We start from the raw sequence: 72,089 nt of genomic DNA on the forward strand, positions 1-72,089 counted from the left end.
AAACCTACCTTAATTCTCGAAATATTATTTTTGTTATAAATAAAATAAATAATGAAAAATTTTAGATTAAAACAAAGTACTAAATAGTATCTCACTGTTGAAAAATATGTATCCTCATAATTAGTATTAGATCTTTTTGAGAGACCTTTTGCAACTCGCTGCGCTTTGTATCTAGTGATTTTTTCATTATGTTTCCTCACAAATATCCATTTGTATCCATCAAGTTTGACATCTTCAAGTGTTTAGATTACATATCCAAACTTCACGTTTAGCTAAAGAAGTTAACTATCTTGAATTGCTTCTTTCTATTGAGGTCAATCATGTCTTTGTCTACATTCATTGACAGTTCGAGACTCAAAATCATTTGTAATTTTAGTAGCTATTGTGAATAAAAATATATTATCGATGTTTATTTCATTATGATCCCGCATTTCCCTTGTATAAGTATAATTTGTAGATTTTTTTCTTATTTTTGTGTTTTTGTACCTATTTAGGAGTTACTATCCCTTCAAGGACCCTAGTTCATTTAGAACTAGTAATTTAGATAATGTGAGTATATTTATAACTCGAGCATTATTTTCAACAGGATCTTGATCTTTCATTCTCCTCTTTAGGAAAGTGTTGCCCTTTGAACCCAGTGGTATGCGACACTTCTGATGTGTAACCAACAACTCATTAGCCACTTTCACACTTGATTGTTCAGTAGGACCAATCACCTAATTTAGTGTATTAGCAGCTAGAATATGTGACTTGGTAACTTTTGCTATATTTGTAAATACATATGGTAATTAACCCGCAATTTGTTGCAAAAGTACTACTCTTTGCACTTCATTTTCACATTAATTGGTATGAGGATCTAAATGAAACAAGGTGGAAGCTTTCCAAGAAAGTTCATGCCTTACTTTAGGAAGTTTTTCACCCCTAGTGATGAAAAAATTTTCTCATCAAAGTGACAACTCAAAAAACATGCAATGAAAAGATCACTCATTAGGGTTTCAAGATGTTTAGTAATTGAAGGTAAGTTAAAACTAACATGAATCCCAAACAATGCTGACATCCCATCTTTGTGCATCGAAGGTGTGATATCAGAACATGCACAACATAAATGATGTGTAGAACATAAATGTCAGGTTATTGACCAAGTACAAGTTGTAATGGAGATTATCAATGATAAACAGTGGGTATAAGATGAACTAATGCTATAGCATGTCAAATAGCATGACCATATATAGATATTGGTAGTTTTGTGCGCATAAGTAAAGTTCTTGTAATTACTTACAATCGCTTAATCAATGATTCTACCAATCCATTTTATGTATGAAAATACGGAATCAGATGTTCAACATCGATACCAGTTGATGTACAGTAGTCATCGAATGTCTTAGATATAAACTCACCTGCATTATTTAAAAGTATGGGTTTAACTAGATAATTTGGAAATTATGCCCTTAATCTTATGATTTAGTCAAGTAATGTTATAAATGCAACGTTACTTGTGGACAATAAATAAACATGTGACCACCATGCAGACGCAATAATTAGAAACATAAAATAACGAAATAGTCCACAAGGTGGATAGATTGGTCCGCATATGTCTCTTTAAACTCTTTGTAAAAACGATGGAGATTCATGACCAACCTTAAAAGAGGATGGTCTAATCACAAAATTTCCTTGCGAGTAAGCAGTATGAATAATCTCATTAGACAATAAAATATTCTAGTTCTTTAATGGATGTCCATGAAAATTTCAATAATTATACTCATCATTGTAGAAACTCATGTCCAAAGTGATCATACTATAATGTAAATATTTTTGGATATGTGAAGTTTTGGTTCATTACTGCATAACTCTCAATTGCATTTATGATTGTGTAATACAACCATGATGAGAATGATAAAAGATTTTCTAATATGTATTTCTTCCTTGAGATATTTTTAGTAATGTAGAGATATTCTGCATTATTTTCATTTAAAGTCTTAATGCAATACTCATTTCGGCAGATAGCCACAGAGCTCAACAAATTCTTTTAGATCTTGTTAAAGAAAAAGAATTTTAGATTATTAGTTTTGTTCCATTTGCTAACAAGATTATAGCTCTTCTACACATTCAATTATGTCTGTAAGACCAAATATAGTATTTATTTTTCCTTCAAATAATTTTATTTCTAAGAAATATTTTTTTTATCTTAAAGGATAGTGTTTGTGATTGCACTATCAGTCAAGCATACACCTCAACTTTCATTTCCAAAATATATAATTTATTTCTAAAATATATAACCTTACATTAAACCAACGTTCATGTTAGACATCATGATCAAATATAAATATTAAGTACATCTAATGAAACTACGGAAAGCACAAAGGTTAACATATTGGTAACTTAATAATTACAACATAATAATGAGAGTTTAATTAGTGTGGACATTTCTATTGCTAATTAAGTGATCTATTTTCTCCTCCGTGTCCTTGAAGAAATTGGAGACATCATGATGAGTTAGATCAACAAGATCAGAGTTATCGACTAGATTAGTCCCAATCTTTACTTGGCATATGTCTACCAAATGCATGTTTGCATGGTAGGTATGTGATCAATGTCTTTTTCCTCCACATCAGTAACAAATTTCTTCATTATCACTTCTAGCATTATTCTTTTTTGCATCATTATGTCTTTTATGGATGTTCTATTTCTAGTGGTGTCTATTTTTTGTTGCTTTGTTGTCCTAAGTGTTTGTGACCACCACAGGGGTAATAACTACGCCCTCTTTTGCCTTCTCAATTACGTCAACTATTGGTATGCATATTTGCATTCGCTTTTGGGAATGACTGAGAACTAGTTGAACAAAATTCATGATTTTTTATTACAAACTCATTATTTTATTCAGCAATTAAAAGAAATGTTATCAGCCCAGAGTATTTGCAGTACGCTCTCGGTATTGTTGTTGCAAAGACAACATTTAAGATATGAGATGTAAAGTGTCTTTTCAAGCATACTTTTTTTAGTAATTTTTTTCATCATCTAATATTAGTTATGAAGTAATGCAGAACAGAGCAGAGCTATAGTCAAAGGCTCTTACATAATCTTGTAACCTCAAGTTTAGCAACACATGATTGGCTTTTGGAAGGAAAATAGCCCTATAGTGGTCAAATATATCCTTGAGGTCATTCCACAAAGATAATGGATCCTCCATTGTTAGATATAGCTTTTAGGCTATCATGTAAATGATGGTGAAGGAAAATCATATTTTTTTTTTCTTGTAAGGACGCTTCATTAACTTTTGCTGTAGGTCTTTTAGGCCCATAGCTTGTAGGTGCCTTTTGGTATCCATCACTCAAAAAAGGTAATTTTTTTCCAGAAACTTCAAGAACGAAATTTGTAGATTTGTGAGATTTGCCATTTCTCAAAATCTTGTAAATAATCAAAGAAAAATAAGTATCACAATATAAAGATAAAAACATGTAAATATGAACAAAACAAAAATTATGAAATATATAGAATCTCATGTATGTATTTAGAACTTCATGTTCTAACTTTTAAAAACATAACTTAGAACTTCAAGTTCTAATTTTTAATGAGGTTAGAATTTCTAGTTCTCACCACCTGTTGGAAACTTTAGGCTACAACAATAATATTCAAAAACTATATATGAAAGAGCAAATCTTAATTTTTGAAATTAAAATAACTTGATAGGCAGTTAAACTAATCATATAAACAAACAAATTAAACCAGCTATATTAATAGAATAATAACATATAAACAAAATAATAACAATATAGGTAGTTTTTTAGAGTTAGCTATATATATCAAAATTATTATAAACAATTAAATTAACAACATAATGAACTAACAATATAAAAATATAATAATAAAGCATAAAAGAAAGCATAAATAAACACAAGTAGTAAAAATTAAAATGCTTATATTGAACTAGCTATTGTACTGATTACACGTTATAAATAAAATAGATAAAGAAAAATTTTAGACTAAAAAAAAGTACCAGATAATACCTTGCTATTGGCTATATTTAACCTTTTTTATTGATTATTCAATAATGCAACATATGCCAATATTTATAGGATGCAAATGGGAAGGGGAATACACTATTTTCCAATGTCGGACTTAAACCTTAAGTAGTGAAGTCAATAATTTACAATGCTTTTCCATTGTTTTAGTTTCTTTATGATTAAAAAAAAAATTCAATTTCTTCCAAATAACTCCAATTACAAACTTTTGAATTAATCAATCATATATATTTAAATAAAAAAATGTATATATGTATGAATTAAATAGAATTAAAAGTGGACTCAAATAATTATTATATAATTTTTTATTTTTTAAAAAAATTTAGAATGCAAAAGTGGTTGTGAGAAAACAAAAAATGTAAAGCACTATGATGTAGTTGGATGGATGTAAAGTGTTAGAGAGAGAAATATAGTGTTATAATTAGATTTATTTTGTCATTTAATAAAATTATTTGATAAGGATTTTAGAGGAGTGCCAATAGTTCAATTCTTAAATAAACCCATTAATTGATACTGCAAAATCCATTATTGCTATTAACTATCACTTTAATTCAAAAACTATCATTCTTCCAAATAATAATTTCACTCACTCTAAAAAAGAAATCTGAAAATTCTTACTACCCACCTCCACAAATTTATGGGTAATAGAAATTTTCAATTCCAATAGTTGATTCCTATCTAAAATATATTTAATTAGATATTAAAACCAATCTTCAAGGATCTTAAAAGAATTATGATAAAATAGGGTGTCATAAAATTTAAGTTAATTAATTAGTAGCATATTAAATTTTTCTTTTTCTTTTGTAATGATGACAATTTATGAAAAATGACAATAGCAAAATATACACAGGTGTGTTCACGCACAAATTTACATGCCAACATATAAGAAAATATGTAGGAGTTTCAATTGAACATGAACTAATGGAAGTAACAACAAACCATAAAATTAAAGTCACTTAGGACATCATATCTCCTCTGTTAACATATATGTATCCATAATGTTAATTTTGATGATAACAAAGAAGATTAAGAATGATTAAACTTTTAAAGCTTAAATTATTTTTTGTACTTTTTAAATAAATGAAATTGGTTGTTTTTCAAGTTATGGTCTAATTGAAAAAGTTTTGAAACTCTGGAAATGGACTTTTTTTGTAAAGTTTTACGAAGATTTAGGTCACAATATAATTACAAAAAGTTTTGGGGTAAAATTATAATTTTATGAAATAGTTTCAATGTAGCAAAAAACTAACTATTTATTAGAAAACGGCTAACTGACATCGAACAAAATTGAAGTTTAGTTACTGAAACTAAAAACGATCCGACATCTAGAAAGTGACGATCCGACATTTTGAATTTTGGCACAACGGTCACTTGCTCACGTCAAAACGGCAATCCGATAAGGCTTAATGGTGATTCGACTTTGTGCAGAAAGTCAATAATGGTTAGCTTTCAGCTCCAACTATAAAAGGGTTGCATTAGATCCAAATCAAAGTGAATCCAATGAATACTAGAGAGCATATTATTGAGAATACAATATTTCTTGAGATTTAATTTGTTCATTCATTCTTTAAATCACACTTTGGGTATACATTTGTAAACACATAAATTTTTTATGAGAAAAATATTGTATTTGATAAAGTGTGAGTGTGAGAAACACTTGGGTTAAGAGATTTGAGATAATCTCTTGTTGTAAAGGTTGATTGACACCTATGAAGTCAATTGTAAAAGTTCTTGAAGTCTTGGAGGCTTGAATAGTGAAATCCTCAAGTTCAATGAGCTTGGAGGCGTGGATGTACGCATGGTTGACCAAACCACGTAAATATCTTTGTGTTTGAATCTCTCTTCTCTTATCTTTTTACATTTTGATTGGTTTATTTATTATTATTTTGAATTTGTTTAAGATTTGCATTAAGTTTTGTTCAAGCATTGAATAATTTTTAGAAACCCAATTCACTCCCCCTCTTGGGTTGTCTAGTTAGTATTTCATCCCCAAATTCATGTATTTCTACAATTAGCCAATAAAATCACAAAAATTATCATGTTTTCCACCAATTCAAATTACCATTGTTTTTCCCAGCAAGTAAGTCTTGTTTGGTGTTGCGGTACTATCATTTTTAAGTTATACTTGCTATAAAAAAAGTTGTAACTATGAAATAAAAGTATATAGTATATAATAAATATAATTTTTAAATAATAATTTTGACAAAATTAGGAAAAATATGATAGATTTTTCATAATATAAGTGTAAAATCAAATTAATTTAGCTTCTAAGTTACCACAGTTAGCATTTACTAAATAATTTAGTATCATAACTTTTAAACTATAACTACCCAACTTCAAATCCAAGTAGAGCCGTAATTTGATTTCTTCTCCACCGGCCAGTACTACATCAAAAGTGGAAAAAATCAAAATCATAAAAACCATATATACACCTCAAACTTTACAAGCGCACACAACATTTGTAGAATTTAACTAGAATTTTTAAAATGAACTTTCTAATTGTGATTTTGCTTTCAAAAGCAATTAATAGATAATTCGATCAAAAACTTAATCCTAAATATAAAATTCAAAGCCATACAAACAAACAAATAGTCAAATTAGATAATAATTTATAGATAATAAGTATAAAACTGTATAGTCTCTTGTGTTGAAAATGAAACCATTTTGGTTTGGTTCTTCAATTCTCCTTTTACTTTTTCTGTATGACTTATTTGTTGAAGAACTGAACTGAATCAAATTTCGACCTCAAACATGTTGACAAGTGATTGATTTCACCGTGAAAGTTAGACTTAAATAGCAATTGTTTTAATGGCAGAAGGTTATTTACTCAGAATCTGTCTCAAACTACATATCATCTATTGACTTTTTTTTTGTAGTGTAATAATATTTTAATATTGACGGGATGTTCAATTCAGACTCTGGTAGAATAAATATATACCTCTTTCACTTATATAATTAATAACAAAATATGAATCCATATGTGTTTAGGCCAAAACTCAAACTTGTTCCCTTGAAAGTTGAGAGCAATGAGATTACCTTCAAGCTACAAAGGTCATGATAACAAAATCATAATGATATATGCACAAAAATAGTACAAATTTTAGTAAAAAAGCACAATATATGTTTTGTGTCTTTTTTATCATGTAATTAAACTTTTTGTCTTCTAATGATGGTGTGCTACTTTTTATGCTACCTCTGAAAAAAAACAAGATTTTGAATATCTTACAATATATATCTTGTTACGAGTTTATAACTTTTACAAGTAAAATTTATTGTATAAAAGGATGTATAAAAATAATGGTGTAAAATATTATAATTTTTTTTTTGGTCATGTTACAAAATACAAGTGTTATAGGGAAATTTATCTATGTAACTAGTTTCAAAAATTCATTATCAAAACTAACCGTACAACAAAATTTCCTACACTCTTAATTACTTACATATTTTTTGGACTAAAATACCCTTAAAATAATACTAACCAACACCCATTCATGGTAGTTTCATTCCTTAAATATTACAACATCTCCTTTATCCATCAGTCCATCCCCGTTTTGCTTAGAAACTCATTCGCCAATTTTGACATCATTGACGATGGCATTTGATAGTGGCTTCGCTTCCTTATGCTATCAGTGTTTGACAGTGGTTTCGATTTTCAATGATAGCATATATGTATCCATAATGTTGATTTTGATGATAACAAACAAGATTAAGAATGATTAAATTTTAAAAAACTCAAATGATTTTTTATACATTTTAAATAAATCATTATTTTCACATTATTAAGGTTTTATATTTAATAGAAAAATGATTTTATAAAATTGGTTGTTTTTCAAGTTTATGGTCAAATTGAAAAAGTTTGGAAACATTAAAATTGGACTTATTTGTAAAGTTTTATGAAGATTTTGGCCATAGTATAATTATATAAAGTTAAGGATAAAACTTTAATTTTAAAAAAATAATTTCACTGTAGCAAACGGCTAACCGTTTACTGAAAACGGCTAATCAATTATTTCCAGAGATGTATTAATTTGTTTTGCAGGTTTCTAGAAATTAATGGCTAACTGATAATTCTAAACAGCTAATCGTTTATTTGAAATTTAGCATAACAGTCATTTGGACTAGTCAAAACAGTAAGCCGATAAGACTTAACGACGATCCAATTTCTGTCAGAAAGTCAATAACGACTAGTTTTCATCTCCAACTATAAAATGACTCAATCAAATTCAAACAAGGAGAGATCTAAGAGGTATCATTGAGCTTGCTACTAAGCATATAACCATTATTGAGCTTTAAACTTGTTTTTGTTTCTTTGATTCACACATTGAGCATTTATTTGTAATCAAACACATTGTGTGAGAGAAAATTCATTTGTAATCTTTATCCTTGAGAGGTTTTAAGTGTTGGGATATACTTGGGTTAAGAGATTTGGGATAATCTCTTGTTGTAAAGGTTTATTGACACCATAAAAGTCAATTGTAAGCATTTGAAGCCTTGGGAGGCTTGGATAGTAAAATCCTCAAGTTTGGTTTGCTTGGAAGCGTGGACGTAGGCAGAGAGTGCCGAACCACGTAAAAATCATTGTGTTTGCTCTTTCTTCCCTTACTCTTTTATAATTGTGTTTTATTAAATTTATTATTTTTTTATTCCATTAAGGCAATAGATTTAATTGTTGTGTGGTTTGTTTAGCTTAAGTTTTAAAAACCCAATTCATCCCCCTCTTGGGTTGCCTAGTTAGTATTTCAGAGATGTGACTGCGAGTCACCATATGTGTACCCTTCCACATAGGCTCTGCGCATGCGTATTGAGAGTTAGATTAGTTTGCCCGTGCAATGTAGTTAAATTCCATTGCGTATTGAGAGTTTTTTTTCCCTATTTTGCTCGCGCAATGATGATCCTAGCGAGTATGATAGTTATTCCCTTGGGTATTCTTCGGTGCAATTTCTCATGTATTTATGTATGATTCTTCATGTTTGCTTATGTATTATGTTCAATTTGGAGTTATGTCATATGATTGTGCACAAGCACTGGTACATTACTTTATTTTCATATATATAATTATATCCACTTATTGAGCCGCAAGCTCACTATTTTTCTATTTACCCCATTTTTCCCATGTTTCTGCAGGTTTTTATACAGTCAGTTTCTAATAAATTGAGGTTGGACCATGACATACATTACTACATGACTTGCATTTTGGGCACATTTATATTTACAAATGTGTGTATATGTGTGTGAAGTGTATGTATATGTAATGAGATGTGAACTGTTTAAGTTTTGAATATATTTTTGAATGAGGTATATATATTATTATATGATTATGGTAGAGGCCTGAGGCCAATTTTATATATTCGTGAATTAAGTTTATGTCATAAGTTTTAAATATTATATTGCATGATTTGCCTCGGATCCAACAGATAGGTCGGGCTGGTCATGTCAATCTGGTATCAAAGCATGTTTATAGATTTTGTAGACTATAACATGATATATGCATGTTTCATACATCATTAGTGACATCATGATAAGTTAGCATGCGTATATGATAACTCTAGTAAATGAGAGTTATTACATCCTAGACTTGAATCAAGATCATTTAGAGAACAAATAAGGTGTTTTTATTACATTTTGATTACATTTTGCTTAAACATTCATTGTAGTTGAGTATTAATAAGTTTTGCTTGAATCATAGTAATTTGTTCTAAAAATAAGTGCATAATTGTAGGTCCTTGGAAAGTCTTAATTCATGAGGGGATGTTAAGGCATTAGATGAGCAAGAGGAGGAAAGAAGACAGCTATAAAAGAAGAAAAGCACAATCGGGAGCAATGCAATGCTGTTGCGAATGTTGGAGCAATCCGTGCTGTAGCAATCTGGAAGTAAATGCAAGAGAAAACTTAGGCGCGGGTCAGCACATGCTTCCTAATTTAACGCATGCACGCTCACGGGCTTGTGTTTACCCTAATTTGCAATATAAAAAGGAGGCAATACCACAAAGAAAGGCGGCAAGGGAATTATCATTAGAATAATTACAAAAGAACGAAGAAAAAGAAGATCAGAATTGAAGAGTGTTGTTTTTGGCAACATTGGAGAATCGTGCAGAATTACTTGGCTTTGATTTTCACCGTGCTCAACTTATATTTATCTTCCTCCTTTAATTGATTTGATGCATTCTGAGATCAATATGTTTATGTTTATTTTTCTCATCCAGATTATGAACTAAATTTACTTGTAGTTGAGTGACAAATAATCCAATGGGTTCTTGACTGTTCTTATATGTTGTTATGGTATTGCTGTAGCATTTTACTCTAGTAGTTTTTATGAATATAACTGTTATTTTGGTTGACCACCCATTTAATAGTTTCAGTTAAGATAGAGCAGCAAAAGGGCATGTCTTAGCGGACATTATTAGAGTATTACTTGTTCTTAAGTCGAGTTTCATGGATTAGGTTATCCTGAATCCCATAAGGGTAATACTTGAAGTTAAGATTTGTGACACTCTAGACATAAGTATTCACCTTGTAGGATAGAAAGATTAAAGGATATAATGCCATACCATAAATATATGAGCAACTGGTCATTGTTAATAGATTTAAGGGTATGAGACTTCCAACATACGATAGCTGAGGATGCCGATTTACTCTACCCGGTGCTGCAGCACTTATTCTAACAACTTGTGCTAATTTGGTAAACAACAATCACCCCATTATGAGAGTTTGATCATTCAACTACTATACTCTCAATTGAATCTTAGACACAGTTAACTTAGTTTATTTCATTACAGTATTTTTTTATTTCCATCTCTCGCAATTATTAATCACGATAGAATTATTTGACAATTATTTGCACTATTGTGATTACTTTAGCATTTTGAGTAACATCAATCCCTGTGGAGACGATCTTGAATATTCATCACTTTATTACTTGTTGTGTATATTTACACATTGGCATTAATATAAATTGATTATACAAATCAACCAACAGTATACGTGGCCAATCTTACACGAAATCTATAGCGGAATTGGGTTCAGTTCTACACAAGAAGATAAAGAAAAATCTTAATAAGTGATATATGCAAGTCATTTCCACATACATTTATACATGAAATCACGCAGTTTCAGTTCTAGTTAAATTCAAATGCTAAATAGAACCCAACAATCAGATTTATTTTGGATTAATTTTTAGAAAGATCAATAGAGTGTGTCAGTCTTATTGCTCATATTGAGGTTAAAGTTTATATAGTGATAGAAATTATTATTAATGTACAATAATTTATGGACTATGACTATTCATAGTATCATAGATTTAGTGAGCTCATAATCTTAGTTAATCTTACTGAAAAGGATTTTTTGACATGATGAAATATATTGATGGGAGAGGTTATTCTTCACTAAGTTTCTACTGGAGGGCAATGCATATTATTTATAGATATCTGTTTTACACTGATATAACGGACATGCAGTTATTACTTGGGTAAATTTTTAATAAGAGTTCACTAATAAATTCTTTCTTATTATTTATCAAGCAGGCATGATGAATGAGTTCATGACACTTGTGCAGGGATTATGATATTGGAACAGTATGAGCATAAATTTTTTTGAGCTATTACGACTTACTCAATTTCCATATTGAATGATAGAGAAAAATATAGAAGGTTCAAACTGGATCTTTAAGAACACATATAGACTAAAGTAATCAGAACATAATAACAGATTTTGGCACACTAGTTATAGTTACTATGAGAATTTAGAGGAGTCATAAAGAGGCTTAGAGTCTAGCAACAACAACACAAGTGAAGCCTTAACTGGCTAGTTAATGAACCTACTAAAAGAATTTAAAGGAGAGAGACAGATCATAAAGAGTACTTAGCCAATTAGTAGTACAATCAACGAACATATCTTTTTGGAGGGAAGAGACCTTTTGATAGTCATGATAGCACCCAACAAAGTCACAATGTAGGCAAAGGCAATTACCCTCAACATAATGTTTGTGGCAAACTTCATAGGGGACAATGTATGAATGATTTGTCATGTTGCTTTCTTCATGGACAGCTGGGACACTTGGAGAAGGATTATCTAACCTTAACATCAAGTTGAAGTTTTGTGTCAGATGAAGACCTTTGTCACTTTAAAAGTGGTAGTAGTTAGTTTCAAGGGTAGAGAGGTCCTTAGAGAGAAGTACTTAAATTCACCAATAGGCCCTAGTTTGGTATAGAAGAGACTAATGGTGATCAATAGAGAAGTTAGCTAGGATGACCACGTATACAAGCATTTATATTTGTTCTAACCTAACAAGAGGCTGATGTCACTTCGGATCTTGTGATAGAGAGATGAGACCACTAGATTTTACTTTAGTGTTAGCTACACAGTTCAATAATACTTTATTGATTAAGAATGTATTTTAAGATTATATGATAAGAGTGGGTAATGGTGCATGGTAATAAACTTGATTTTATTTGACTTTCATGATTTTCACGCTATATTAGGAATGAATTGGCTTCCAAACCATTATGCTATAGTGGTATGTTCTTGAAAAGAAGTTAATTTTCTAGAAGTTTGGAAAACTTGATATCATTTTCTATCAAAAGCAACAGATCATTCTTTCTTGTGTAATATATATTATTTCTGCTACATGATTACTCAGAAAAGGTTGTTTCACTTACTTAACTCATGTCATTGTTATGCGAATTAATGATGTGAAATTAAAAGATATTCATATGGTGAAATAGCATCTGGGAGTGTACCCTGACGTCTTTCCTGTTTTGCCACCCGTTAAAGATTTAGTGTTCACTATTGATTTAATTCCAAGCATAACCCTAATTTCTATGGCCCCATACAAGAAGAATCCATTAGAGCTACAAGAACTAAAGGTACAACTATAGGAATTAGTTGATAAGGGCTTTATTAGACCTAGTGTACTTCCATGGGGGCATCTGTATTATTTGTGAAGAGAAAAGAATGAAACTATGAGATTGTGTATAGACTATAAGTAGTAGAACAAAGTTACTATTCATAACAAATATCCGCTTCCTCGAATTCATGATCTGTTTGATTAGTTATAGGGTAAAATAATTTTCTCGATGACAAACTTATGCTCGGATTATCATCAATTGAAGACTAGAGATACTGATGTATCTAAGATCGTATTCAACCCTCGTTATAGGCACTATGAGTTTCTGGTGATGTCATTTTGCTTAATTAATGCTCTAGTAGTATTTATAGATCTCATAAACCAAGTATTTCATTCTTATCTGGATTGGTTTGTTATTGTATTTATCGTTGACATCCTCATACATTCATGTAGTAGAGAGGAAAGTGCAGAGCACTTAAGAATTGCTATACAAACCTCGAGGCATTGGCAACTTTATATTAAACTTAGTAAATATCAATTTTGACTAGACAAAGTTACATTCTTGGGCCATGTGATTTTTGTTGAGGGTATTTATGTGGATTATTAGAAAATAAAATGCTAGGGAATTAGGAGTGCCAAACTAATGTAACAATGGTCTCTTGGTTTGGAAAGTTATTACTATAAGTCTGTTGAAGGCTTTCCTAAGATAGCTTTATCTCTAACGAAGCTGACAAGAAAGAAAGTGAAGTTTGAGTGGATAAATGATTATGAAAAGAGTTCCTAAGAACTCAAGATAAGATTAACTTCAACACTATTTCTTACAAAGGATTCATAATTTACAGTGATTTGTCCATATTGGGATTAGGTTGTGTTTTTATGCAGCATGGAAATATAATTGTCTTTGCTTTTTGATAGTGTAAGTACTATGAACCGAATTATCTAACACATGATCTAGAGATCACAGTAGTAGTGTTTGCATTTAAGACTCATGAGCGTTATTTATATAGATTACTTGTGAGATTTATACAGATCACAAAAGCTTGAAGTACTTAAATATAAAGAAGGAATTGAATTTGAGACAATGTAGATGAGTTGAGTTGATTGCAGTTAGTAGTGACTATATCATTAATCATTGTCCATGAAAGCATGTGGTAGTTGATGCTCTCACTAAGAAGTCTTTGAATTCGATATCCTATTTAAAAGTGTTGTATTTTTCGTTGTTAATTGATTTGGAATTTTTGGGAATTGATTTAGTAGAGGGGGAATCGTTCTTCAGCACTTTTAGCTCACTTCCAGCTTTTCTCCTTATTTACAACAAACTATGATTACTAGATTAAATTTTAGTATAGTCTTTCATTTACAGATAGACGAACAATCAGAGAGGCTTATTCATATTTTGAAAGATATACTTTGAACTTGTGTTGTGCAGTTTCAACGTAACTGGGATACATACCTGCCTTTGATGAAGTTTGCTTATAAGAGTTATCATATTGTATTTAGATGACACTGTTTGGGAAAAATAATTTTTAGGTCCCGAAATTGTCCAGAGTACTAATGAGAAGATTAATGTCATAAGAGAAAAATTAAAGGTAGATAGAACAAACAAAAGATTTATGCAGATCAGCGTTAGAACCCACTTGTGATAATTTTTTTTGGTTAGATTTTTCCTTGTAAGGGTATACTTCAATTGGGAAAACATAAGAAGTTAAGCCCTCGGTATATAGCACTACAAGAAAATTGCTAATAGATGACAGACAACTTATGACAGATTATGGGTATATCATAAAATTATGATAGACCTGTGACATAATTTTCAATCTATCATGAATTAATGATGGCTTTGTGATAGAATTATTTTTTATCACGGATTAATGATGGTTTTATGATCGAATTATTTTTTTATCATGAATTAATGATGATTTTATGATATAATTATTTTTTTATCACAAATTATTATTTTTTACTTAGCCACGTGTCGACTTATAATTTGTTACTTAATATGTGAACAATTAAACTATATAATTTCTAAAGAATAAAATGAAAAAGTGAACCCTAAATCTAACCTAATTAAACACGCTACTTGTTAAGTTGTTGCCGCCGCTCCCCTACTGCTCTTCAATTTTTGCAAATGAGATTGCCATTATATGCATAAACTTTTTCGATGCTTGCACCAATCTCATTCTCGTCCCATTAGACGACCATCCTGTCTCCGTTACAACCATTCTGATGTCGTCGTACTTCAAGGCAGACAAGGCAGCGAAAACGGCGTCGATTTGGGCATCGAAGTGGCTGAAATAATGAAACTCGTTACCCGCATCCACAACGCCGGGGTTCTCCCTAAACAAAGCGTAGTCTAAAGAGATGACGTTAGTGGTTGACTCGTAGGCGAAAAATGGGTATGCATTGAACATTAGGAAATAACCAATTTGGCGGAGGAAATCCAACATGGGCTTGAAAACGAGTTCGATCAATTCGGGTCGGAAAGATCCAACTGATGACGGGTAAGAATTTTGCAAAGCGCTCAAGGCAATGGGTGATGAGACTTTAATGGAAGAGTGGAGATTGTACTTGACTTTTTTTGGACCTATGAGAAGGCAAATGAGGGGCGTTTGGCTGCAGAGAATAGAAGCTCGTTGGGTAAGTTGACGGTGACTATCTGTCATTTGACTTTGACCGATTATTATATAATCCAATATCTTTATAAGAAATTCAAATAATCTCAATTTGACTTTGAGCAAGATTGTTAATGCTCATTACCTTGTAACTTATTTTCGCATATGCACAACATGTTGCAATCAGACACGTTATATGCTATTGTGTAGCTTTAATTTTTCTGAATAAGCTTGTGAGATGCAAATTGAATAATTTGCAACCTGTGAATTATTTATTCAATGTCTAAGGGTTGGAAATTCAGGTAAATCAGTTTGTTTAATTGATGCAGCATTCCAGGTGCTACCCATATCACTTGCGAGAACGAGATCTGATTAATGACGGAAAAGTTCTGTACTAAATTTTCGATGAGGTAAAATTACAATTACACTCTAAATATAGATTAAAATATCTCAGACAATAAAAACAACAACCTCAAGACATCATCCCTTGCAAGTAGCACTCTATTTATGCTCATTTGTTTCTTGTTATATTTAGCATGTTGCTGTATATACACATACACACAACACGAATATGGAAACTTGTTAAATTCATCATTTACAAACATTTCAAGTTGGCTCTCTTTTTTCCACCTCATTGCCACTAGTGTGATGTGAATAAGCCTGCAGTGCATCATGTTTTAAGTTGCCATTCTATGGAATATGAGTAGACACATATAATAAATAGATCTAGTGACCCATGTGTATGCATGTCGAGTCATGGAAAATATTCTCCAGGCACTAGTTAGTGTCTTCCCCCAACTGGTTATCATTTTACGCATTCATTTTAAAAAAGAATAAACGAACGTTCACCCCCGTCAAGAGTATATAAAAGACTAAGAGAAGTGCAAAAGAATATACGTACATATAAACATTTATATAGTAATAACATGAAATTCGGCCCAACCCAACTCTATCCAGTGTTATATTCTTCTTTGTTTTTTTTATTTTTAATGTTATCTTTTTTTTTCCTTTTTTTCTCCTGTGCATATGGCTAGAATTAGAGTACTGTTGGAAGATGCTGGGTTGCTGCATATGAGTTGGACTAGTAGTTGGAGTGTTGCAAGATATGTGGTTGGAATTAGAGTGCTCTTGGAAGATTGGATTACTACTGGAATTTTTATAGCAAGTCCTGCTGTTGGAATACTTGAATTAATCTTTGAAAGTTTTGTTAGGTAACTTGGTTTGGTGACTGAAATTTTAATTGCTTCTTGGAGATTGATTAGAATTTAATTAATTTTTTTATACTTTGGGATGGTTTTTTCAATTTGGGATATTTTATTATTTATTAGTGGTGATCTCATTGAATATTAGATGTATTTATTTTGAAATTAGTTTGTTGGATTGAATGGATGTTAATTAATGTCAATTTTTTTTGGTTTTTTATGATATTAAATAGGAATTCATCAACAAATCATAATTGTAATATTTTTTTAAAAAAAAATCAAAACTTTATGACGGGAAATAGCCATCATACATTCTGTCATAAATAATTTACTGTTAAAATTGAATAATAAATTTACAAATGATAATTCAATTTTCTGCCAAAAATTTTAAAAAAGGCGCGTAAATAAATTTAAATTTTATTTAATTATTTTTATATTAAAATATTGTGTGACAAATATATGACTGAGCAAAGCCATCATGAATTAATGACGGAAACTATTATGTCATAAATTAATGACAGTGACATAGATGACATATAAATTATCCGTCATGCACTCCCTTTTATGACAGTTATTTTCTGTCACCTATTGCCTGTTTTTTTTGTAGTGTAGGCACATATGAGATTATTCAGCTCGCTGTTCCAGTTGCTTACCATTTGGCCTTACCTTCAGAGTTATCACGAGTTTATGATGTTTTCTGTGTTTTGATGCTTTGGAAGTATATTTATGATCCTTCACATGTTCTGGATACAAAACCAATCTAGATGACAACATATTTGATTTATGAAGTGAAACCAATTCAGATACTTGATCAGTAACAACACGTGTTACATAATAAAACGATCTCACTGGCTAAGGTGATGTGGAAGAGTCACAATGTAAAGGAGGCTAGTTGGAAGCATGGGGAGCAAATGCGATCGTGATACCAGTATTTATTTCAGGCAAGCATGTAAATTTCGAGGACGAAATTTGTATAAGTGTGTAGGAATTGTAGTACACGTGCATGCAATGGATAAGCCAAATGTTGCTTGTTGAATTGGAAACAGCTAGATGCTTGTTTCATTAGAGCCACCTGCATGCTTTACTTATAAATGGAATAACTATCTTAGTTACGTTGTGCCCCGACCTGAGTTCCCACGTCTGCTTTTCTCGGTCCGCAACCCAAGAAGTTGGCTTTGCCAACACAACATTAGGGTTGTCCTCTTCTGCTTGCTAGTGGATTCAATTGTAATCGAGAGCAAAGCATAGCTAAAAAGGAAAAAGAAAAGAAAAGAGAAAAAGAAAGAAAATGAAAATAAGAAGAAAGAAAATAGAGGTCAAGATAGAAGGAAAAGAAAAAGAAATAAGAAAGTTACAGGAATTGAAATTGGATTGTTAGAATTATATTCGTTAGATTAATAAGTAATAGATTTATAAAATTCAAGAAGTTATGATTTAATTTACAATATACGCATAAGCATTTATATCAATTTTGAATGTTAATTTTTGAACCTTATATTTTAGGAGAAATTCAAGAATCAAAGGACCTACAAGAGCCCCAACGAACACAAGAGTGAAATAAGATCTGTGAATGAATTATTATTATTGTTAATATTATATATTCTATGAAGCATTTATTTTTACTAATATGAATTAGTATCATGTTATGATTATATGTTCAAACATTAAATGATTGATTATCATGACATGTGATTGCGAATTACCATATGTATACCCTTCCATGTAGGCTTTGCGCATGTGTATTCAGAATTAGATCACTCTACTCGCGCGATATAGTTAAATTCTACTATGTATTGAAAGGTTTTTCCCCTGCTCTGCTTGCACGATGATGATCACGCGAGTATGATAGTTATTCCCCTGGGTACTCTTTGGTACAGTTTGTCATGTATGTATGTATGATATTTCATGTTTGCTTATATATTATGTTCAACGTGGAGTTATGTCATATGATTATATATAAGTATTAGTACACTACTTTATACATACATACATACATATATATATATATATATCTACTTACTGAGCCACAAGCTCACTATTTTCCTATTTACCTCATTTTTTCTAAGTTTCCTTAGGACTTTGTGTAGCTCAGTTTCTAATTAGTTGAGGTTGGACCACAACATTCACTACTGCATGACTTGTATTTTGAGCATGAGATGTCAATTGTGCAAGTTTTGAATATATTTTTGGAGGAGGCATAGATGTTTCTATATGATTACAGTAGGGGCCCAAGGCCAATTTTATATATCCATAAATTAGATTTATGTCATGAGATCTATATATTAGATTGCATGATTCGCCTCGGATCTAGCAGATGATCGGGCCGGGTCCTGTTAGCCTTTATTTTTAATGTTTTTTTGCTGCCATTCTCTATAATATTCAATCAAGAATCGTTTGTAAGTAAGTTTGCAGACATCATTTTTATCATTACCACAGTGGTGATGCTATCGCCCAACTGATAGCAATGGGCACTGGATGATGGCAGCATCAGCCGATAGATGGGCGCCATTGGCCAAGCAATGGTAGCGGCCAATGGTTGATAGATGGATGCCATCGCCCAAGTGATTGTATTGGGCGATGGTGCCATCGTCTAGGCGATGGAGGCAGGTGATGGTGTCATTGCTAATGATGATGGAGGTGATTGTATCCATCGCCCACAATCTCAGTGTGGGCAATGTGGATGATGGAAGCCATCATTTTGTTCTAAATATTTTGGTCCAGAATAAGTATGCTATATGTAGTTAAAAATGTATGAAATTTAGTTGTGCAGTTAGTTTTGATAATGAATATTTGAAACTGTTTACATAGCTAAATTTCCCAATATTATAAAACATCGTGCCCATAATCCAAGAGTCAAAATCTGTGCAGGCTAAGTAATTATTATTTATAGTCACACACGCAAGTTATAGCCAACGCAACTAGAGATATTGAACCACATACGTAAAATTCAACTCAAGTAGATGGGCGACGCTTTGAAAATCGAACCAATCCAATTCAATGAATAGAGGATAAAACCCATGAAGTTGACTTTTTGAGAACCCATGCCACCACCTTCACCTGATGCTGCAATGAAGTTGAGTTTTTGTTCAACTGAATTAATGGGGTGGAAATGCTTCAGCCGACTCAGCTTTAGTGCACCGCCGCAGTACTCCGTTTATTCATGACTGAGTTTTTGGCTTCATCGAATAATTGATTTATAATTAGGAAGCATGGGTTGTGATCGGCACTCAGAAAATTAGAACACACGTAAAATAATAGGCGAAGAAAACATAATGCAAGGAGTAATAGAGATGAGCGTATATACAGAGCTGAGTATCATTATCATATTGATTAATATTTCTCATAAAATTCTAAACTGCAAACTCGAGGGTTGCAGCTTTTAAAATTGGGGGAACTTCTGCAATAGGCACAGTTAATTAAAAGCATTACTTAATGATGTCAGTAAATATGGGTATTTTTAAAGGAACAAATGTTTGCTTAGTCTTTATATTTTAAGTTAATTATTTGTTTAGTCTTTATATTTAAAATAAATACTTCAAAATACCATTGTTAAGTATGTTACAATCATACTCCTTACTTTTTCTTTCTTTTTACAATAATATCTTTACAATAATATTCTTAAGGATATCAAAAGAAAAAAAAAAGATAATTCATCAAATTAAAAGTAACAAAAAAAATTTGCACAAACTTTCATATTATTATTTTACTTTTAGGATTAGCTTCAGTAAATTAATTTTTCTATAAAATAATTATTAGTTAGATTGTAAGGATATTGAACATTGCTAGAAGTGGATTGATATTAGTTTATTTATAAATAATTATTAGTAAGATTGTTGCAAGGTACAAAAAATACTCTTTCAAATTAACATATATTGGTTAATTTGTTAATAAATAATTATTAGTTAATTAATTTTTTTATAGATAAATTAATTAATGTCAAGAATATTGATGGAAGAATATTATTTTCAAAGAAAAGAAAAAGTAAGAGTAAGAAGGTAATATATTTAATTGTAGAGATTTTTCAAAATATTTTTTAAGAATATTAAGAATAAATGGACTCTCAGGTCAAAATATAAGCACCGAACGAGTATGTACCCTTTCTAAAGAATAATTCATGAGAAAATCATAAGTATTCTTGGTAGCTTAGTATCTACACCTATCTGCACTATGAGTATATCATAGGGATGACAAAATCCTCCACGGGTTTGGGGCCCCATGGAGCCCCACCCCAAATGGGAAAAATTTTTAATAATTTTTAGGGAATGGGGTGGGGAGTGGGGGAAAAATAATCCCCAAATTGTTAACGGGGTGGGGTTTGGTATTGCACTCCCCACCCCACCCCCCCCAATCCCCATTATATATACATATGTTTTTAATTCTTATTTAATAATTGTTATTTTATCAACTATAATGTCAATTAATAATTTTTTTAATTTTTATGTAATATAAATAGAATATGAATAAAAGAAAACCTTACAATATTTTTCAACTTTAAAACATTATTATATTTTTTTTCTCTTTTAAGGAGCTGCTCTCTTTAAATATTTTTCACTTTTAATATCATTTTAAGATATTGTTTCAAATTTTTAGAGATTTTTTTTTAAATTCAATATTTTATAATATGGTAATGATTTTATTTTAAGCCTCTAATTTTTAATTTACTAAAATTATATTTTTATATCAATTATAAAATAAGTAAATGGGGAATGGGGTGGGGATGAGGGAATCATTCTCCACGTGGGGATTCCTCATCCCCAACCCACTAAATTTATTGGGGAATGGGGTGGGAAATGAAGGCAAAATTTTTTAATGGGGTGGGGAATGGGGTAGGCATCCCCACCCCCACCCCGTCCCATTGCCATCCCTAGTATATCACCTTTATTTTCAATAGATCATGTAAGAATAGATGTACACATATTAAAAATTAAATTAAGTGTAACATTCTGTGTTTTATGTGTCTTATAAGTTTTGCTTTAAGCTTAAGAAATGATAATATATAATTAATGATGAGAGAGACCTACCCAGCTGGACCAATAAATATTGAAAGATGTATCCAATTAAAGTGGTACATTCTCAAAAAAGAGGTGGTGATTGAATATGAAGTTGGCCCACTTTTACCATATTGCCAAGCTGTTACTGACAGCGATCAGCAGTTGCAAGAGCTTTCAAAACGGGAAGCCAAAAACAATTTGCCTTCATGTTCTGTGCAATTCACATGCATGTGTATCGCATTCAATTTCTACAACTGCCACGTACACATTTCACCTGCATATCTACTGAGTGTTAGCTAGGTGGTGCTAGTCTTGTTTCTCAATGCATGTGAGGGCATTTGAAAATGGAAACTATTCGCCGTTAATGGATTTTGAATTTATTGACTCCCAGCAATTCCCTTGCCGCCGCGTTTAATTCTAATTAAAAGATCCCATTTATACGCTTTGCCTAACATTCGGTGCAACATTTTTAATGATCAATAGCTGTGCGTCTGCCTGTATCAGCTGTCTCATATGGATGAAAGTAGAAATGGAGTAAATTGTAGCTGTTCAAATATTTAGTGAGCAAAGATTAATTGTAGATCGTTTTACATGTTATACAATCAAGGGCATGTTTGAGTAGAGTTAGACATGACAATTACAAACATATCCTTTGAAGTGTTCTTTACACACTGTAGGTGATTTACGTTTCAAATAATATGATAACAGGATGCATTAAGATCATTCAAATTATATGTTGTTGTGTATAATTTACATTCATCGTTGCCTAATCTGAAAAGGCAATAAACCAACTATCAGTCGGGATAGATGCATATATTTCTCCAGATATTAGGATAAAGGTCTCGCTAATAGTTAATTCAGATTTGTAAGTTATAATTGGTATGCTATTTGGCTGTGCTATAAATATATAAATTCAGACTCTTATTAAGCTTTGTAATATCAGTAAATTGTAACAATTTTTTTTTTTTTTTGTTAAAGGATCATAAACATAGTAATTAAAACACAGACGATCACATCAACCATATTACCACAAGATTGTGATGACTAGTCTTGTGTCCCAATAAAACAAAGTGACTTACAAACACTCAATAAGATTATCGGAGCCTCTGAAAATTGCATCATTCCAAATTAGTGTAAGTTTTAAAAATAAAAAGAACTTTATATTTTATATATAACAAATAAAAATTATCACCACTATTATCTCATAACTGGATTATGCATGGAATCTCTTCAGCTGTAACCATTCTGCTTAATCTCAGAACTTTGATTCCTAAACCTGAACTCTGAACTCCAAAGTATAATCAGAGATTTTTATTGATAAGATTTCAGAACAGCTCCACAGAAAGTACAAATAATGGCTCTCCAAGATTTCCAGTAAAATGGAACATGGCAGAATCTTGTTGCCGTTTTCATGTCGGCTACACTTGCTCCTCCGCCGCACCGTGAGCAAATCCCAGCCGCTGGCTTGCATTTATGCACTTTGCGTGTCTGATCAACGAGAAAACAGAAGCATACCATGTCGTTTCTTGGCTCTGTTGAGCTTGTGTGCTACTCAGTTAAAGAAGAGCTAGCTGTGAGTTATGATGTGATATGTTGAAGCTTAGGTTAGTTGTGAATGCTGCCGGGCAGGTTTCTGTATATGCAAATTGGGAGTTAAACATCGAGCAAGTTTCTGCAAGCATAGTAGTGCGTGGCAGTTAGCTGAGGACTTCGTTTAGGGTTACTAGAAGTGTGGAACAGATCGAGGTTTAGCTGTCATATTTTAGACCCGTGGGTTTGTGCCACGTGTGGAATACAGTTGGAACTATTATTTAGTAGTGCAATGGCTGAAAAGGATCTCGGACGTACACGTGGAGGAGAGTGTAGAGACCGGTGATAGTTAGGATCAGCAACTGAAGCGGCGGGGTCGGGGAATGTGGGCGGACTGTGGTAGTTGTTCGGTGGCATTCGGTCCATGTTTGGTTGATATTTTGCACAAATTAATTAATTAATTAATGTTTTTGTTAATTGTAAATTGTAAATTGCTAACACGAAATTTTTTTATAGCTGTTATGATCGATTGATTTTTCTGCTATCTGGGCAAACGGGAATTTTGAGTTTACATTAATCGTTAGTGGTATTTGAATTGTTTTTCTTCAAGTTGATTGATAGATTGAGGTTACTTTGTGTTGTGGATTGATGAGATTTGAACTTTAGGATTAGGGTTTATGAATCGATAAATTCTTGGTTTCTAGGCTTTTCCATTGACAGAAAAATCGTGCCCTTTGTTGGTATAGTAGCTAGGGAAGCAGATTAGTAGATTGTAAATTGTAAACTGCCCGATACTAGTTGATATCAGAAAGTAAAAGGAACCTAGGTGCAGTTTGCCTTGCTTCTTAAGAAATTCGAGAAAAGTCAAATCATGCCATAAAACAAATAACTAAGTCTCATTAATGATTTTGTAACTAAAATTGACATTTATATATATATCATCGACAAGCCCTAGCCATGTGTTTTTTTGGTCGGTGGAGCATATATGCCTTTGATAAATATTAAAAAAATAAAAAATGGAACACATAGGCCTCTTATTCATTTATCTTTAATTTCATGAACTACAATTAAATCATAATATCCAATAAAATTCAGGTGGCTTGGTTTAGTTTCAAAATTTTCGGCCATAAATTTACTCTGTATTCATTACTTTAAGCATAATTTTTAAAATACTCTTCACATTATTATAAATTTCAACTTATTTTTATTTTTATTTAAAAATAAAAAAGAAATAAGAGCGGTTGATAAATTTTTTTTATATTTTTAATAAAAAAAATAAGTTGAAATTTATAATAATTTAAAATATTTTAAAAATTATAATTTCTTATTTAAAAGATAGAGATAAGATATAATTTAAGAATTTTTAATGTGCTAGGCCAAGCAATATGAGTAGAGAATTTGAAAGCTAATTTCTACTCTTGCCTTATATATCCTCATCTTTGATCATCAAGTCTCTAGCCAGCCATGTGTTTCATTGGGGTATGCTCTCATTTAATATATTCAATCCAAACTCAAACCGGCTTTTCATTGCCGAGTGGTGGTGAGAACATCAGCTCCTCGACTCATATATTCTCTCCTAATTTTTTTTTTTGAAATTTGTTATACACAGATGTTACTAACATTACATTAGACATTACAATTAATATTTACAATCATACTATATAACTGGGACCACCGCCATACATTGACACACTGAAGCACTTGCTCATACATTTTAAATCCTCTCTAATATTCGAGGGGTGCCTACTCTACTCACATTTAGTAAGGGAGAGACTGTCTCCACTCAATTATATTGATAATTGAGGGAGTACTGAAATTAACCCCCATAAAGCTCTTATGGAGGCTCGAACCCTTGCACTCAATATTGTAAGTGCAAGGCTTCTCCCAATGGACCAAAGGCCCATTGGTCTCTCCTAATTATTATTAGTTAGCTGGAGGTACACATTTCTTGTACTTACGTGGGTGGGGCAAATATTTTTCGATTATTAATAACGACAAAAACTTAGGTTGTAATACATAAATTTGATCTAAAAATAAAAGTAAAGAAATAGATATCTATTAAATATTAATAGTGGTAGAAATTTAAGTTGTAAACCATAGACTTAATCGCTGTAGATATTTAATATACACATATGCGTACTATAAAAATTTTACATTTTGAATTGTTTCTAATCCTAATGATTAAGTTTCATTTGAGACTGATGAAAATATTGTAGCAGAGTTACCAAACTTGAATAATACCAATTCATAAATGTTAGATGACTTGGCAGCATACTTGGCATTAGTTAGTATTCTAGAAGTGTGAAGTGGACAGCTTTATCACTAAACTTATCACTAGTTCGAGTCCTTTAGCTTTTGCATTTATTAAGATCAAGATAAAAATAACTATTTTGCTAGACTTGATCTCATTTTTAACTTATCATGATTTCCTATAAGCACTATAAATGTACACTTATGAAGCTAAAAAAAAAGATAACAAATGCTTTATCTCATCTTCAAGCCTATCTTTGTAATTCAAGCTAGAATCAGAGCAAGGCGAGCTTTCAGTTATGCAAATTTATTCAACATGAATGCTGCAAACCAAACACCAAAAACTTTCGACTTTTTGACTCGTATCAAATGGGATAGGCAAAATTTTGTGATATGGAAGTCTTAAATGCTTTCTTCCATTTGTGCTTGCAATCTTGAAAGCTTGATTAACGGATCAAAATTGTACTCACTAAATTATTGGTCCAAGTAGAAGAGGATCAAATTGTCATTTTAAAATCGAAAGTAAAGAGTATATATAATCGCTGAGACAAGATTAGCTTTGCTTAGCTGGCTCCTGGCCACAGTGACTAAGTCACTTTTACGCACATAAGTTCAATATACAAACTCTTTTGAGTTTTGGAATTGGAAACTTTGTTTGCATCTCAATCAAAGGCTTGGATTTTGCAGATTAAGATGCAACTCTAAACCATGAAAAGGAATGCAATAACCATGGGTAATTATATCAACAAAATGAAAATTTTAATTGATAGCCTTGCAACGGCTGGAAAAAAATTTACTAAAGATGATTTAATTTCTTATATTCTTCTAGGTTTAGGAACTGAATATGACCCTATTGTTGTGAACATTACAACCAGAATTGATGATTTATCTCTGCCTGAAGCTTTCTCTCCTTTGCTCAATCATGAAAGTCAAATGAAGCAACTCTCAGTTGTTACAAATCTTGAGTCTGAAGGCAGTTTCAGTACTAATTTTGCGAGAGCTTCTTTTCACTAAAACAAAGTTGTAGGAAGACGATCTATGTCAAGAAGTTTTAGAGGCAATGGACAAGGCAGAGACAGAGGAAGAAACAACTTTGGCAGCAGAGGAAATAGGCTAACTTGTTAGGTTTGTCTTAAATACGGACATTCAACATATCAATGTTTATTTTATTCAATCAAGGGTTCTTTGAAAGACAAGAAGCAACACAAGTTGGTCAGGCCTTTACCTATATGGCACTTCCTACTGAAGAAATAAACAATGGATGATATTTGGACAATGGTGCAACACACCATGTCACAAACAATCTAAATAATCTGCAAATTAAGTTGGAATTTAAGAGAGGTGAGAAGTTAATTGTAGGTAATTGTAAAACTCTAGCAAGAGCTCACATTGGCAGTGCACTTAATATTCCAAACTGTAAAGAAATTCACTCTCGATTGAATTGAATAATTCAATAAAGAGGAATATATGTAGCCTAGAAATCTATTCTAAGAAAATTAATTATAATAACTATTATAATAAGATAGAAGAATTGCTGACCTATTTCGATACATAGTACCTAATAGTTAGTTTTATATAGCTATACAATAAAATCTAATTTCATTATTTGGATTCTTCAATTATCCCCCTCAATCTGGTTGGTAAAGATTGGTCATTCCCAGCATGTCTAACATATTTCTGAATGTAGGATTAGAAAGCCCCTAAGTGAGGATATTAGTAATTTGGCCACCTGTTGGACCATAAAGAACACAAATTGGTCCATTGTCGAGTTTCTCCTTTCTGAAATGTTTCTGTAGTGATCGAAGCTGCTCAAACCTATGCAAGATACACACTTCCCAAGATCTTTGATCAAGTTTTAACAAGTTGCACTGTACGAAGATTAAATCCAGAGAGAATCAATATTAACTCAAGAATTAACTTATATAAGAAAGGAATCAAGAAAATTGAAAAGAATAGAAACAAGAGAAAATATCCACCGTCCACCCGTTTTTTACACCTTTTTTAAAAATACACAATTCCTTCTTTTTTTTGGCTGGAATCCACCTAAACTTACATTTTGTTTCACTTTTCCACTTCCGTTTGGAATCCGTTAAGAAAACTAACGAAAACTTAAAAAAATGACCGTTTTACCCCCAAAACGAAAATTACAATTTCACCCTAAAAAATGCCAAAAATAATCAGATTTAATGATGAATATCATTATTGGTACGTTAATGAAGTACAAAAAAATCTTAACTACTAGAGATTATAACTCAATGAATAATAAAACTCTACTTATCTTAAATTCAATTGATGGTTTGCAAGATTGGGCTATTTTTAATAGTACTATTATAATTTAGCATTCTAATTACAGACATATTTAAAAAAAAAACCTGCATTTGATGGCTGTGGAATTAATTTCTTTATTGACCGATGGGGAAAATAATTAGATTTAATCTGATTATTTTTGGTAATTTTTAAGGTGAAATTGTAATTTTCGTTTTGAGGGGTAAAATGGTCATTTTCTTAAGTTTCCGTTAGTTTTCTTAACGGATTCTAAATGGAAGTGGAAAAGTGAAACAAAATGTAACTTTAGGTGGATTCCAGCCAAAAAATGAAGGAATTGTGTATTTTTGAAAAAGTTGAAAAAAACGAGTGGACGGTGGATATTTTCCCTAGAAACAATCACAGCCAACACAAGAATCAATTACGTGGTTCAGTTGCACCAAGAATGGCACAACCTACATCCACGGGAGAAGCTTTCTGGAGAGCTTTTATTGAACAATAATGGAGGATCTTTTCCACAGCTTACTCACGAGACTATAGAGAATGATTTTCACCCACTCTGTAATCTCTCTCTTAACATGTTTACTCACAATAATGAATCAAAACTGACACCAGTCAGTTTTATAGCTACTAGAGCAACAACCCAGCTAACCTAGAATGTACAGCTCGATGACACGTAGAGTAACGACCTTAATGAACTTACTTAAGCTGGCTCACATGGTCATCACGTGCTTAACTTAAAGCTTTGTTTAAAAGACACAGAGACACTGTCGTTTCGTGCTTATAAGAGTGAATAGTTGCACACGTGATGTCCTCGTGACTTTTAATGCTCCTATTTCACCAAAGCATTGTTGTTTAAGACTGATGAGTTTAATTCACTAGCAAGCCTCACAGTTTCTCCACCTCAGCAGTTTTGGTCAGTGCACTGGATTATGTACAACAATGATAGCAGATTTATTGTCACAACATAACTGTATAGGTTGTTTTTACTTTGCGTTTAGATATTCTAAGATTATCTTGAGCTAATGCCATTGATCTGAATTCAGATTCCGCACTTAACCTCGATACCATAGTTTGCTTTTTTCAATTCTCCATGTCACTAATTTTCCTCTGAATAAAGTACAGTAACCCAAGGTAGATCTTTTGTCCAAAGTATTTGGATGTGTTGTATTTGCTTATCTTCGAGTTTATAACAAACGTAAACTAGATTTTTTATTAGATAAGTGTATATTTTTAGACTATAATATAACTGATCAAGGGTATAAGTGTCTTCACATGTCATGAAAAGTTTATACGATGAGACATGCCGTCTTCAACTAATTTGATTTTCCTTTTAAAAGTGATTCATCCTTCAAAGTCTCGAAGAGTTATTCAAACCACGGTTTTATTGCACTCTCTCATTTCCCTATGGTTTTAGGTATTGAAGTCTTTTAGCTCATAACTCTCTCAATTGATCAAATAATAGACTTTCCATTAAAATTCGTTCACGACACAAGAGTTTAAACAAGTATCAAGTCAAAGTGAGGAAACCATTTTGAACCAAACGCTAAAAGCCCAACTATTGAAGCCAACCTTGAATCAAAGACTAAAGTCCAAGAAACTGATAACACCACACAATCTTTAGCTAACACTAAATCCATCAGTCAAGAAGCTGACAACACGGACCCTTAACAGCCTAGCTCATCTCCTCAATTACAATAGCCAACACATACACAATCCATTTATCTAATGATTACTCGTAACAAGGCTGGCATCTTCAAACCCGAACCTAAGCTTTACCTAACAATCTTAAATACCTAACAAAAGTGTACTTTATGGTGTCAGTGAAGCTTTGCAAGATCAAAATTGGTATAGTGCTATGATAAAAGAAATAGCTTCTTGGTTAGAAAAAACACATGGTATTTGGTAAAGCCTACTTTTTGACATAAATATTAACTGTAATAAATTGATTTTTCGAGTAAAACAAAAAGCCGATAACCATATAGAGAGATATAAGGCTCAATTGGTTGCAAAAGTATTTCATTAGACTTTAAAAATAGATTTCAATGAGAATTCCAGTCCTATTGTTAAAGTTGCAACAATTAAATTAATATTGAATATTATTGTAATGAACAATTAGGGTGTAGTACAACTTGATGTGAACAAAGTCTTTTAAAGTGGAGAGTTAGTTGAAGATGTTTACATGAAGCAAAACCAAATTATATGTGTAAATTGAAAAAGCCACTGCATAGGCTTAAGCAAGCTCTCATAGCTTGGATAAAAAAACTCAACTGAGCATTGGTTGATTGGGGTTTCACAAATTCTAAATTAGACACATCACTCTATTTCTCTTGCATTAAGGACAAATATAATATATGTTCTTATTTATGTGGATGATATTTTAATAACGGGACGTAAAGAGAGTCCAGTGAAACAAGTCATTGAATGACTTAATTGTCAATTTGCTTTGAAAGTGCGCAGCCAACTAAGCTATTTTCTTGCCTTGAAGTTCATCGTACAGAGAATAGCGTACGTCTTAGTCAAGACAAATATATTTTTGATCTTTTGAAGTGCACATGTACTGACAATTGCAAGGAAACATCTCGTCTTATGAGTACTGTACTAAAACTTTCTACTACACGTGTTAAGCAATTTTTAGATCCTACAATATATTGCAATATAGTTGGAACTTTATCATTTGTAACTATCACTCGGCCTTAAATTTCATATATTTTTCATTATTTAAATCAGTACATGCAAAATCTTTTGCAGTTGCATTGGCTTAGGTGTAAAAGAGTCCTTAGATATTTATAAGGAATAGTTGATTATGGTATTTTTTATACTACAAAGGAAAAATGACAGTAACAAGCTATACAAATACAGATTAGGTAAATAATATTAATGAAAAAAAATCTAGAAGAGGTTATTGTGTTTATCTTGGCAACAATTTAATCCCATGGAGTTCGAAGAAACAAAATGCATTAGCAAAGTCTTTGATAACTCTATGACATGAGAGTTATCATGGCACTTTCATACTTGAATGAGTAATACTTAGAGAGTAAATGACATGGTTTTATTGCATTTTAGTTATATTTTTAATAAATTTTGTTTGATTTAAAATAATTTATGTGCTTAGATCATGTGCATAATTGTAGGTGACCGGAAGCTCAAATTTCAAGGAAAGAATGTTACTGCAATAAGCTTGCAAAGATAATGAAAGAACTTGGTTACAGAAGAATTAAAACAAGTCTGGCATAGTGCTGTTGCTGTAGCACCATTGCTGTAGCACTGTTGCTGTAGCAATCCTGGAGCATTGATAGAGAAGATTCCGCGCGAGATACTTAGAAGATTGTTATCTGGAGTTTCCAAATCTGGAAGATACGCGCCCTAGACTTCCACTTACCCTAATTCTAAGCTATAAAAGGAGCACACACGCAAAAGAAAAGAGAGAACTGTCACCCAAGGAATAAAACGAAGAGAAAAACACAAGAAAAATAGAATTCAAGAGAGAGATTGAAGGCTAACAGAGGAGAAATCATAGAAATAAAATAGAAATCAGTCATTCTTATTATTTTCTTGTTTTCTATTTCATTATAAGGATGTATTTAATGCCTGAAATTCTTTTTTTTTCTATCGTAAACCATGAACTGAATTTGATTGTAGTTGAGTAATAAACGATCTTAATAGATGTTTGGCTGATATACGTGCGTTGCTCTGTGTTTGCTATAGCATTTTGTCTTAATTGATTTATTTTAATTCTCTATTTCGGCTAACCACCCATTTAGGGATACTAGCTAAGAAAGAGCCTAAAAAATGTCTGACTTAGTAGATCTCATTAAGACAACACTTGTTTTTAAATTGGGTTTCCCAAGTTGAGTGAATCTCAATTTGAATAGGGTCATGCTTGATCTAAAATTAGGGATGAACTAGACATAGGGATTTACCTTGTAGGGAAAATGGAACCTACATCATTTAATGTTATATTTAATGTTGGTGTAACGATTGATTATTGTTAGGTTGCATTAGATATAAGATATCCAACAGGCGACAGCTGATGATGCATGAGGGATTCTGCCCAGTGCTATAGTAAATGCTGTAGCAATAGTACTGTAATTGAAATAATAGCCAATGCCATTAAGTGAGCTTATTCACTCAACTACTCCATTCCCATTAGTTTTATCCTTGTATTTGATGTGAGAATTTTCTTTATTACATTTTTATTTTAATTAGTTATTAGTTTCATAAAATTGTTTTATTTTAATTTAGAACAAAACTGCATTGTTAAGGTTGCTGTAGCAAATCGGATAATATCAATCCATGTGGAGACGATCTGAATATTCATCAGTATATTACTTGTTGTGTACACTCGCACATTGACACCCATAGCATTAGAGATTGCACACAACAGTCTTCATTTGTGTCTTAAGTATTGAGCACTTGCAAATACTACAACAAAAATTTTATGGCTTTAATTTGTGCTCAAAGAGTTGCAAGTTTTGCTAGTTGATATTCTAATTATATTGTTGCGATAACACTAGAGCTGCTTCACTTGCCACCAATCGTGTTCTATCATTCAAGAACAAACATATGAAGATCGATGTTCACTTTGTGAGAGATATAATTTTCAAAGATAGAGTGAAAATCAAGTATATATGTCCCTACTAAATATCGACCTACAAACATATTCACAAAAGCTCTTTCCACTAATAGGTTTCAATGATAGCGAGATAAGTTACATATTCATCCTAGAACATTACCTTTGAGGGGGCATGATAAAAATATTGTAGCAAAACTACAAAACTTAAGTAATACAAATTCACAAATGTTGGACGACCTAGAAGTGTCGCATTCGTTAGTATTCTACTAATCAGAGGACAACTTTATCACTTAACTTATCAATTATTCAAGTCCTTTAGCTTTTGCATTTATAAGATCAATGTAAAGATAATTGTTTTGCTGGCCTTGATCTTATTCTTGGCTTATCATGATTTCAAGTGAGCACTATAAATGTAACGCTTATTAATCTAATGAAAGATAACCTTTATATCTTCTTCAAGCCTATGAGGTCAAAAATGGTAAAAATAATTTATTTCATGACTTTTGAGAAAAAAAGTGTGATATAAATCTTTTAAAATCTATTTATTATATAAATTTCTCTGTTTGATAGTAATTTATTTCTTTATTTTCGTAACAACCTTATAAAACAAATAGGGTTTTATTTTTAAGTGTTTACTTAATGTACTACCAGGGGTAGAGTTACTTGTGTAAATTTACAAAAACTCCATTGTGCAAAATTTACAAAATTGTCAATGTCATTGCTTTATACTTTTATTAACAATTTTACCATTACATTAATTTACAACCCTCTCATTCATATAAATAAATAAAGGGTAAATTTCAGCATACCCTCCTCACAAAGTGACAATCCTCAAATCGCCCTCCTTACTATTCAAAACATCAAGGTACCCTTCAAAAATTGTTATATGTCTGTTACTTTTAACGGCTAAAAGGGTAAACCAGTATTTGTGCATTCCTCTAACATTCAAAAAAGGGAAAAAAAAAAGTCAAATCTTTATATGGGTTAATTTTTATGGGCCTAAATCTTTCTAAGTTTTTCAAAACAAACATAAATATTTTAAATATTTATGATATGCATCGCTAATATTTTAAAATATTTTTATTTTTTAACTATATGTCTAATTTTGTTCGAACTGGATAAATTTTAATTTTTTGATTTAAAAAAATTATTTTAAAAATAAATAAAGAACTTAATTAAAGTTATAAATAAAAAAGAATAATATTTTACATTTTTATATTTATTATTATAATTATTATTATTCGCTTCACTATTCCTAATAACAGCCGCCACAACATGTATAACTGCCACAGCCTCAGCCAAATTCGGTTACTTTCTCCAATTATTAAACACATCAATCACACTAAACACCCTCCCGCTTTTCCCTCCATCAACTATCTCATGTTCGCCCGTGGCTACTATCCTCGTGGCTGCCTCCTGCGACTGCGCTAGCCAGTCGCTAGTCACGCCGCTATGGTGCGCCGCCCGTGTCTAGTAGTACGCCGACATAGACATGTTTCGGTTAAGATTAGGGTTAGGGTTTTGGGGTGTGGAGATTGAGGGTGGTGGTGGAGATAGAGTGACAGAATCGACCGAATAAACAATGTCGCTTTGGTGGGGTGTTATGTAGGCGTCACTTTCTCAGGAAAATTTTGTACTTGGAGAGAGAAAATTTTTGTGTGATTTCGCGGTTCTGGTGGAACTTGGGTTTTTTTTTTAATTATTATTATAAGTTAATTACGGGATTTAGTATTTATATCTTCAATAATGTTTTTTATGATGGTATTATCGTAATTTATATATGATGATATATCTTGTAATTTATTTAACTAACATGTCTAATTTAGATAAATTATCAATTTATTTAAACCCATTAAGTTATTTCAACACTTTATTTTTTAATTTATTTTTCAATGACTAGTCACTCATCAACCTTTTTTTTTAGCCTCACAATATCGTTACAAGAATATTCTGTTAACATAAGGGTATTTTTATACTTTTATGAGTTAACAGTGGTCAATGTTTAAAAATAACGAGTTTTGTGTTTAAAAATAACGAGTTTTGGGATAGTTTGATATTTTTAATAATAAATGGATAATTTAAAAATTGTCACTTCACAAAAGCGGTAAGCTGAAATTAACCCATAAATAAATAAATAAATAGAGCATTTACTTTATTCTTCGAGAACGTGCTTTATTTGTTCTTGGCTTCTTCGTGCTGACGTGTTTTGCTTCTTCTTCAGTTATTCATCTTCTCTTGGTAAGGGTATGTAACAAATTATTTTTTATTTAATCATTTATAATATATTTATTAATTGTAAAGACTAAAATTGATATTTTTTAGTTATTTTTTTAATTTTATTGTGTAAGATTAAACTATTGTTAGGTCAAATCATTAAATTTTATCAATCAAATCTTTTAATTAATTATTGATTAGTCATAGACTAATGATAGTTATTTCCATGAAAGAGAAGAAGAAATGCTGGAGATAAACCATATTGCCTGGTTTATGAGTTTTCCCTATCTATATACAAAATGCATTGCCGTTGTTGACTGGCGACTATGGCACGTAAAAACATTCTATAAAAAAAGAAGAAGCTTAATTAAGAAAAGTTTTGATTAAATTATGCAATTTTCTATTTAGTGCTTTTGTAAAATATTTCTTTGGCTTTCTTCATTTCTTTACTTTTCAGGTGTTAACTAATCTCAAACAATCAACCATTAGAGTCTAAAAAAAACTCTTCTTGCATTTTTTAATAAACAAGATAGTGTTCAGTCATTAAGAGAGATTTTATATGATATTGATGATTTTAAACTAGATGAACGACCCGCATCTAAGTCTCGAAGAGTTGAAGCTTAAGGTGAAAATATTGCTGTGAACCTTATCAAGATATTATTTCAAAATAAGATGAAAAAAGAGTTTTTATTAAATTGTATGGTTATTTACACTAAAAGAGAATTTGTTGACTATTAATTCAAATTCGATAATCGATGAATTTAATTTTCGAAAGTATCTCAAGACACAACTTAAATAATATTTAATTATAATTGAATTGCTTCTTGAATTCAATGTATTTTCTTATGCATTAATAAAATTTTCATTAAGATTTATATTTACAATTGCAATAATATTTGGACTTGGAAAAAATTTACCCCACCCAAATTTTTTTTTATAACTTCGCCCCTGTACACAACCGCACACTTTTAAAATCATATTATAAATCTACATATGTGTGTGTGTGTATATATATATATATATATAATGGATTCTGTAACTTGTTAATTGTGTTAAATAATTATTTTTCTACTTAACAATATTACACCACCAAAATATTTTCTGCCTAAATATTATTGCTCTTAACATATTTATGCACTTGTTTTTTTTTTTTTTCCTTCGTGGTAAGAGGGGCGGGACCTTCAGGCTGCATCAATAATGGCGGGCACTTAACTACCACAACCCTTAAAGGCTTAAACCCCCACCGTTTTCAAAAATCGGATACCCTTTCTCTTTTCATGAAGCTATTCTTCAAACGCCATTGCAGCTCTCTTACAACTCTTAAAACCCTTCAAAACTCATCAACAGAAGTAGCTCAAATCCTTAACTACTGCAAATCCGGTGCGCTTTGCGATGCAATTTGCCTCCTAAACTCCACAGACTTGAGCACAGCTTTTATCAAGAAACCTGTCGTATACGCTTCTCTCTTGCAAACTTGCATCAAAGTCTTCTCATTCAGTCAGGGCCTCCAAATTCACTCCCACGTCATCAAATCGGGCCTTGAAAATGACCCTTTTATTGGTAACAGCTTGCTTTCTACGTATATTAAGTTGGGGCCTGATTTTGATGAGACCCAAAAAGTATTTAATGGTCATTTTATAAAAGATGTCATTTCTTGGACTTCAATGATTAGTGGGTATATTAAGATAGGTAAATCAAAGAATGCACTTGAATTGTTTTGTGAAATGTCAGGGCTTGATGTTGAGCCTAATGGGTTTACTCTGTCAGCTGTGATAAAGGCTTGTTCAGAGCTTGGTTTTATCAGGCTAGGTAAATGCTTTCATGGGATGGTCATAAAACGTGGGTTTATTTCGAGTCATGTGATTTCAAGTTCTTTAATTGATCTGTATGGACGGAATTGTGAATCAGAAGACGGACGCCAGTTATTTGATGAATTGCCTGAGCCGGATGCTATTTGTTGGACATCCGTGATTTCAGCTTTTACAAAGAGTGATTTATACGCCAAGGCACTGGGATTCTTTTATTTGATGCAGAGGGAACATGGGTTGGTGGCTGATGGGTTTACTTTCGGGACAGTGTTGACTGCTTGTGGAAATTTAGGGAGGTTGAAGCAAGGGAAAGAAGTTCATGCTAAGGTTATTACATTGGGACTTTGTGGGAATGTCGTTGTTGAGAGTAGTCTTGTGGACATGTATGGTAAATGTGGCTTGGTCGATGAGTCTCACCGTGTTTTTGATAAAATGCTGAAAAAAAATTCTGTTTCATCATCTGCGCTGCTGCAGGGATATTGTCAAACTGGAGATTTTGAGTCTGTCATTAGGATTTTTAGGGAAATGGAAGAGATTGATCTCTTCAGTTTTGGAATTGTGCTTCGTGCTTGTGCTGGTCTGGCAGCTCTCAGACTAGGGAAAGAGGTTCACTGCCAATATATTAGAAGGAGTGGATGCAAAGATGTTATTATAGAATCAGCTTTAGTTGATCTTTATGCAAAATGTGGTTGTGTTGATTTTGCGCATCAAATTTTTTTGCAGATGCCTGTTAGAAATTTAATAACATGGAATTCTATGATTTCTGGTTTTGCTCAAAACGGAAGAGGGGAGGAAGCTCTTAGAATATTTGATGACATGACTGAGGGGGGGACTAAGCCTGATCATGTTAGTTTTATTGGAGTGCTTTCTGCTTGTAGTCATATGGGTTTGATTGACCGAGGGCGAAAACATTTTGCTTCAATGACTAAGGAATATAGGATTAAACCTAAAATTGAACATTATAATTGCATGGTTGATCTCCTTGGTCGGGCTGGGTTGCTAGAAGAAGCTGAAACTTTAATAGAAAATGCAGACTGTAGACATGATTCATCTCTTTGGGAAGTTCTTCTTGGTGCTTGCACAACATTCAGAAATGCTCATGTTGCAGAACGTGTCGCAAAGAAGATAATGGAACTGGAACCTGACTGCCACTTGAGTTATGTTCTTCTAGATAATGTGTATAGAGCAGTTGGCCGGTGGAATGATGCCTTCAAGATTAGAACGTTAATGAAATATAGTGGGGTTAAAAAAATGCCTGGCAAGAGCTGGATTGAAGCAAACAGTAAACTGAATCATGATCTTGATTAGTTGGAAGTACAGGGAAATGCAAAATTTCATGTGCAAGGTTGACAGCCAGATGATGAGAAGAGATTAAACATTCTGAGGTTGATGAAAGATGATACCGGGCACAAAATGGACTAGATAAAGCAAAATTTCACGTTTAAGTATTTATGTATGATGGGCTAAAGAAACAGATTCCGGAATCAAGCTATTTATATGAAATTGAATGCTAAAAATTATCTTTGATCAAACAGCTTTGTTTGCTGTGAAATGCGAGTGCTTCAGATAAGCATAGTCGCTCAAGACAGCAGACATCCACTTTCTGTAACTAGTGGAAACAACTGCAAACCCAGGCACACCTTCAAGCTTTCATTGCAAGTGCGACTGTAGAAAGTCATATCTTCTGCGGTCATGAGAAGTTGACTTTGATTTTTTTAACCACTTACATGTAACTGGACCACTAAGAATGAGATTTTGCAGAAGTCTGTCCTATATTTCCTTCACTTTAGTTAGAAAGTTATAACGGGAGAACATGACATGATCCCAGCGAACTGCATGAGATTGAGAAATCCTGTCTTGTCCATTCATTTGGAAAGTTTCTTAGATCCTTTTGAGTTCAAAGCAGTAAAATTATTTTCGTTCTGATACCTTCATTGATCGCATAATGGTTCCGCTGTCCAAACATCGAGTTCCTTCCTTTCCCCTGTGTCCTAGTTAAATTGTATAGCCTGGATAAACATTTATGTCAACACTCAACAGCAAGTGAACAATGTTGCAAAAATCAAACAGGTTATGAAGCTTGGAAAACTGTCAGTTTGGCAAATGGCAGATACTGCTAAGTATCCGAATGGAGAAGGGAAAGCTCAGGGAGATTTATTTGAAGAACTTCTAGAGACGAAGCACACTAAACAATCAACTTAAGTGAACAAGCAAAAATTGGTATTCACTAATGATACATTGAAGCTAATGCAGCAACATCAGCCAAAAATTACATTCTATATTTTCTCATCAGTTGTCTTAAAATATTAGCACCATTTTTTTATATAAATAGTGTGGGATGCTTGGAAAATACTGCAGCTGTACAATGCAAGTGCTAATGTGCTAGACACTACAAGGATGACAAATATTTGTACATTCTACACATTCAGATAACTTTCTTCAGAATTCTCTTCAAATTCAGAATCATCATGTTCTGGCGATTCAAATGCAGTTCTCATTTCTTGGCAAGCAAGATCAGCAAGATCTTCCCTGTTTGCATTCCTATAGGCATCAATGACGGCTTTGAACAAGTTTTCATTGGGTTCCATCTTCCCATATTTCAATTGGCTATGAATCCTCTTCACACCTTCAACCAAACCAGCTTTTCCATAACAACCCACGAGATTAATACAGGTAACAATGTCTGGTTCAAGGCCCTGATCCAGCATTTTCATGAACGTATTCAAAGCCTTGTCATTTTTGCCTGATGACTTGAAAGCGTATATTGCAACATTGTAGATGAAAGAATCAAGATATGCTTCTGCTTTGATCAAAGTTTCACAGGTACCAAGTGCTAAAGCATTCAAACCAACCACTGAATATACAGAGGTGATGATAGCTTCACTAGCATAGGGTTTCACTTCCTGGTAAGATGACTGTAGCTGCTTTACAGCTTCAATTGGAAAGCCTCCTTTCTTCAATATAGTAAATAATACTTTAAATGTTCCATTGTCAGGCAAAAGCTTTTGGGTTAGCATCTCATGCAATAATTCACCGCACTGACGTAACTGACCATTAGTCGCAAAGCATGCCATCACCTGATTATAAGATATAACATCTCTTAATAACCCCGACAGTTTCATCTCCTCCGCAACATCAATGGCTTCATCAAGCATGCCCATAGTCTTGTACAGGTACATCATTGCTGCAAATGAAACCGCATCTACCTGACCCTTTTCTCTTATATCATTAAACATAAATTCGGCTTCTGTTACCATACCAAGCTCTGCATAAAGACTGATCATCGTATTTGATGCAACAGTATCTGGACCCCCTTCCATTTCCTTCATCTTCTCATAAACTTGTTTCGCTCCTTCCAAGCACCCAATCTTACTATAAGCCTTGATCAAGGAAGTTAACACTATCTGATTTGCCCACAGTCCACACTCTCTCATCATGCGGAAATATTGAAGAGCTTCTTCAACCTTTCCAGTTGCAGCAAATCCATTGATTAAGGAACCATAAACAACTTCATTTGGTTCCACACCTGCTCTCCTCATTTCATGGAACAGATCAACTGCGTTGGAAAGCTGGCCGAGACGGGCATAAGCTGCAATAACTGAAGAGAAGGTCAAGCATTGAGGTTTGAAGCCTGCCCCTTGCATTTCGGCTAAGAGGTCCACTGCTTGACCCATTAGGTCACCTCCAGCAAACATCTGAGCAAGAGAATTATAGGTGCACTCATCAGGCCAAGTCCCAAGATTTTTCATGACCTTGAAAAGAGAAAAAGCTTTATCATAAAGCTTTGACTTGCCATAAGCTTTGATCATGACATTATACTCAACAACACTCTTCTTCTGTCCCACCAAGTCTCTCTTGCCATAGAAAACTGTCTCAGCCTCAGCCCAAAGCCCCTTTTCAGCATAAACATCTATAATTGCAGCAAGTGTCTTTGATGATAGTCCACCATCCAATTGACACTTCTTAAAAATGATCTTGGCCTGATGAAGCAATCCCTCATTAATATACATCTTCATAACACCAGGAACAGAATGCTCATCAATATGCAGACCACATTTCTCCATTTCAATAATTACAGCCTCTGCTTCTTGAACCATATTCCTCTGACATAATATGTGAAGAATAGCTCTTTGAGTTACACTATCAGGGAAAAGACCAACCTCTCTAATCTTCCAATAATACCTTAGAGCAGCATTAATATTCCCCACATCAGCATAAAGGGACAAAAAAATATTATATGTCTTTGTATCAGGGGATATTCTCCTTTCTTCCATCATACAAAACAAAGCTTCAGCCTCTGAAAGATTCCCATGACTTCCACAAGTGTAGATCATAGTATTGAAGGTAATTGTGTCCACTGCAACTCCAGATTTCAACATTTCAGCAAACACATTAGCTGCATCCTGAAGACGCCCTGCCTTGCCATACAAATCAATTAATGTGTTATACGTAGATGTTAGTCTTGGCTTTCGAACTGAGTTCCCCATATCCAACAAACCCATGTTTCTTGAAATGGGATTTCTCCCACCTGTCCGGAAAAGCTCAGTAGACAGAAAATGCTTAAAGCTAACAGGCGTAGAGCCTAAATCATCTGTAGAATCCAATTCAAGATCATCCAACTCAAGACGCCCAAGGCACCAATCCTTATAAAATCTATCTGCACTATCAAACTCTCCCACTTCCTTCAAAACCCTAACAACTGTGTTCATAGTAACCTCGTCAGGAAAAATTCCTCTAAGTTTCATGTGCTTAATCCACAAAAGTGCTTCTTTAATGAGACCTGCTTTCCCATACACATCAACAAGCATTCCGTAAGTATTATTTGTCGGTAAAACACCATTTTTCGCCATTTCAATCCAACGTAGCCTCAATTCATCCCATTTTTGAGCCCTACCTAAAGCTCGAAGCACAATATTATAGTGAATCACATTGGGTACATAATCTTTCTGTGACTTGAAAAACTCAAAAACCCGAATAACTCTCTCCCAACTTTTCTGTTCTTTAAGAACCACAGTCTGTTCTTTTGGACTCAGATTTTCACAAAATGAATTAAGGGTGTTATCAATATCATCATTAGATTCGAAAGACCGTAATAATGAAGGCAATATGCCACCATACTTCTTTCTCCTACTATTAACTAAAGAACTTTTAGTAGGCGAAATTGTAGATTTTGAATTACATTGAAGTTTAAACCCCCCAGAAACCCTGGGTCCTCTTCGGTTTGGCTTCTGGGTATGCGAATTTTTTACAATTATGTCTAGGCCTGGGTCTACGTTTTGCCTTTTAGCACAGGTTTTGTGATGGAGATTTATAGACCCTGCAAAAACCCCAGCTTTGAAAGGAGAGTGAAGAATATGAAGCTTACTTGGTGAAAAGAAGTGATGCTGGAGACTTTCATGACCCAATTCTCTGGAACTGTAACAGTGAAGCATTGTTAACGCTATGGGTTTGTGGCAAACTAGGGTTCTAAATGAACAAGTAGAGAGGTTGAAGGTTTTCGTTGGAGAAGATTTTCAATTGTTATAGTTTGTCGTTTATTGAGAATGCAACCGGGTGAGCAGAAACGCCCCCCCACTGAAACACATTTATCTTGTGTCATTCCATAAATGGGGAATTTTTGGGGAACTCCCTAAGATTTAACGTATTAACACTTAGATAAGAAATAAGACCTTAATTATAGACGCCTCCCCTATCGTTTATGCTCAATTTCGTAGATAGTCAGTATACGAGGATAAATTAATAAAAACACATTTAAAATTAAAATAGACAAAAAGTTGCTTTGGAGATCTGCCCACTGAAACACTCAAAATCATTTTCTCTTTCATCAACCGAAGCACACACGTACCCATGGCATCCACATATGTAAATGCTTTGAAGATGGAAAAAAAATCAAATTTTAGTCACCAAACCCCGCAACTTTAGCTTAGATTTGTTAAAAAGAAAAGTGTCGGTGGTGGCTTAAGGGTGACATCATGTGAAAATCAATGGCGTTCGGTGTCATACATGACTGCATTGAATTGAAGTAAAGAAGGTTAATCTTGAAAAGATTGTGGATTTTAATTTTTTTAATGTATTCTATTTTAAATTAATTATAATTTTATTTTATTTTAATCATAGATTGGACATTTTTTTTTGTTTGAAAATGAAAATGAGCTTGTGAAGTGCTGGAGAAATTACTGGCATTGTGTTGCTCACTAAAAAATTATATCAGTTTGTTGATGTGTTGAAGAAGATGCATGTTGTTTGTTACTTTTAGATTTTTACCATCTAATTTGTCAAGTTATGAGCTAATCAAAACATATGATGTTAGAAATTAGTGATTTTTATGTGGGTTCTTTGTCAAATAAAAATGAGTTAGCACTGTTATGAATAAATATGGATGATGTTTGGAAGATTTGACTTCTTAACATGTGCTTGAACTAAATATACCTATGCAGGTTAGAAATTAGTGAAGTTGTATGTATTAATATTATTAGAAAATATGGGTTTGTTTGTGATGTTTTGAAGAAGTTGAAAAGGATATTGCTTGTGCTCCTTAATATGGAGATTTTTTCGTCAATTGATAAGAAAAGCATTAGTGATAAATACAATGAAGAAATATAATTTTTTTAACCATGAATGTGTAAAAATATAGTTTTTTTAATATTTTTTCTACAGATCATATTTGAATTGAATTAATTGTAAAAAATTTGATCAAGGCCAAAAAGCTCTCGGCCACTGCTGCATGTGAAGCTAGTAAGAGGGAATTTTATAAGCCCAACTCAAAGAAGGTGGAGGTTACCTGACTCTTCTTGTTTCTAGATTTTTTCTTTCTTTACTCTACTTCCCATTTCATCTTCAGCACATTTAGTAAATTTGGCAGGAATAATTGGAAAGAAAAAAAGGCAAGATATGCTGAAAATTTGGAAAATAAGGTAGTTGTACTTCACAAAGAAGTAGAAGAAAAAACAGTAAAGGTCGAAGTTAGTGGTGGAGAATAAATTCTTATTCCGAAGGAGATGGTTGAAAAATATCATGCAACTAGGAGGATTTTAAAGATCAATGGAACTAAAAAAATGTCAAGGTTATTGTGTATTAGAAATACCAAAGCTGATTTTGAACTTGATTTTGAATTGCTGTATTATGTTAAATTTTATTAAATTTTATTTTACTGTATAGTCTGGCTAGCCAAGTTTACTAGCGGTAGTTTTGTTTTCCCCAGTTGAAGATACTTGGTGTCGAATTTTTATTTCCTAAGGTGTTGTAATGATTAGCTTAATAATTAATAATTGGCACCAAAGGCATTTTAGTCTTTTTTCAGGGGCAAGGGTAATTTCGACCTATCACTGGTCAACTAATGGTCAAGGAAAATGAGTACAAACGGTAAGGGAAGTTTCTGTAATTACAGTCATACTTTCTATTTAAGTGTCAATACGCCAAACCTTAAGAGATGTCCCTAAAAATTATCCTTCCATAAATGTCCCAACGTAGATCAATAGTATAATATATTTAGTGTGATAACAACGATATAAATTATTAAAAATTATAATAATCAGTTAATAAATTGTTTAAAAAATAGTTATAAATTAAAAAATATTTATAAATGTCCAGACGTGGATCATAACTTCTTTTTTTTCCTTGAATTCATTAGACTCTCAATTTAACTAGAAGAAAAATTCTACAAATCCATGATTAAAATTACAACATCAGTGTTATGATAAATATAAATTTTATAAATTATACATAAAATTAATAAGTGGAAGATAAAATATGTAAATTAATATAAAATTACTAATTATTAAAATGATTAACTTAATTTTTACAGAATTTTAATAAAAATAGTTTTATTCATTTACTTTAATTAAGCAAAGAAAAAGAACCACTTATCAATTGAAAACAAAAAAACTTGTATTGAAAATAGGTGGAATAAGTTGTATTTAATTGGTTTAACTATAAACTCTATTTTCATTCTAAAATATTTATAATTTTTTATTTTCCATCATAGTATTTGTAAACTACACATGTTAATTAAGCAAAATTAGTGATGCCGATGTGGATCAAGCCAAACAAAATAACAAGATATTCTTATTTTATTAATCACATATGTGATATATCAATAAAATTATATCTAATTTTCAGTTTTATGCATTTTTCATGTACATTTAAACTTTGCCCTCTTACTTATATTTATATTTGGTGTCACTACTGAGGAGGCATAAATGATGTAAAATCACTTCATCTTATAGCAGCTTTGAAAACATTAAAAGAATAGTTTTTAAAATTTGATTTTAAAAATAAGTTTTATCCTTAATAAAACATTAATGTATTTTATAAATTCAAAATTATCAGCATTCAATTTAAATACAAAATCAGTATATGTATGTATGTGTGTGTATATATATACATATGTATGTATGTATGTATGCATGTATGTATGTATGGTAATCAATATTATAATATTATAATATTTTTTATTTTACATTTGTAATTTTTCATTTTTTTCAATAATCTTATATTAGTTTACTTATTTTACTTTTATTCATAACTTTTATGTGTAGTTTACAAAATTTATATTTTATTTTACACTTATTGTTCATTTATAAGTTTTATACTATATTTGTAAGTTTTTATTTTATTTACCAGTAATTTATTAATTTATCATGATATTAATACTATAATTTTAATCATAACATTATAGAAATTTCCTAATTAATCTTTAGTATTCAAGTATCAGTTTTGTTGTTGTTCAACAAAATTTACTTTATTCACAATTAACTTTTGTCATAACAAAATTTATATTTTATTGTACACTTACTATTGATTTACTAGCTTTATAGTAATTTACTTATTTTACTTTCCATTTCCAAGTTTTATGTTCCATTTCTAAAATTATGTTTTATTTTGCATTTGATGTTGATTTACTAGTTTTATCTTATATTTACAAGTTTTTATTTTATTTACCAATAATGCATCAATTTACTATTTTTACATTAATTTAGATGTTTTATATTTCATTTACAAATCTTATGTTTTATTTTATAATAAATGTTGATTTACTAATTTTATGTTACATTTATAAGTTTTTGTTTTGTTTATCAATATTATACTAATTTACTAGTTTTTTTTATTAATTTATTTATTTTACTTTCCATTTACAAGTCTTATATTCCGTTTTTAAAATTTCTTTTTTATTTTGAACTTAGTATTGATCTACTGGTTTTATGTTATATTTGTAAGTTTTGTTTTGTTTATAATAATACAGAAATTTATCAGTTCCATTTAATTTTTTATTTGTTTTACATTCTATTTACAAGTCATATGTTTTATTTTTAAAAATTATGTTTTCATTTTATAGTTAATATTGATTTACAAATTTTATATTAAACTTTCAAATCTTATGTTTCCTTTACAAAATTTATGCTTAATTATGATATTAATGCCACGATTTTAATTGCCATCATAGAATAACCCAACTGATTGGAATTCAAGTTAAAGGTTACCTATTTCTTATCAATTATTATTAGTTGCTCATTAATTAAGTAATTATTTATCCACTGAATTAAGTAGATATTAAAATATTTAAATCCAAGTGTTTAAAATGATCCAATTATCAATGTTGTGAAAATCACATAGCATCATAAAAAAAAAATCTTACTTTAGATGCTTATATGTTAATAAATTACTGATTATGAAAAGACTTTGTTTAAATATGATTTATTTGCAAGATGTTTTATTAATATAATTTCTAAGATGTTAATATATTACAAAACAAAGTTTCTTCTTTAAAAAAAAATAATAATTGTATCGGGTGCTGATCATTTCCTAATTACTGTCTTAATTATTTGAATTAAAAAGCTTTTTTAGCTCATGGCCATATTTACAAGGCTTTTTCAATATGCTGTAAAAACAATTATAGTATCAATAGTAGGATTACTATCGGCCATTTAATTTAGAAGGAAATATCTCCATCCTTAATATATTTTTAATGAATAGTTATTATTTACCCAAGGTAATTGCTTAATTTAAATTAATTTCTTAATTTAGTTTAGATCTAGCTATATGTTATATCCTAGTATCCTACTATTACAAAAAAAATTGTTTATATTAGTAATAAATTAAAAAAAATTATTAGATCCATTTGCTTTTCAGTATTTTGATTTTATTGTAATTATTGCTTCCTCTCATTTAATCTTAATAAAATTTATAGAATTTATAAAAATAAATAAACAATATAACTAATCAGATTTATGTGATTAAGAAAACAATCAAATTTCGATGACTTTTTAATAACTGTGTTTGAATTAGTTTCTTTTTCTTTCTAAGTTCATAATCAAATAAGAAAAAAACGGATTGAAGAAGTGTTATCATCATCGTCATTGTGATCATCATCTTTTAATCCTTATCTAGTTATTAATATATTTTAATTTTTATCCAATTCAAGTTGTTTGGTTGGAGATCTACTTGAACTTTAATTTTGTTAAGGAGATTGCCAATTTCTTATGTTGAAGTTATATATACCCTTACATTTATCCTTTATTATTTTCATAATAACCAATAACCTTTTTGTTATCATAATTTTACAATATTATTCTTATTTTTAAATATACTTTTATGTTAACATAAATGTGTCCATAACATTGATGATAACAAATTGGATAACACTGTTGGAGCCTTTAAAACTGATTAATTTTTAGGTTGTATAAAGTTTTAGACAAGAATAAGATTATGAAAATAAACAGATAACAATTAATCCTAAGTCGGCAAACTGTTTTTATAAGGAAGATTTATAATTTTGATTTTAGAAGATAATGGTGAACCGTTTATTAGAAAATGGTTAACCAACAAATTCGAGATAGCAATTTAAGTGAAAATGGCGAACCGATTACTGGAAACGATTAGCTGATATCTCTTTGCAGGGTTACTAGAATTAATTAGCAAACCGATAACTAGTAAATGGTAAGCAGACTTCGAACATATTAACTTTTGGAATTAAACAGTGAATTGACAGCTCCAAACAGTGAACTGACTATTCAAATTTAAGTATAACAGTAATTTATACAAGTCAAAACGGCAATCCAACTTCTGATTATCGGCGATCCAATTATACTTAGAAAGTTAACAACGGCTAGTTTTTTACTTTTACTATAAAAAAACTCAATCAAAATGGATTCTACAATTGGCATTGAGCTTGTTCTTGCATATTTAAGCTATATTGAGTTCAAGTTTGTTTATTCTTTCATCAAGTCACACTTTGAACTTTCATTTGTAAACATATACTTTGTGTGAGGAAAGAAGTGTGTAATCTTTATTTTCACTTCAAGATTGAGTAATTGTGAGTGTGGGAAACACTTGAGATAAAGGGTTTGAGATCCCTTAGAGTTGTAAAGGTTTATTGACAAGTTGGAAGTAAATTGTAATCTTGTTAGAGCCTGGAGGTTGTAAGGTTTAGATAGTGAAATCTTCAAGCGTAGTGAGCCTTGAGGTTGTAAGGTTTAGATAGTAAAATCCTCAAACGTAGTGAGCTTGGAGGCGTGGACGTAAGCAGGCTTTGCCGAACCACGTAAAAATATTGTGTTTGTTTCTCTTCTCTTCTCTCTATATGTTTAGATTATGATTATTTATTCACTAGTTTTTTAATTTCATTGAAAATTTGAATTAGTTGTAGTGTGTTAATCGCTTAATAATTTTGAAAACCCAATTCACCCCCCTCTTGGATTGCTTAGGTATAATTTCATTTTATTTGTATTTATTAGTAATTAAATAAATTATATAAGTGAAAATTAAAATATAAAATTTAAGTATCAAAAGTAAGAAATATAAGTTTTAATGTGATCTAAAAATTAATAATAATATATTTTTCTTTTACTTTTTGTTATTTTGTAATCATCTTTCCTTATAATAAATATATATTTTATATTTGTAAGATAAAATATTAAGCAAATGACTCATTTATCTTTCTTTTTCTTTAAATTTCTTATACTAGAGCGTTTATTGACCATTATCAAAATAGTAAGAGGATAAGTAGCATACATTGATTTTAGTGAAGGGAAAGTAGAAATCTTCCTTTTTTATTATTTATTTTGTTTACTTATTATAGATCATTACATGAAATCAATGATTTACAAAAATTCCACTATTAGTATTGGGTTTTTTATTCCATTATCGTAGAACGACCAATTACTCTAAAAATTGGACCAAATTTACTATTGCTTGATGGAGTGAGAGATGTTTTGGAATTAATTGAGAAGGCAGAATGCAAATAGTCTTTATGAGTGCTAAATACTTGAGTGGTAATCGTGCATGTTTCATTTAAAGAACAAAATATACTGAAAACTGTTGTTAATTTATTTATGTATAATTTCTAGATTATGTATTTTGAGATCAAAATTTAGTATTCTGGGAATTGAAAATACCACTGATAGGTTGAGAATTCAGATGGCCAATTACTGTTTCCTATAAATATGAGCTATTGGTTATAAACATTCATAATTCATTTAGAATTCATTCAAGATTGAAAGTAAAAGTTCTCTGTTTCTCCCTATTTTTCTTTAAATATTAGAAAAACCTACACATAGATCCATTATATGTTATCAACACAAGATTGCGTTGGTATAGGAAATATTTTGTCCCATAACTCTTTTTATTTTATTTAATTAATACAACTATCATTACGAGTATGAGCAGTGGTTGCCATTAATTTGGATCTTCCACATCATAAAGTAAAATTTAGTTCTGTTTATTTTTTCTACTAATACTCTTAAATAAAGACTCAAGACTTCAAGAATTTGAAGAAATCAATTGAAGATTGAAGTTTTTAACTTCAAAATTTAAAGATCTTTTAAGGAATTAGAAGATTTTTATTATTAATTAAAGATATTCACCTTGCAACCATGGGCCTTGCAACCCAATCAAGCCTGGCACAACGCATCCACTCAAGATTACACTAAAGCCACGATCTTCCTCCTTCATCATCTTCATCAATCATTGAAGACAGAAAATCTTATCTTCAAAGATCTACAAGAGAGATTTGCCACCAAAAGTCATCAATTCTTTCTCATGTTCAATGGTGAAACCTTCAACTATAAGAGCATAAAAAAATATAATTATGCATTGTACAAAATCATTCTACAATTAGTATTATATTGATAGAAGACCATTTGACAAAGACATATTAGCGAAGACGTGTTTTATATTTCACGTGTTAAATCTGGTTCTATCTCCATGACAACAAGAAGAATAATAAGCTAATAATCAAGAATCATCAAGCTCATCCAGCTGGTGCAAAACTATTTCCTAAAGCAAATGCTACCGCACAGAAGCATGGTCAAAATCATTGACATAACAATGTCACAGTTGTGATAAAATCATAGTTACTAATACGACTTAGAAGTGTTGATTACTCTGAAGCATAAGAGTGTCTAATTATAATATAACCCTGTGAATTCTGAGTCGAACCACAAGAAACCTAAAAATCTAGTAGTTAATCATTAAATAAAATCAATTTACAGAAAAAGAAATTATATTTTTGAAAAGTGTTAAGATTATAAGATCCACTCTAGGTATTTAAATTATAGTCATAATATTCTCTCATGTCATATTTTATATTTATTTAATTATTAACTAACCACTTATGAATAAATATAGAGATAAAATACATAATGCGCCATAGCTATAATGGTGTTTTGACAATAGTTCTAAATGTTATACGGATCCAAAGTGACCGTAGATCTAAATATTAAAATGAAATAAAAATAACAAGTGAAAAGTATAACTTGTAAATATATAATTAAAATAATAAACTATAAACTTGATTGTCTATAAACTATAAACTTCCATAATTTAAATATTTGAGCTTCACCTTTCACTATAGCTTGGAAAATTATCTACTCGTATTGACAAATAAAACACTCATTTACTTTGCAAACTTCTAAAATATATTAAAGGAAAATTTACTACACAATAAAAGAGAAGAAATTGTTTTCTCTGCTATTGTCATCCGTTGCTCCCCCTCGATCCTTTTCTTCTACTCCCCCTTTTATAAGAAGCCAATGCTTTTTGTCATTTTTATTACATTCATGACAATAATAAAATAAAAGTATAAGTATTATCTTCGACCTCGAAAAAAAAAATATCACTCCCACATCAACCAGTCATGCAAATAAGTAAAGTAAACTCATGTGAAATGATCAATTATCAAAGTTACATTAATTACGCCACTTTTAAAAATGACATGTCAAACTCTAAAATCTGATGGGTGATAGTGACACTCTCAAAAGAAAATAAATCCCAATAAAAAGAGTAATTTTAAAATGGCAGATTAAACGAAAATAATATAAAAATAATATTACATACTCTCACCAAGATAAAAGAATAATGTCCATAACTTAGAAAAGAATGTGATCTTAAGTCAAACGAATTACTAGTTAAATCAATAATATTATTTGTATTTATTTTTATGCATTACTACATTTTTTAGTTCATATTACAAGCTTCTACTTCATACTATAATTCTCTAAAGTCAAGAAGGACATTTACTATGACGCAACATAAGCTAAAGACACGGCTAACAAAGAACAGATAATAGGAAAAACAAAACATATGTTTAAAAAAAAAAAGACATCTTTTAGAAATTGCAAGGTGCTTTTCAGTTTCTTTTATTTATTTTTTATTTTATTTTCTTTTCTTTTTAATTTTCTTTTTGTAATGCATGCTTTTCTTAAAAAAAAAAGCTTCCATATTTTTCTCAAACATGAATACGTGATGGAAAACATAAAACAGAAAGTAATACGTCAAATTGGAGTGGATAAGATAATAAGTTAACAAATACACACACACACACACACACAAACAAAAGGGGCAACTATGTATATTTCACAATGGGGATAGCTTGAAAGGTTCAAGCGGATAACATATAGCTTTTCTATCATTTTTAGAGCTCTAAATATTCTTTCGTATCTATTAGTTTAATGGAATTTTAGATGTAGCAACACACATTTATTTATTTATTTATATTTTTCATTGGTCAATTCAAAAGAAAAATATAGATATCATATATAAAATAATAAACTCCTAACCATGAAAAGAATAAAAAAAAAGGTTGCTCTCCAATAAAAATAATAGGTGAAAAACTCATTTGAAATTTATTATGACATGTACATTCTTTCAAATAACTCAATCAATTTTACTCATCAAATCTCTCAATAAACACTTGTCACCAACATCAACATGCAAGTGGCAAATATGGTGTAACATAACTTAAATCCAAAGATGATACGGGTGCCAAAATTTAGAAGTCATCATGTTATCTAATGTCAAAAGATTACAAAAAATGCCTTAAAAAAGTTTTTGACTGTATTTTTTTTTGCAAACAAAACATCACCAAGATAAAGAAGATGTGTTTCTAGAGTCACTATATTCTATATCTAGCCATCTGTAACTCAAATTTATCCAAAATTAGTAAAAACATCACCAAAACTGAGAATTTAGTAAAAATACAATAATTACTACTATCAGTTATTCCACAAGTGTCAAGTATTCTTTCCCCTCAACTAGAATAAGACATTGTCCTAAATGTCATAAAGGAAAGAAAATGAGTTTAAAGACATCCGCTTGAACACTACAATAGAAAATATCTACAAACAGAGAGTTAAATTTATTTTGCGCTTCTTACTAGGGCTACTACTACCATCATTGGTCAACTAATCCAATGTAAAGATCTTAAAATCTAGCTCTAATCTGTAAGCTTATAAAAGATCAAATAACTAATTAGCAGTGGGAGCACAAATAAATAGTTTTCGTTATATTGAAATAAAATGATTTTTAATTGTATGGTTAAGAAATGCTATTAAGTCATCATAAAGTTATAAACATTTAACAAACCAGTGGATTTTTTATGAATGTTTAAATGGGTCCAAGATGCAAATATAATTAGTGCTTCTAAAGTTGGGAGATCTCTTGACATGAAAATGAAAGCTTTGACATGATTTAGCATTTCGAATATTCTCTCTTGCATACTCGACACAACTAGCTCCTCTCCAGCTGGTTAGTCAGGCAAACATCCTAGAGGTTTAAAGCATTTAGAATGATGCCCAACATTAGGCTTCCTCTAGTATAAGTAGCTTTTGAGACAAGTTTTGGTAATCATCGATCACTTTCTCTATACATTGATAACTCTATGAAATGAGAGTTATCGTGACACTTTTAGACTTAAATTGGTAATACTTACTTAGAGAGTAAATGACATAAATTGAGTTGTTTTTTAATAATTTGTGCTTAGATTATGTGTATAATTGTAGGTGACTGAAAGCTCAAGTTTTAGGGAAGGAATGCTGTTGTAACAGACTTGCAGAAACATTGAAAGAACTTGGCTACAGAAGAATTGAAACAAATCTAGAATAGTCCAAATGCTGTAGTTGTTGTTGTAGCAATCCTAGAGCATTGATAGACTGGATTTCGCGCACTACAATTAAAAGATTGAGATAGAAAGTTTCCAAAAATGGAGGATACGCGCCATATACTTTCTGTTACCCTAATTCTAAGTTATAAAAGGAGCACGCATGAAAAGGAAAATGAGAGAGCTGTCACTCAAGGAGAAAATTCGCAAAGAAACAATACGAGAACAAAAATCAAGAGATAGATTGAAGGCTGAAACAGAGGAGGAATCACAAAGATCAATTAGAAATCAATTCTTCTTCTTATTTTCTTGGTTTCTGTTTATTTATAGGGATGCATTTGATGGCTGAACTAATTTTATTTACTGTTTTATTGCAAATCATGAACTAAGTTTGATTCTTGTTGAGGGATAAACGATCTTAATGGATGTTTGACTGATATACGTATGTTGCTTTATGTTTGCTATAGCATTTTGTCTTAATTGTATTTATTTTAATTCCCTATTCGGCTGACCACACATTTAGTGGATACTAGCTAAGAAAGAGCTTAAAAAAGGTCTGACTCAGTGGATCTCATTAAGACAATACTTGGTTTTAAATTGAGTTTCCTAAGTTGAGTGAATCTCAATTTGAAAAGGGCCATAGTTGATCTAAAATTAGTGATGAACTGGACATAAGGATTCACCTTGTAGGGTCAATGGAACCTAGATCGTTTAATGTTATATTTAATGTTGACATAACTATTGGTCACTGTTAGGTTACATTAGATATAAGATATCCAACAGGCGACAACTGGAGATGCATGAGAGATTCTACTTAGTGTTGTACTAAATTTTGTAGCAACGATACTATAATTGAAAAATAATCAATGCAATTAAGTGAGTTTATTCACTCAACTACTCAATTCCCATTGATTATATCCCTATGTTTGACGTGAGAATTTTCTTTATTGCATTTTATTTATTGCATTTTTATTTTAATTAGTTTATTAGTTTTATAAATTGTCTTATTTTCATTTAGAACAAAATTGCACTGTTAAGATTGCTGTAGTAAATCTGATAACATCAATCCCTATTCATCAATATATTACTTATTGTGTACACTTGAACATTGACACCTATTGCATTAGAAATCGCACACCAAGTTTTTGACGTTGTTGCCAAGGATTGATTGTTCATTGTGATTTATGAAATTAATCTTAAATGGTGTTATATTTTGATTTTATTTTAATTTTTTTATTTTGTTGACAGACAACCCTTGGATGCATAAATATAAACCTGTTGAATTCCAGTTTGATCCAGAAATTAAAAGAATTAGAAGGAGATTGAGAAAAGAGCAAACAAATTCTAAAGCTACTGTAGAAATGGATGATTTGCAAAGATATGAGAAATTTGAACTCACGATGAGAAATACAACCAGTGAATGCAGAAGGAGGTCAAGAAGGTCAGAATGAGCATATTATTTATGGGCAACCAGGGAATAACTACATTATGCATATGGCGGATGATAGAGACAAGGCCATTAGAGATTATGCAGTGTTAACTCCTCGAGCCATAAACCCTGGAATAGTTAGACCCAAAGTGCAAACTGATAATTTTTAGCTTAAACCAGTGATGTTGTAAACAGTAGGGCAATTCAATGGGTTGCCATATGAAGATCCTCATCTACACCTTAAGTTGTTTATAGAAGTAAGTGATTCTTTCAAGATTGCTGGAACATCTTAGAAAGCATTGAGGCTTAGACTTTTCCCGTTTTCTTTAAAAGATCGATCAAGAGCATGGTTAAATTCCCTACCACTTGACTCCATCACAACATGGAATGACTTGGCTGACAAATTTTTAATGAAATATTTCCTACCAACCAAGAATGCAAAATTAAGGAACGAGATCACATCTTTCCATCAACTTGAAGGTGAGAGTTTGTATGATGCATGGGAAAGATTTAAGGAGTTACTTAGGAGATGTTTTCATCATGGTATTCCTTGTTGCATACAATTGGAAACTTTCTATAACAGACTCAACCCAAGCACTAGATTAATAGTGGACGCTTCAGCAAATGAGGCCTTATTATTTTAGTTTTACAATGAGGCTTATGAAATTTTGGAGACGATAGCCAACAATAATTATCAGTGGCCATCAACTAGGCAAGTTGCAGCAAGAGAAATAACATGAGTTCATAATGTAGATGCCTTGACAACATAATTAGCCCAAGTAACCACATTAAAAAATATAGTGAAGGCTATGACAACTGTTCCAGCAATAGTTAACTAAGTTACTGAAGTATCCTGCGTTTATTGTGGAGAGAGACACTTATTTGACAATTGTCTTGGAAATCTAGCCTCAGTCAATTATATGGGTAATTTCAACAGACAGAACTAGAACAATTCATATTCAAACACTTAAAACCCTAGATAGAGACAGCACCCAAACTTTTCATAAAGCAATTAGAACCAGAATGTTACAGTAACCAATGGAAAAAACAAACATGTTTAAGCACCTGGATTTCACCAGTAAAATCAAGGGTAAAGAAACACCAGCAATGGTCAACTTAGTTCTCTTGAAACTTTGCTTAAGGAATATATTGTGAAGAATAAAGCAGTTGTTAAGAGCCAAGCTGTGTCTTTAAGAAACTTAGAGAATCAGATTGGACAATTTGCTACAGCATTGAGTAGCAGACCTCAAGGCAGTTTACCAAGCAATACAGAGGATCCGAGAAGAAAAGGAAAAGAGCATTGCAAGGTAATTAGCTTAAGGTCTGGAAAAGATGTTCATATTATTGTTAGTGTACCAAAAAGAAGAGTAGAGCCCGTTTCAACCTAAAAGGAAACTCAAATTGAAGAAGAGCCACAACAACCTACCTTTTAGCCCAATGATGTGAACATCCAAGCTATAGTATCAGTAGAAAATAATGATCTAGCAATTGTGGAAGAAGATGTTACAATACTAGGCACATCAGTCCAGAACATGGCAAAAGAGAAGCAACCTGCACAACCTATTGCAACACAACAGTTTAGACACCTACCGTTTCCCTCAAAGATTTCAGAAGTAAAAACAAGACACGCAATTTAGCAAGTTTCTGAAAGTGTTGAAGCATATATATATCGACATTCTTTTTATAGAGGCTCTCGAACAAATGCCAAATTATGTGAAGTTCCTCAAAGATATTTTGGCAAGGAAAATGAGGTTTGGAGAGTTTGAAACAATTGCTCTAACATAAGAATGCAATCATATGCTTCAGAACAAAATCCCTCAAAAGTTGAAGGATCCAAGGCGCTTTACGATTTGATGCTCTATTGGAACTAAATACAGTGGTAAGACACTTTGTGATTTGGGGCCTAGCATTAATCTTATGTCATTATTAATGTTCAAGCAATTGAGAGTTGGAGAAGTTAGGCCAACAACCGTGACTTTACAATTTGCTGATAGATCTCATGCTTATATAGGAAGAAAGATTTAAGACGTATTAGTGAAGGTGGATAAATTTATTTTTTCAGTAAATTTCATAGTGTTGGACTTTGAGGCAAAAAAAGAAGTGCCAATCATTATAAGAAGCAGTTTTTTAGCTACGGGGAAGACTTTAATTGATGTGCAAAAAAGAGAGTTGACTATGCAGGTGAATAACCAGCAAGTTACATTTAATGTGTTGGTTGCTATAAAGAGTCCTCATGATATTGAAGACTGTAATTTTATTAGTATTGTGGACTTTGATGTGATAGAGAGGTTAAACAATTGTTGCATTAAGGAGGAAATCAACACTGTAATATTTGAAGAACTTGAAGATGAAGATCCTGAAACAACAAACATAGTATGGTTAGGAGAAAAGCAACTCATAAGGGCTGACAGACACTTTGAATCTCCAGATATCTTAAACATGGAAGTAAAACCTTATGTTCGTTTTATTGAGTCACCTCCTATTTTAGAATTAAAACTTTTACCTTCACATTTAAAATATGTTTATCTTGGTAATAATAATACACTTCTAGTAATCATTTCATCTTCTTTGGGTGCAGATTAGAAGAAGAGCTTGATGGATATATTGGAGAGATACAAGAAGGCTATTGGTTGGACTATGACAGATATTAAAAGAATTAGCCCTTCTATATGCATGCATAAGATTTCACTGAAGGACTGCTACAATTATTTTGTGGAGCAACAAAGAAAATTGAATCATATCATGAAGGAAGATGTGAAAAAGGAGATCATTATGTGGCTTGATGCTGGAATTATTTACTCAATATTAGACAACTCATGGATAAGTCCAGTACAATGTATTCCAAAGAAAAGTGGAGTGACTATGGTAGCAAATGAAAAGAATGAGCTCATTCCCACAGGAACAATGACTGCATGGAGAGTTTGCATGGATTATAGGAATCTAAACAAAGTTACAAGAAAAAATCAATTTCCATTGCCCTTCATAGACTAGATGCTAGACAGACTTGCTGGAAAATAATATTATTTTTTCTTGTATGAATATTCAGGCTATAACCATATTGTTATAGCACCAGAAGATGAGGAGAAGACAACATTCACTTGTTCATATAGAACATTTGCCTTCAGAAGGATGCCATTCAGTTTGTTCAATGCTCCAACAACTTTCTAGATGTGTATGATGTCCATTTTTTCATATATGGTCAAGCAAACACTTGCATATGGTGATTGTTTGCACAACTTAGAAAATGTGCTTAAGAGATGCGAAGAGACCAACTTGGTACTAAATTGGGAAAAGTGCCATTTTATAGTACAAAAAAGGATAATCCTAGGCCATAGTGTCTCTAGAAATGCGATAGAGGTGGATAAGGCAAAAATAGAGGTGATTGATAAACTTCCACCACCTACTTCAGTAAAGGGCATTAGAAGTTTCTTAGGACATGCTGAGTTCTATAGAATGTTCATTAAAGAATTCTTAAAAAATAGCTAAACATTTATGCATGTTACTGGAACATGACAAACTTTTCAATTGATGAGGATTGTTAAAGGCTTTTGTTGAATCGAAGAAAGCTCTTGTTATAGCACCAATTATTATAGCACTAGATTAGAGTATGCCATTTGAATTGATGTGTGACGCAAGTGATCATTCTGTTGGAGTAGTACTACGGCAACAGAAAGCCGAGATTTTTCATTATATTTATTATGTCGGCAAGACCTTAGCTATTGCACAACTAAATTATACTACCACTGAAAAAGAGTTGTTGGCAGTTGTTTTTACATTTGATAAATTCAGAGATTATTTGGTTGGCACCAAAGTGATTGTTTTCATAGATTACTCGGCTATAAAGTATTTGATTTCAAAGAAGAATGTCAAACCAAGATTAATTAGGTGGATCCTATTGCTATAAGAGTTTGACTTAGAGATCAAGGACATAAAAGATACTGAGAATCTAGTAGCAGATCATCTTTTAAGGCTGGAAGCAGATGAAAACACTCTTACAAAGCAAGATATAACAAAAATATTTCCTGATGAGCAATTGTTAATGCTACAGTACTCAGATGCTACAGCAATTGAGATTTCCTTAGTATGCAGACTTTGCTAATTATTTGATGAGTGGACTATTACCACCAGATTTGAGTTACTAATAAAAAAGAGGTTTCTTCATGATGCAAAGAGTTATCAATGGGATAAGCCTTACTTGTAAAAGATGTGTTTAGATCATCTGATCAAAAAATATGTACCAAATGAAGAAATTTCAGACATCTTATAATACTGTCACACTGCAGCATATGGAGGACACTTTGGAGGGCACAAGACAACAACAAAAGTCCTTCAACCAGGTTATTACTGGCTCTCAATTTTTAAAGATTCTTATGAGTTTGTTAAATGTTGTAACAGGTGTCAAAGGGCAGGAAACATCTCTCAAAAGCATGAGATACTACTCGCTAACATCTTGGAAGAGGAACTTTTTGATGTATGAGGGATAAATTTTATGGGACCATTCCCACCTTCTTTCAACAATCTATACATGGTATACTATGTCTCCAATTGGGTGGAAACTGTAGCATTACTAATTAATGATGTCAAAGTAGTGGTGAATTTCCATCAGAAAAACATCTTTTCAAGATTTAGGACTCCAAGAGCCATTATTAGTGATGAAGGAACACATTTTTGCAACCGAACATCTCTACAACATTGGCCAAGTATGCAATTAAGCAAAAGATTGCTACAGCATATCATCCGCAAACAAGTAGACATGCAGAGGCATCTAATAGGGAGATAAAGAAGATTTTGGAGAAAGTTGTGAGTCCCAACAGAAAGGATTGGTCATTTAAATTAAATGACTCCTTATGAGCTTATAGAACAGCCTATAAAACTCCAATTGGCATGTCATCGTAAGAATTATTTATAGAAAAGCGTGTCACTTGCCATTAGAGATAGAGCACAAAGCATATTGGGCAGTTAAGCAATTGAATATGGATATGGCTGCTGCAGTAGAGCAAAGAAAATTACAACTTTATGAGCTGGAGGAGTTCAGGTTATTCTCTTATGAAAATGCAAAAATTATTAGGAGAAGACCAAACAATGGCATGACCAAAGAATCCAGCAAAGAGAACTCATTCCACGCAATCAAGTTTTGCTTTATAACTCAAGATTAAGGCTCTTTCCTGGAAAATTGAAATCTAAATGGTTAGGACCTTTTAAGTTCGTTAAAGTATATCCTCATGGGGCTGTTGAACTCTTAGATGAAAGAACAGGTCAAGAATTTAAGGATAATGGGCACAAAGTGAAGCATTACATAGGAGTTACTGTAAATCACCCAAGGGAGGAGTTTCCCTGAGGGATCCCTCATGAGCAAGTAATGATGGTCAGAATGAAAGACCTATAATCAAGCGCTAATTAGGAGGAAACCCAATGATTAGGGGAGTTATTTCAATTTTTCCTTAAAAATTAAATCTAATTTTGCATGCTTTTCTTTACAATTTTTGTCATTTTGAATTGACTATTTAATTTCTTTTTTCTTTTATTTTATTGCATCAAATAAATTAAAAAAAAAGGGCTAAGAAACTGGCACGAGTTGTTACAATATTACATACAACATGACTGTTGGAAAGTTGTTCTTAGCCAACAAGGAAATTTATCGCAGTTGTTGTAGCACTAGATTAATTGCTGCAGTAGTGATTTTTATCGTTGCGTTGACAAAACTGAGAAAATTTTTACCGTTGGGGGTGATTTTGCAAGCTGGCAACAGCAGAGCAAAGTTATAGATAAGGAATGATTGGGTAATCCCTAAATAATCGTGACAAATATCTTTTCTTTTTTAAAATTGGATTTGTTTTAAATTTCAAATATTCTTTCCAATTTATCCTATTAATTACCTTCTTTTTTCTGTTTTATCTGTTGCTATAAATTAGGGATTTATTGTAGCTCTTTCACTCTCAGCATAATTCTTTGCCTTCCCCCATCAACAACTCTCACCATTATTTCCAATTCTTTTTATGATTTACTTCTCTTTGAGGCACTATACAATTCTATTCAGTCTGCTCTAGCAATGCCGAAGTTCAAGATGAAAGCTGCTCGACTAAAGGACCTTTCACACTTCCGTAACTACAAGTGGGAAGATAAATTCCTTCACACTTCCATAGCTACAAGGCTGAAGATAAATTTGAGGAATTCATAGAGCCATAGAAACTCTTAAAAGAAAAGGGCTTCATATTCCCCAAGCAACCCACGAGTGTAATGAGCAGCATTTATATTTTTGTAGCAAGGCGAGGATGGGTTAAATTTTGCTCTCACCCTCAAGACCCAATTGTTCCGGTTGTTAAAGAATTTTACTCCAACACGCTGTGGTAGGATCAGCGTAATATTTTTGTAAGATAAGTCCAAGATCCTTTAGACTCGAGAGTTATTAATTCATTTTATGATTTACCCACTGCTTTAGAATGTGAGTACACACAATTTACTGAGAATATGACCGTTAAAAAGTGAGGGGAAGTGTTCAAAACCTTAATTGTCCCGAGTAGTGCATGGATAAATGAAGAAGGGTGTGTGATTAATAGAATCGATTTGAAACCTATTGCCAAAGTTTGGGTTAAGTTCTTTAAATCTCGATTGATGCCAACTACCCACACCACCACAGTTTCATAAGATAGGCTCACTCTCAATGCCATAGTTAAAGACTTCACTATAGATGTAGTCAAGATCATAAATAGGGAAATTAGAGATTGTGCTATGAAAAAGAAAAAATATGTTGTATTACTTTTCCTTTCTCTTATCACGGGAATATGCGAGGCATCGGGAGTTCAATTTAAGGATAATGATGAGCAAATGAAGAATGAATGAGTCATTACTGTGAGGACAGTTGAGAGAAGTGCTGGAGAATTTGTAGCTGCAGCAGCTCTAGAATGCCCTGCTACAGCAAAAACAGAACATGCTACAAGGATCGAGAACATGATTTAAGCACTTAGTAAGGTAGTGCAAGCATGTGCCCAAGCCGATATGGAAGAGAATAAGAGATTTTGGACCCACTTGCAGCATTTGGAAGCCCAAAAACACCAATTTGCCCTGTACATAATGAGTAGAGATGCATATTTTCTAGATTCGTTATTGCAGCAGTTCAATTTTAGAGAGGCAGAAGAACTTGTTGCATCGGAGGGAACATAAAAGGAGACAAAATGAGAGTTTGAGGAAAATCAGCAGCCAGAGAAAAAAAAAAGATGTTGAAGCAAAAACAGAAGGCTTAAAAGAGAAGAATAGAGAGGCAACACTCCCAAAGGTGACTCCTTCATGCAAGGGAAAAGAGAAAATTTTGGAAGAAGAGGAGTCAGAATTAGAATGGGAAGAGGATGTGGATACAACTATAAAGCAAACTATTAGTAAAGTTGCTAAAACAGACGAAGCAAGAAGCAACCTGAGAGACCTCATTGCTAGTATCACTGTTAAGGAGCTTACTGTAGCAAAACCTGCTCCAGCCACTACCCAACAAACTCCGACTAAATCCTCTATCACAGCTCCCAAGGTATCCAGCAAACGCAAAGGGGCACAAACCTCTAGAGGTGCTTCCACACCATAAGAGCCAGAGCACAAGTGAACAAGCCCAACTCAGCCTAAAACTATTGAACCTGTTAGAACCCCACCTATCAGTCCAACTCAAAGCCAGAAGAAGAAGCAGTCAGCTGCCATAACACAAGGTTCACCTAAGGAACGTTTGCGAAGTGCAACTAAGAAGAAATGAACCTTTTTTAGCAGTAAGTGCAACAGAACATCCAACAACATGGGAGTATCCCCTGCTAGCCCAATTTAATTTTAAATTTCTAAAACTTTTCCTTTATTTAAATTGTTTATTTTGCACTTCTTTCTTGTTAGTGTATGCATGTTTGTCTTGTTTTATTTTATGTGCTTGTGAGGAAACAACACCTCTCAAGTTTGGGAGGGGTTGAATTATGGTGGAATGTGTTTGTGAGTGCATGTGTTTGTGTTGTGTGTTATGTGTAGCTCTGTTATCTAGTATTTGTGTATGGATTGGAAAACCTAATGAAGATAAATTGAGAGTCATTTAGTATTTGTGAACCGCCAAGTAGGGATAGTTTATAGATGAAGGTTAAAATTATGTCTCAACACTTAGGCTTTGGTTTAGTTTTATTAGTATGATGTAGTAGAGCCAGAAAGACCAAAAAATGGTAGAAAATATCTCAAGTTTAAGAGAATTTTTTTTATTTAAATTTATCATAAATTGTGCTTGGTATGAAATAAATTCTGCTCCAATGGCTTAAGTTGTTGAATAACTAGGGCTAAATATGCACCCCATATGCAGACTTGAGTAAAAAGGCAACAAGAGTTATGAGCATTGCTGTAACAAATATAATATATATAAAAATTCCTCTTTCTAGGATATTGAGTAGTTAGGTCTGTTCATGAGCCTCATGTTCAATCTTGAGTTAAAAGTGTCTATAGATATGACTATGGTATAGTATTCTACATGTTATTGTTACAATAACTCTGATATGTGAATTGGTTGAGTAATTAGGTGTCATCATTACAAATGATAGACATTCACATGAAAAATCAATGGTACATTGAAAAGAATTTGACATTAAAAAACAAAATAGACTTGTAGCACAATTTGAGCCTATTTGTGACTTCTACCTCCCCCATATGTGAATGTACTTATGTTTTACCTCTAAGTTATATATAATGTCTGTGTGATGCTGCAGCACCTCTGTAATTTGATCGAAGTAACACGCACACATTTTGGACAAGATAAGGCCTAAGTCTAGAACTGAACTGCTTTGGCAACTTTGCATGATTAAGAGTGTGATCTGACAGTTGATGAATCCTAAAAAACTTGATAACAAAGCTAAGTCGTAATTGCATGATTGTGTGATTAAAGTAGTAGTGTTGTTGTCATTACTTGAGGTCGAGTAATGATTTAAGTTTGGGGGTGTGATAACTCTATGAAATAAGAGTTATCATGATACTTTTAGACTTAAATCGGTCATACTTAGAGAGTAAATGACATGTTTTTATTTCATTTTAGCTATATTTTTTTATGAACATCTATTTTAGTTTATTTTTAATAAATTCAGTTGTTTTAAAATAGTTTGCGCTTAGATTATGTGCATAATTATAGGTGTCCGAAAGTTTATGTTGGTTTTAGATTGGGTTTCCCAAGTTGAGTGAATCTTAATTTGAATAGGGCCATGCTTGATCTAAAATTAATGATTAATTAGACATATGGATTCACCTTGTAGGGTAAATGGAACCTAGATCGTTTAATGCTGTATTTAATGTTGGCATAATAATTGGTCACTATTAGGTTGCATTAGATATAAGATATCCAACAAGCGACAACTGAGAATACATGAGGGATTCTGCCCAGTGCTGTAGTAGATGTTGTAGTAACGGTACTATAATTGAAAAATAGTCAGTGCTATTAAGTGAGTTTATTCACTCAACTACTCCATTCCCATTAATTACATCCTTGTGTTTGATGTTAGAATTTTCTTTATTGCATTTTTATTTTAATTAGTTTATTAGTTCTATAAATTGTCTTATTTTAATTTAGAACAAAACTGCACTGTTAAGATTATTGTAGCAAATCTGATAACACTAATCATTGTGGAGACGATATGAATACTCATCAATATATTACTTGTCGTGTACATTTGCACATTGAAATCTATTGCATTAGAAATCGCACACCATATATCAAATGTAATTTTCTCTCTGTTAAAACTTGGCCAAGATTTATAGCTACCTCAACGAATTCTTTGTATTTTCTATAGTGAGAAGTTGCTGTCATAGAGAGAAGTCTTACAAACAATTTGTGACTGTTTGAAAAAGAAGCTCATATTTGAATACCTTTATGACAAACACAATGATATACAGTTGTATATGGGGTGGGGTGTTTGTCAAATGACACGTGAAGTTTGTGGCCCATGATTCAAAAGCAAACAGTAAAAGAAAATGATTAGATATAAAATTACACCATTAAAACCAATAATGCAAACAATAAAAGAACAGCAATATAAAAAGATATCTACCAGTAGCTGTGATTGTGGCTCACATCTTCCTCTGGCTTTAGATCAAAAAATGACTTAAATGCCTCTATAAGTCGAAGAACTAACAAACACAATCATTTGTATTCAGATTCTCGAGACTATATCGTGCACTTTCATTTTAGGATAATGAATATAACTAAGCAATTGCATTATATACTTATTCACTAAGATGCATTTCAAGAGATGAAAGGATGTTGTCTAATGACATTTTATTCAAGTCATCCCTAATGAATTGAATCTTGTCTTCCCTGTTATCGGACATCATTCCCAAAGTTATATAAGGACGTCTATTTAGTTTTTTTGGTCACACTTATGACAAAAAACATTAGTTTTCTTTTCTATAACCAGGCATGTAGGCAGCAAATTTAGGAGGTAATTTACCTATCAATCGTACTTTTGCTTTGATTAACCAACGAATGTCAATAAGGATGTTATTTATCATAAGCAGTCGCAAGATTTCGAACTGAACTTTATAGATTGTGTGCAATGCATTATAAGTGAGTGAAGGAAATTGCCTGTAAAGCTTTGTAAGAATTGTATTCCTATCTATACCGTTATCTGTCATTTAAATGAGATAACAAATGACAACACATCTAAGAAAGGAATTAATTCGGCAAAAACAAAACAATCATGAAAGTTATTAAAAAAAAACAAAGTGAAGGATTGAGAATGTCAGTTATTGTGGGAAACTGAAGGAATTGACTTTGATAGTCATAGAATACCGTTATTTGCCACTTAAACGAGATAACAAATGACAGTACATCTAAGAAAAGAATTAATTCGGCAAAAACAAAGCAATCGTGAAAGTTAAAAAAAGAAGGTGAAAGCATATAATAAAAAAATGGATATAATCAAACACTTGACCATAAATACCACTCTCTATTACCCTAATTTGTCTTTTTAGGTCCTCAACATGGGATACTAACATTGATGGTCATGAATTCCAAATAGGATGTGATTTACAAATTTCTATTAGGCCTCCTAAGTAAAATTTCACACATAGAAGTTTGACAAGATGGTTGAAAAAGGTCTGTCTTATTGAGATACTCACAACGTATATCAAAAATGGTAAAAATGAAATATAATTGTCAAATAATAGACTTAAGCGAGAAACCGTATTATGCCTTAAAGACGTGTTTGCGCATAATTCGAGACATGGAAAGAAACAATTAAATAATTAAATGGTAAAGTAATAGAAAAATAAAACAACAAAAAGTTAAGCACAAAAAAAAGGACTTTAGCCAAGATTTGGTGGGTCAATCAAATTTATTTCAGTGCCTTATTGATGTGATTGATATTCTAGATATGGTTTTAATTTTTGACCATTAACTTTAAACCTACCATCTTTCTTTGGATCCTCAATTTCAATGGCCTCATATGAAAAAATAGTGTGAACAATAAATAGACCAAACAATCGAGAGCGTAATTTACCTAGGAATAGTTACAGGTGAGAATTGAATAAAATCACTTTCTGTCCTGGTGTAAAAGATTTTCTTATAATATGCTTATCAAGAAAGACTTTCATCTGTTGCTTATATTACCTGGCATTTTTGTACGCATCATTTTCAATCTCCTCATGTTCATTCAATTGTAATTTACTTACATTACTAGCATCATCAAGATTTGAATTAAAAGTTCTAATAGCCCAAAATAATTTATATTCAAATTCAATTGGTAAGTGGCAAGGTTTACTATAAACCAACGAATAAGGTGACATTTCTAAAGATGTTTTAAATGTAGTACGGTAAGCCCATAATGCATTAGTAATTCAAAGAAACCATTCTTTGTTGTTTGGGTTAACCATCTTTTTAAAATTTGTTTTATTTTCCTAGTTGCTAACTCAATTTGACCATTTGTTTGAAGGTGATAAAGGGTAAAGGCTTTATGTGTAATTCTATATTTCTTCGTTAAAGACTCAAATGACTTGTTGCAAAAATACTTACCTTCATCAATAACAACGGCTCGAGGAATTCTAAATCTCCTTAAAAGACTTTGTTTTAAAAAACATATCATAGTTTTGTTATCGTTGTGCTGACAAGGATTCGGTTTAATCCATTTTGAAACATAATTAACAGCAACCAAAATATATACAAATCTAAATGATATGGGAAGGGACCGATAAAATCAATTCCCAATAATCAAATATTTCAATGACAAGGATGGGTTTAAAGGCATCATATTTCGTTTTGAGATGGACCCTAATATTTGACAATTCTTACACATTTTACAAAATGCATGTGAATCTTTAAATAACGTAGCCAATAAAATCTGCACTACAATATTTTTGCGGATGTCTTCTTTAAAGAAAAGTTGCAACCACATGCTTTAAAATGAAAAAATTTAATGACACTGCTTATCTCGTCATCGAGTATGCATCTATGAAAAATTTGATCACAACTAGTGATGGCCAATGGGCTGTGCCGGCCACCAAACATCAGCCCACAAGGGCCCATGGGCCGGCACGGCATGACCCACTAATTTTGTGGGTCGTGCCCACCTTTTTTTTATAAGGGCCCGCCACGAGCCCACTCGTGTTGTGCTTGTGTCGTGCCGTGAGCCATGCCCAAAAAAGGCCCACCAACCTTTTTTTTTTCCCTTTAAACCCCACATGTCCAGCATGCCTAAAAAAGCCTGCGTGTCTGGCGTGCCACGTGCTTGGCGTGCTTTTTTAAGCCCATCAACCTAATAATAATAATAATAATAATTTCATATATCATAGTAATGATTTATGAAAAATAATATTACAATCCTATAATAACAATTACACCTAATTTTATTTGAACTACTAATATTATAATTGCACTTGAACTCCATGGAATGAAAATGTAATTTTTAATTTATCACAAAAATATTTCGTCCATAATATTATTTTTTTGTGCATAAATATGAAAAATATTCCATTCACAAATTAAACATATCTCAGTTAACTATTAACTCAGTTAAGATTTTATAAATGAAATATTAATTTCATAAAATTTGTTATTTATCATTTATAAAATTATGATATTTATTTATTCATTTAATAAATTATAAACATAAAAAATTAGAATATTTATTTAAATTAGGACTTAAATTAATTTTAAAAAGCCTATGCTAAAAAAATATATTAAAAAATTTAATTTCAAGATATTTGTAAAATCATAATATTTTATATTTACTTTTTATTAAAAAGTTTTACTTTGATATACTTTGGCCCAAATGCTACTGATGGCCTGCGGGCCGCGTGCTAGCCCACCAATGAAACGTGCTTATTACGTGCCTTTTCGTGTGTTGTGTTTTGGCCCATCTCTAATCGTGCCATGCTTTTAAGGGTCGCGTGCCTAAAATTCTAGGCCTCGGCCCACGTGCGTGTCGTGCCGTGCTACGTGCTCAACTGAAACGAGCTCGTTCCGTGCCGTGCCACCTGCCGCCCAACCCACTGGCCATCTTTAATCACAACAATACTTGAACAGGTATGAATCATCCTAGAAAAAAATTTTCACCTCCGTTAAGAATTTCTTCACCTCTGTCAAGAATTTCTTCTTGTCTTAGGAGGCCTAATCAGATGGTATTTCACTGTTGTAAGATAATTAATTAGTAATGTTAGGATACAAAAGCATATTGTGTATGAAAAAACAAAAATTCATTAGGGAAAGAATTATTGAGGGCATCATGCTAATTGAAAACTCATTTTTAAGTCTTGACAATTGATATGTAACAACATTTTCGACACCCTTTTTGTCTTTAATTGTGAGGTTGAATTCTTGGAACAGCAAAATTCATCATATTAATCTTAGCTTGGTATCCTTTTTAGGCTTTAAATATCTAATAACAGTATGATCAGAATAAACAATTGTAAATGAACCAATTAAATACAATTGAAATTTATCCAATGTAAATATTACAGTATGTAGTTCTTTTTTAGTAGTGAATATAATTCATTTGGGCACTATTCAAAAGGGAAATTATCATTCGTATACCCTAAATTTGTGCTTTTATAAAAAATACTACAACACTTTAAGGATGTATCAATCGTTCACCTTAAATTGACAAAGGTTGTTTGCCGTCCACTAAACCGTTAGTTGTCGTTTGAAAGTTAACGGAACAATAACGAATTGACGATTTTACCCTTGAAACTTATCGCTTGTATACCCTTAAAATCTCTTATTATCACTTATATACCCTTAAATTATCACATGTATCATATGAAAAGACTAGATTACCCCTTTGATGTCATCATATTTAAATGGCAACTAACGGTTTGGTGGACGGTAGATATATTTTGTCAACTTAGGGTGGATGACTGATATACCTTGAAACTGTTGTAGTAAATTTGATAACGGAGTAAACTAAGGGTATATGATTGATAATTTCCCCCATTCAAAATTCTATTTGTATAATGAATAACAAAGGACTTACTCTCTATTCTTTGTCGCAAAACAGCTCCAATGGCATAATTGCTTACATCATACATTAGTTCAAAAGATAAAGACGATTAGAGGGTTGTATTATAGGGACTAATGTTAAAAGGCAAATTATCTTATCAAAGCCTTTATGAGAATCTTCAGTCTACTCAAATTATGTGTCTTTTAATTGGAGGTTACAAAGTAGTTTGGAAATAACACTAAAGTTGACAAGACTAAAAAATGTTTAATTTACTCACAAGTACAAGAGTGTCTAGTTATAATATAGCTTGGTGACTCCGAGGACAATCCACAGAAAAAAGATTTGATTTTTTTTTATTTTAGTTTATCTAAGAAATAAAAATAGAATTTAAATATATGCAACTTAATTTAAGTGAAATTGTGAAATTAAATTAGTTAGGGTTATGGATCCACTCTTAATAGTAAATACAATTTAATAAATTCTTTTTATTTTTATTTTATTTCCCAAAAGATTAATTGCATAAATTACAATTATTTTCCCATTAATTGTGTTATGGATTGAGTACTTATTGTGCCGAAATTTAACTTGTGTACAATAAACCACAAAGATCAATAAGGAGATTGCATAATAGGTGCAGATGTTAAAAGACAAATTATTTTCTCAAAAGCTTTTTGACAATCATCAATCCATTCAAATGGTGTATCTTTTAATAAGAGGCTGCTAAGTGGTTTAGATATGATACTAAAATTTTCTATAAACATCCTATAAAATCCTACATGTCCTAAAAATAATCGAACATCTATAACTGTTTTTGGTTGTGGCAATTTAGATATGACTTTAATTTTTGCTTTGTCAACTTCAATTCCTTTAATAGATACAACATGACCCAAAATAATTCCAAAGGTAACCATGTAATGATATTTTTTTTAATTCAACACGAGTTCTTTTTCAACACATCTTTGTAAAACTTTCTACAAATTATCAAGGCAATCATCAAAAGAATTTTTAAACACGGTCAATCATCCATAAAGACCTCTAAACAATGTTCAATCATATCACTGAAAATACTTAGCAAGCATCTTTGAAATGTTGCAGGAGCATTACAAAGTCCAAATGACATTTTTTTAATTGTAAATGTTCTAAAAGGACGTATGACTATGGTATTTTCTTGGTCCTCAAGTGCTACAGAAATTTGGTAATAGTCTAAATATCCATATAAGAAATAGTAGTAGGGATGTCCACCTACTCTTTCTAAAATTTGATCAAAAAATGGTAAATAAAAATGATCTTTTCTAGTGGCTTCACTTAATTTTCTATAATCAATGTTGGGATAAACTCATCTTTTTCATTTTTAACAATAGTGATTCTAGATTTCGTAGGCACTACTTGTGAAGAGCTTACCCACTTACTATTAGAGATAGGATAGATAATTCTCGAATGAAGTAATTTAAGGACTTTGATTTTTACTACTTCTTTTATGTGTGGGTTTCATCTTCTTTAGGGTTGTTGACATGTTTTAGCACTTTCTTCCAAATTAAAAGATTAATACCCTTAATCACTTAAAGTCCATCCAGTTGCACTTTTATGCTTTTTAAGAATAGATAATAACTTACCTTCTCGGTTGCTTGTTAGAGTAGAAGAAATTACAACTGGATAAATATGTTCTTCTCCAATATAAGCATACTTCAATTCTTCTGGTAAAGGTTTCAATTCCAATTGAGGTACTTTTTTTTGTTCTGTCATTTCAATGATTCCAAGCTCTTCAAATGTTGGTTTTTTCATCATCATTTTGTAAAGTCTAAGCAGATGCAAGCAACAAATTTATATTAGAAGTATCAAGTTCAAGTTGCTTATTTGATTCAATTGAATTAACTAAACAAATATCACTAAGTTCAGAAAATTCTCTTTATGAATATTTTCCTTTATACAAGGATCAAGCAATTATTTTTGTTCATCAGTATCATCTTCATTCATATTTTCTTCATTATATTGTCTGTTCAGTCATAAAGCTTTCTTTCATACCTTCAATTTCCTCTTGACAATTCATAAGTCTTAAAAATTTGGCATATGAAAGTACCTGCTTAGTTGCATCTAATAAAGGAAAGTTAACTTTCAGTTACTTAGAGATTTCATAAATTTCGTAGGAGTGGTTTGATTTCTTTGGTTTATTCAATGCTTGCAGAAATGGTGGTTTGAATGGAACAATATTATTTCTTCACTAGTTGTAAGCTTTTTTAGTCATTCCTTACCCTTTGAAGTTTTATTGTCTTCATCTTCACTAGATTCAGGAATAAATCTTTCAATAACCTTACCACTACGAAGAGTTATAACGACTTGACTTGATTCATGGGTGAATTTTGTTGAATCTTAGGTTTTAGTCGTGGTTGAACTGGAAATTTATCTTTTTTCTTAAATTGTGAGTGCAGAAGCAATTTTAGCAAAATTATCTTTTAAATCAGAAAAGATTTGTACATTTTTATTGTTAAAAACATTTTGCTTTCTAATGAATGAATGCATTGTATCTTTTAGATTTTTCCTTGGTAGTGGAACATATAGTGCATAAGGTTGAACATTTTGAAAATTTTATGGAGGTGATGCTTGTGAAGATTGTACATAATTATTATTTCTCCAATTAAAATTTGGATGATTTCTCCAACCAGGATTATAAGTCTGTAAATATAAATTTGGCTTATTAAAAGTGTCAATTGCATTAGCTTGATCATGTAGACATTCTTTAATTCAAGTAAAGTGGAACAATCTTGAGTAAAATAATCATTAGAACTACAAACATTACATACAATTCTTGAAAAGATTTTATTTTATCATTCTTTTTATACTTCAAAACTTCAACATTCCTAACTAGGGATGCAAATTTTGCTTATAAACCATTATCTTTCTAAGAATATGGATTCCTCCACTAGATGGAAATGTTTGGGGTTTACTTGTCAATTCAAAAGTTCCAGCTATATCTCAATATTGTGCATTTTCAACTAATTAGTCAAGGTAATCTAGTGCATCTTCAGGATATTTATCTCTAATTTCACCATGACACATCATTGCTACAACTTATCTACTTTGGGGTGTGAAACCCTTGTAAAAATAAATGACCAATCACCAATTTGAAAACCATGATAATTACATATTTTAAGCAAATTTTTAAATCTATCCCAACATTCGTATAATATTTCTCCATTTTTTAAGTAAAAGAAGTGATTTGCCTTTTAAATGAATTGGTTCCATAAGGTGGAAATAATTTTTTCAAAAATTATTCTTGCATGTTATTTCAAGTTCTTATTGATCCAGATCTAAGGTTTTGTATCCAAATGTTTCCTTTATTTTTTAATGAAAAAGGAAAAAGTTTTAATCTAATTATATTCATGTTGCAACTTTAGTATGTGTATGTATTATAAACTTCCTCAAAATCTCTTAAATGCAAGTATAGATTCTCATATTCTAAACCATAAGTTGGTAAAACTTGGGTAATACTTAGTTTGAAGTTGAATCGAGATGCTTTTGGAGGAAATAATATACATGAGGTTGCTCCAGTTCAAGTTGG

General features: G+C 31.7%; 3 protein-coding genes, 1 non-coding gene and 1 pseudogene across 4 annotated transcripts; 1 reads left to right on the forward strand and 4 right to left on the reverse strand.

The window, feature by feature from the left end:
- Window positions 1-14,613: 14,613 nt before the first annotated feature.
- On the reverse strand, window positions 14,614-19,262 carry LOC127900294 (glucan endo-1,3-beta-glucosidase 14-like; annotated as a pseudogene).
- Window positions 19,263-22,800: 3,538 nt separating this feature from the next.
- Window positions 22,801-23,308, reverse strand: LOC102611350 (hypothetical protein). Its single transcript, XM_006491564.4, has one exon. It carries the CDS (start codon window positions 23,182-23,184, stop codon window positions 22,978-22,980), a length of 207 nt encoding a protein of 68 aa, XP_006491627.1. The 5' UTR covers window positions 23,185-23,308; the 3' UTR covers window positions 22,801-22,977.
- Window positions 23,309-35,580: 12,272 nt separating this feature from the next.
- LOC102611639 (pentatricopeptide repeat-containing protein At1g03540) lies at window positions 35,581-38,072 on the forward strand. Its single transcript, XM_006491565.4, has one exon. It carries the CDS (start codon window positions 35,779-35,781, stop codon window positions 37,615-37,617), a length of 1,839 nt encoding a protein of 612 aa, XP_006491628.1. The 5' UTR covers window positions 35,581-35,778; the 3' UTR covers window positions 37,618-38,072.
- A 366-nt stretch (window positions 38,073-38,438) lies between these two features.
- LOC102611938 (pentatricopeptide repeat-containing protein At1g73710) lies at window positions 38,439-41,875 on the reverse strand. The gene has a single exon (XM_006491566.4). The coding sequence runs from the start codon at window positions 41,739-41,741 to the stop codon at window positions 38,727-38,729; it is 3,015 nt and encodes a 1,004-aa protein (XP_006491629.1). The 5' UTR covers window positions 41,742-41,875; the 3' UTR covers window positions 38,439-38,726.
- Window positions 41,876-54,550: 12,675 nt separating this feature from the next.
- On the reverse strand, window positions 54,551-54,657 carry LOC112495851 (small nucleolar RNA R71). The gene has a single exon (XR_003062227.1). It is a non-coding gene; the product is annotated as a small nucleolar RNA R71 (small nucleolar RNA).
- Window positions 54,658-72,089: the final 17,432 nt, after the last annotated feature.

This window comes from Citrus sinensis, chromosome 2, assembly GCF_022201045.2.
Source record: "Citrus sinensis cultivar Valencia sweet orange chromosome 2, DVS_A1.0, whole genome shotgun sequence".
Classification (NCBI taxonomy): domain Eukaryota; kingdom Viridiplantae; phylum Streptophyta; class Magnoliopsida; order Sapindales; family Rutaceae; genus Citrus; species Citrus sinensis.

What these genes read in the sequence shown, in the direction of transcription:
- LOC102611938 (XM_006491566.4), bottom strand. Translation starts at nt 41,741, where the DNA reads ATGCTTCACTGTTACAGTTCCAGAGAATTGGGTCATGAAAGTCTCCAG.
- LOC102611350 (XM_006491564.4), bottom strand. Translation starts at nt 23,184, where the DNA reads ATGGTATGCTTCTGTTTTCTCGTTGATCAGACACGCAAAGTGCATAAA.
- LOC102611639 (XM_006491565.4), top strand. Translation starts at nt 35,779, where the DNA reads ATGAAGCTATTCTTCAAACGCCATTGCAGCTCTCTTACAACTCTTAAA.